A 68,682-nucleotide genomic window follows, 5' to 3' on the forward strand; every position below is an offset into this window, starting at 1 on the left:
TCACTCTGTAGTCTCAGGGTGGCCTCGAACTCATGGCGATCCTCCTACCTCTGCCTCCCAAGTGCTGGGATTAAAGGCATGCACCACCACACCCAGCCCTGATTTCTATTTTTTATTGTGTGTGTGTGCACATGTATGTTGTACATCGGTGTTTTGAGACAAGTTTTCACATAACTCATACTAACCTGGAATTCATTATGTAGCTGAGGCTGGCCTTGAACTCCTGATCCTCCTGCCTTCACCTCCCAAGTGCTGGTACTACAGGCATTTCCCACCATACCTGGCCCCTTTTCTCTCTCTTATACCAGTTCTTTTGCCCATTTGTTTTCCACAATGAGTTGAAGTGTCATGAGTTCCCTACCAGATGTGGCCTCCTGATCTCAGATTTCCTAGCCTCCAAAACTGTGAGCCAAAATAAACCTTTTGTCTTTACAAAATACCCAGTCTCAGGTATATGGTTACAGCAACATTAGTGGACTAAAACACCTCTAATTCTCTACAACTCACCCAAGAATTAGTGATTCACTAGGACTCAAGGCTCAGGAAAGCTGTTATACTCTGTGAAAGGAGGGGCTGGGCTGTGGCTCAGTGGTAGAACACCTCCCCTACCACTGAGGGGCTGGTAGAGCATTTTACTAGAATGCATGAAGCTCTGGGTTCAATCCCAACAAAACACACGTGTGCACACACACATACCCACACACCCCTCAAACACCAGAATTAAGACCAAGTTGGATGCAATGCATTCACCCATCAACTTAGAAGGCTAAGTGGGAGGATCACCTAAGCCCAGGTGTTTAAGACCAATCTGGGCAAGACAGGCAGACACCACGACATCAATAATAATAAAGACCATGTCTCTGAGCAGTCACTGTGGGCTTTACATTGTGGTGTAGCCTTTAAAAGATTCCCCCAAACCTTGGGGATCTGAACCTTGGGGGCTTCTGTGGCAGTTGGGGCATCTAAGGAGTTCTGGCGGCTGGGAGAGATTGGAATGGGCCAGAGAAACTTGAAGAGAGACCTGGGGGTGATTCGGTTGCATTGGAGGAGACTAATAGAGATATAAGAAAATCAGCACTTTGGACAGTGTGTTGAGCAGGACACGTGGGTTCACAGGAAAAGCTCTCGAACAAGGTGCGGAGTTCCCACTCGGTGATTGCGGACCACGTCTTGTTGAGAAAGCAGACGGAGGGACAGCTCCATTCAAGGTTGCGTCCTGACTCTTCTTGGTGGTCTTTGTGCCCAAGGGTACCAAGAACCTGGGGTATCAAGTACCTGGGCCTATAGGCAGCCCCTGAAGCCTATTGCAGTTGCCTTCTCACTGCTGGCACACAGCACCCAACCAAAAACAGCTTATGGAAGAAAAGTTGCTTGTTTTGGCTTACAGACCCATGGCAGCAAAAACAGAGGCTTGGCATCACTTCTTTGACAACATAAGGTATTCAACAGCAGCAGGACAGTGTGCCAATCTCTGGCAAGGAAGAGCTGGCTATACCACCTCTATGTCTGGCCCCAAAGATACACCTTCTCCAGGAAGACTCCACCTCTCACATTGCCATCAGCTGGTAACCGAGCATTGGAAAAACACAAGAGCTTATGGGGGACACCTAGTTCAAACCATCACAGTGCCTACATGCATGGAGATCAAGTGCAGGTCTCCTATGTGCGCATATAAACCTGGGTTGGGCTGACCTTGAGACCACCAACAGGGCTGCGCACTTGGACCTGGAGATGAGATGGACATAAAGATGGCCGGGCTGGGCGTGGTGGTACGTGACTTTTAATCCCAGCACTCAGGAGGCAGAGGTAGGAGGATCACTATGAGCTCGAGGACACCCTAAGACTACATAGTGAATGCCAGGTCAGCCTGAGCTAGAGTGAGACTCTACCTTGAAAAACTAAAATAAAGAAATAAATAAAAGGTTGGAGTAGGGGCTGAAGAGATGGCTCAGTGGTTATGGAACTTGCCTACAAAGACGAGCTACCTGGGGTTTGATTCCCCAGTACCGACATAAAGCCAGATGCATAAAGTGGCATATGCATCTGGAATATGTTTGCAGTGGCTAGAGGCCCTAGCATGCCATTCTCTCTCTCTCTCTGTCTCCCTCTCTATTCTCCCAAATAAGTAAAATATATTTTCAAAGAATTTTCTCAATTTTGTTTTTTGGTTTTTGGAGGTAGGGTCTCACTCTGGCCCAGGCTGACCTGGAATTCACTATGTAGTCTCATGGTGGCCTTGAACTCACGGTGATCCTCATACCTCTGCCTCCCAAGTGCTGCCTCCCACGTGGTGGCACACACCTTTAATCCCAGCACTCGGGAGGCAAAAGTAGAAGGATCACCATGAGTTGGGGGCCATCCTGAGGCGACATAGTGAATCCAGGTCAGCCTGGGCAAGAGTGAGACCCTACCATGAAAAACCAGAATGGACAAACAAACAAAAAAGGATTTATTGGACTTGTTTACAGAAATCAAGCAAAGAGTCTAGGAACCCAGTGACTGCTCAGTCCACATGCTGCATGCTTCAGCAATCCCAATCTGGCACTGAAGGCCAGAGGATTCTTGGAGAGCCACTGGTATTCAGTCCATTTAAAAAAAAAAAATATGAGGGGCTGGAGAGACGGCTTAAAGGTTCAAGCACTTGTCTGCAAAGCCAAAGGACCCAGGTTCAATTCCCCAGGACCCACATAAGCCAGATGGACAAGGGACATACACATCTGCAGTTTATTTGCAGTGGCTGGAGCCCCTGGCACACCCATTCTCCCTCTCTCTCTCTCCCTCTCTCTCTCTCCCTCCCTGCCTATTTCTCTTTCTCAAATAAATAAAAATAAATATTTAAAAAATAGACGAAACTTGGTTTCAATGCTGAGGAAGGACAGAAGAACAGGATAAATGATGGACAAGTGAATAATGGGGTGAGGCGACAGCCAGATAAAGAGCACTTGCAAGCAAGTAGCCCAGGCAAGCAGACAAAAGAGGGCTCTGTCCTGTCAGAGCTTTCTTACATGTAGCCCACCACCCAGAGGGAAGACTTCCTCCTTCAGTCAACCCTTCCTGGAAGCAACCTCAGAGACCCAATCAAGAGGGATGTCTGTGAGTTCCTAATCTGATCAAGTTGACCACAGAATTTACCCATCACATCCCCACAGCCTCGAGCATTTGTGATTAAGCTTTCCTACTCAGTCCTTGGCTGGTAGAGCCTTGATAGGGGAGGAGTGTTTTTGCAGCAGACCTTGGAGATTAGCCGCTCCTGGGTGTTGAGAGTAAATTGGAGCTGATCTATCTCTATCTCTCCCTCCCTCCCTCTCTCCCTCCCTCTCTCTCTCTCTCATCATACTTTTCTCTGCCCTGATAAAACATGCCTTCCAGAGAGACAGTTGCCAGACAGTTTGCCCATCTAGTGTTGGAAAGCGCTAAATGAGCTACTGGGGGAAAGTGGCCAAAAATGACCTGAGCAACCAGAGGTCTAAGCTATTCAGAAGCAAACACCCTGACACAAGGCACAACCTTGGAGGGTAACTAATCTGCTGGAGCCTGCTGGCTGAAAGGATTTGAGCCTGATGGGGAGTGAGGATTAAAGAAAGACAGGAGAAAGAATGAAAACAAGGACTCCAGTCCAGGACTGAAGCAAGGACTGAAGCCATGTTTATTTCCCAGCAGTCCTTTTTATATCTTCTAGTAAACAGTTTGCCCATGAACAAAAATCCCATGAGCTTCACACAAGTTTCTATCAAGACAACTCCTTTCTGTTACAGAGGTTTTGTACTTCAATCACTTCTCAGTACAAAAGATTATCCCAAGGTTGGGAAACAAACAAATCCTTTGATCCCAGAAATACAAACACAAATCTCAAGGAATGGCCAACTCTCATCAGTAACACTGAATATACATAAATTTGCTTACATGTAGGTGCTAAAGTTTTGCTGCCAAATGGTCCAGAGCTATGGATACAAGGACAGCCAAATGACTCCCGACACCAATCACTTTCTGATTGGCTAAGAGATCCACTCAGTTTTGCACAATTCTAAAAGAACCCATATCTGGAGTTGGGAACCAGATCAGAATCCTATGAAGACAAAGATTATGTTCTTCAGTGTCAAGCTCTCAGTAGTATTTGCCTAAATTTAAGAGGGATTACATACATCAAATTCTCCCTAAATTAATAATGCTTATCCCATTTAAACTATGCTGACTTCACTCTCCACTGGAAAATCTGTTTTTGTTCAGAAGGTAGTGAGACCAGAGGAGATAAACTACCCCTCGCACCTCAGCCAAGCCACAGCTGGAACCACCGAGGAATGGGAAGACGAGCAAGAGTGCTGCTTCCACGCTGTTCCTGATAATCAGTGCCAGGGTGAAGGAGACAGACCCTGAGGATACTCAACACCTACCAAAGCAGAGACCCAGAGGCTCACAAGAGCTCATCACTGAAGTAGACTTAAAATTCACCCACCATGACTCAGGGAATTCGTAGAAGAATGGACAGAAAGATTGTAAAAGCCACAGGTTGAGACATCATGCCCAGAGGCATTTCCTCCCCCCATAAAACTGCTGTTCCCGCAACACATAACCCACAACCCCATGGGGAATACCTACAACTCCACTGAGGAGGGTCCCCAGCAGAATGAGGATAGGGATGAGGGAAAAGTGGGTACCAAAACATGATGCATGCATACAAAATATGTTGTTAATAAATAAATAAAACTTGCCTTCCAAACTGTAAGCTTGAATTAAACCCTTTTCTCCCATAAACTGCTTTCACTCTTCTCTCTTCTGTTCTTCTTCTCCCCTCCTCTCTCCTCCTCCTCCTCTCTCTTGTTATGCTTTTCTCTGCCATTATGAAACTTCCCTTCCAAACTATAAACTTGAATTAAACCCTTTCTTCCCATAAGCAGCTTCTGGTGGGGTGTTTTGCCCAATAAGAAGTGCTACACCCAAGAACTTACACAAGAAAACCTGGGATGCAGCTGAGGTGGGGGGCAGGAACAAGGATAAGGTTGAGTTTTCCAATTGGGTTGGGGGCTGGAGAGATGGCTTAGTGGTTAAGGCACTTGCCTGCAAAACCAAAGGACCCAGGTTCGATTCCCCAGGACCCACGTTACCCAGATGCACAAGGGGGCACACACGTCTGTAGTTCATTTGCAGTGGCTGGAGGCCCTGGCATGCCCATTCTCTCACCCTCTTTCTCTGTCAAATAAATAAATAAAGTTTTTTTTTTTTAAAAAAAGATGGGGTTGGATTTGGAGTGGGGTCAAGGATGGAATAGGTCAGAGAGGAGCTGTTCATGGGTGAGGTTGGGTTGGGGAATATATTAGTCAGGGTTCTCTAGAGGAATAAAACTAATAGAATCAATATGTATTGTAAAGGGGATTTAGTAGATTAGAGTAAAGGGTATATGGGCCATCACACAGAGATCTAATTGAGTTCAGGTTGGGGTGGGATGATGGGTGGATGAAGGGTTCAGATTGGTGATGGATCTGGGTTTGGGAATCAGAATCAGGTTAAGATTGGAATAATGAGTTAACAATTGGAACTGGACTTCAGATTAGGGATGGAGATGGGTTTGAATTTGGGATTGGATTAGGATTAGACATGCATTTTTAAATTTTATTTATTTGCGTGGGGTGTGGGGTGCATATGAAGATCAGATGACAACTTGGAGATGTCTTTGAAACAGGGTCTCTTTCTGCTGCAAACGAGCTGACAGATTGTAAGGAATGTCAGTCAAAGTAACTGGTACACAAGCTTTGGATTCTCCTGGCTCTGTTTCCCACTGTCAAAGGTATGCATCTAGCTTAATGTGGTTGCTGGGACACTGAACCTGGGCAGGCAGGCAGGCTTTGCAAGGAAACCCCTTTAACCACGGAACCATCTCCCCAGCCCCAGGTCACACTTACAGAAGGTGGTTATGTCAATTCTGTTCACCACACACACGAGGCCCAGGCTGCCTAAAGCTGCCCGCACTGGAGCTTCTGGAAGTTCCTCGCTGCAGCCGTGTCTGCAGTCATTTTGTGCTGGTGAGCCATGCAGCTGTCTCTAGGAACATGCTCTCAGGAGCAGCTACCTGCATGGCTGGTGAGGGCCTCAGTAAACAGCGGGGTTCTGCAAGGTGAGTCTCCAAGCAAGGACAGGACCTGCTATCCTGGGACATTTCTGGTTCTTCCCCTTCATCAGCTCTTCTCTGCTGGCCTAGTTCATGGCCATTTACTAAGCTCCCCTTCCAGACCACACTCCACTCATAGAGACCAAGTCTTGGGCTGTCTGCATTCATTTATTCTCTCTCTCTCTCTCTCTCTCTCTCTCTCATTTACTTCTTCCTTTGTTTTCTCTCCTTTTCTTTTTACTTTATCTTCCCTCTCCTTCCTTCTTTCCTTTCTTCTTTTCTTTTTTGATAGCATCTCATATAACCCAGACTAGCCTCAAGCTCACTATGTGGCTGAAGCTATCCTTGAACTCATTGCCCGGCCTCTGTCTGCTAAGTGCTGGAATTAGAGACATGCACTGCCATAGTGGATGTTTCCTGGGCTTCCATCCTGGCTGTGGCACCTGTTCTTGTTTTTTGGTTTTGGTCTCCTGCCTCAATGTCACGAGTGCCAGAATGACAGGTGTGCACTACCACAGAAAAGGACAGCACATACATCATACAATTGCTTGCAGGTGATGTTTGCCTATCACCCAAAGCTAGAGGAAATGAGTGCTTGGAGTGTCAGAGAAGCCTGCACTATCATTTTATATATGTATGTATGTATATATGTGTGTGTGTGTTTTATTTATTTATTTATTGAAGAGAGAGAGAACCAGGTCCTCCAGCCACTGCAAAAGAACTCCAAATGTATGTACTACCTTGTGCACCTGGCTTATGTGGGTTCTAGGGAATCAAACCTAGGTCCTTGGGCTTTGCAGGCAAGCGCCTTAATTGTATTAAGCCATCTCTCTAGTCCTGCACTGGTTTTTTTTGTTGTTGTTGTTTTTTGTTTTGTTTTGTTTTTCGAGGTAGGGGCTCACTCTTGTTCAGGCTGACCTGGAATTCACTATGTAGTCTCAGGGTGGCCTCGAACTCACGGAGATACTCCTACCTCTGCCTCCCAAGTGCTGGGATTAAAGGCATGCGCCACCATGCCCAGTCTGCACTGTCATTTTTGTCCCTACATCATAGGCACCCTGATCCTGGTGATTTCCATGTTGGACAGCCCACTCCAAGAACAGCTGCCTCTCACCCATCTATGAGGTGAAGATGCAGCAGGCCTTTCTCTCAGAGGCTTAGGAAACCTAACTGTCCACCCCATGGGCCTGCCCTGGGCATAAACTGCAATGAGGGATGTGGAGTCTATCCTTCCACCTGACCAGTCCTTCCTTCCCTGGAACTGGAGTTCTGACCACCAACCCCTTCATTAGTGGAGACCTTAGCGCCAAGGCTGTCTCCTCCCCAATGGAAGGGTACAATACCACAGGAAAGTATGACACACGTCCCCAACTGTCCCCTCTGGCCACATCTTTCTTTCCATTTAACTTACACCCAAGCCAGATTAGCCAACTCTCACCTCTGTGCACCACAGGCTTCTTGGTCTCAGGCCTTCCAGGAAACCCTCGCTGATGCTGAGGTTTCAAGGGTGGAAGGCACAGAACATGTGACAGTGAGACAAGTTCTAAACCATCACCTAAACCACTGACAAGTTGACACCCCCAGTTTCCTCCCCCACCACACAGCAGGAGGGAAACCAACTAGGAGAGGAAGGAGGACATTGACTGTACTGCCCAGGAAGGGAGGGTGCTGTGAAGAGCTAGCTGCAGGGAGCTGTGAAGACAAACCCACCAGGTCTGACCCTGTGTCGGACTCCTGGCCGCCTTGTCTGCTTGCCTCCTCCTTTCTCCAAGACCCAAAGTCTGGGTCATCTGTGCTTTTCCCCACCGAGGATCAGAAACCAGCGTTCACCCATGGAGTGCTGCAGGTCCCTGGCCCTCTTCACTGGCTCCTTAGGTCTGGTGTCCTCCTTAACTGCTCTGAGCACCGACTTCTGGGTCATCGCCACAGGGCCCAACTTCTCAGCTCACTCCGGTCTCTGGCCAACAGGGTCTCAGGATCCTGTAACAGGTAAGGGGCAGCAGGCTCTCTGGAGAAGGCGTGATCAGTGGGGAATGGATACTCAGCAGTCTCTTCTCACATCAGGATACATCCATGTGACACAGATCTTCTGCATTCTGGCTGTCCTGTGGGACCTGGTATCCGTGGGCTTCCTGGTTCTATCTTGTATCCCTGCGCTGTCTGGCCCGGGCTGCAGCCCCCTGGTTTCAACCATCACGGCTTTCGCTGCAGGTGTGGACTTTGGACTGGGTTTGGACACCAGGGCTGGTGAGTCCTGAGGAGGGGCTGAGCTGTCTCTTGTCCTTGTCCTCAGCCCTCTCCATGATGGTGGCCATGGCAGTGTACACCAGCGAGCGGTGGAGCCAGCATCCACACCCTCAGATCCAGACCTCGTTCTCCTGGTCCTTCCACCTGGGCTGGGTCTCCACTATTCTCTTTCTCTGTGCAGGTGACGACTTGGTCCACTTTCCTTGGGAGGGCTCTGCTGGGGACCAGGACAGGGCCAGGCAGGGCAGGACACCAAAGTTCTGAAACTCTTTCTGGCCACCAGGTTCCCTGAGTCTGGGTGCTCGCTGTGGTACCCGCCGGTCTGACTACGAAAGCTTGTGAGTAGACAGCAAGGACAGCAGGATGTTTGGGGCACTCGCCTCAAAAGGTGTCATCAGGAGATATGGAAAAGAGGCCTGACTGCCTCTGTCCCTCCATCCCGGTCTTGCCCTTCATTGACAAATTCACTCATTTTCAATAAAAGTCTTCGGACATCTGACAGTTCTAAGATTAATTCAGTGAAGACTATGCCAAGCCAGGTCTGGTGGTTCCCACTGTCATCCTGGGTACTCAGGAAGCTGAGGCAGTAGAACTGCAAGTTCAAGGCCAGTCTGGGTTACAGAGTGTGTTCAAGGTCAGCCTAAGCAACCTCATGACCGGTGTCTTCCTCTAGCCCCTCTCCTCTCCTTCTCTTTCCCCCTCCCTTCTTCCCCTACCCCTCTTTCCCTCCTCTCTCTCTCTCTCTCTCTCTCTCTCATCTCTTTCTCTCTACTGGATCATGCTGAGTTCACTGAAATGACTCAGGCCCAGGCCCAGGCCCAGGCCCAGGCCCTGCCCACCCCAAGGGCTCCTGGTCACATGTGGGGCAGTTACAGACCAGCAGTGGATATAAACAGTAGCCACAGCCTGAGGATGTGGGAGAAAGATGAACCATACCATGGGGCCCAGGCAAGAAGACATTTAGCAACTTAATTTTTTTTTTTTTTTTTTACTTATTTGCGTATGTGTGTTGGGGGGGCAGGGAAGGGCATGGCAGGGCCTCTGGCTGATGCAAACAAATGCCAAATACACGCATCACTTTTTGTGTTTGGCTTTACATGGAGACTGGGGAATTGAAAAGAGAGGAATGAACCAGTCAGAGGGCTGGAGGGACAAGGCTTGGGTTGGGGAAAAGGAAACTGAGAGAGTAGAGTGCTCAGGGCTCTGGCCTGATGAACTGAGAGGGATGCCAGGTTTAGTTTGATGGAAACCCCTGAGCTCAGTGGCAATGTACTTGAGTGGCCAGAAGCAGGTATAAACATGTACGTGGGGATCAGGTATCAGGAGCTGGAGATGGCATTTTGGGTCAAGGGTCACTGCAGCCGGGGAGTAGGAAAGCAGTCCTTGGAAAAGGTGCACAGATGAACATTTATAAAGAGAGAAGAGGAGGCTGGAGAGGTGGCTTAGTGGTTAATGCATTTGCCTGCAATGGCTAAGGACACAGGTTCAATTTCCTAGTCCCTACATAAGCCCGATTCACAAGATGGTACATACATCTGGAGTTCATTTGAAGAGGCTAGAGGCCATGACCTGCCCATTCTATCTACCCCCTCCCCCATCTCTTTTTCTCTCTCAAATAAATATTTTTTTAAAAAAGAGAGAACAGGATACAGCCTGGCCAGCATGGGGGCCTGAGAGGGCACAGACAGAGATCTGGGGGTCAGGATAGCTTGTGGGGTACCTTGACAATTAAGGCTGTCCTAGAGCTCACTACATACCCCAGGTTAGCCTCAAATTTGAGGCAGTTTTCATGCCTCTACCTTCCAAGTGCTGGTATTATAGGCATGAGCACCAAGCCTGGCTCCCACACTTGCTCTCTGACTCTGAGCTCCTGGGACACTAGGCATGGTGGTGCACACCTGGAATCCCAGCACTTGGGAAGTGGAGGCAGGAGGATCAGAAGTTCAGGGTCACCTTCAGCTACATAGTGAACTTGAGGCCAGCCTGGGCTACAAGAAACTTGTCTCAAAAAAGGGGGGGGGGAAGGGAGGAAGAGAGAGCTGCTGGAAGATGGACATAATGGTACACACCTGTTACTCCAGTACTTGGGATGCTGGGGCGGAACTGCTGCAAGTTCAGGCTCAACCTGGTCTACATGGTGCATTTCAAGCCAGTTAGGGCCACACAGTAAGTAAGACCTTGTCTAAAAACGACAAGCATCCACACAAAAAACTGCTAAGGTGGGTGTAGGTGGGGTATCCCTTTAAATGGCTGCTGGGGGGGGGTGGGTTCTGGAATCCCTGCTGCCTCATAGAGACTGAGCCTCTGTTCCCTTGCCCTGTGGGCTGTGAGGCCAACAAACCCTGAGGAACAGGCTGTGAGTCACTTAGATGTGTATGTAGGGGTAGAAGTGGGGCGGGCACTGGGCCCTGCTTGGAGGGACACTCACTGGCAAAGGCCCCTGGGAATATAGCTGCTGAGCTGTGAGGCCTGGTGTGGAGGTCTTAGCACCCAGAACTGGGAAGCTCTCAAAGTTCCTAGGATAGGCCCAGGTTGGGGTGTAGAAAACCTTGCTGTGTGGACGGCATCATGGGGAGCTACTTAGGGAAGCTACCTGGTTGACTCAAAGGCTGTGGTAGACAGGGGGTCTTTTTGTTGTGGCGGTGGTTTTGTTTTGTTGAGCCAAGGTCTCATACTCCAAGCTGGCCTGGAACAAATTATGTTGCCCACACTGGCCTTGAACCTGTGACCTCTTGCCTCAGCCTCCTCCATGATGGAACTGCCAGACAGGATCCACCAAGTGCAGCTGGAGGAAGGAGTCTGGAGGGTCACTGGGCTGAGTTATAGGCTAGTCCTCCCTGTGGGATCCTTGGCAGCAGCCTCCGTGGCATGGGGGTGAAGCGGAGCCTTCAGACCGGGGGAATTCTGCTCAGCTTCCTCGCCAGCGTCCTCACGGTGCTGTCCACCGCCACCAACTACTGGACCCGACAACAGGGGGGCCACAGTGGCCTGTGGCAGGAGTGTATCGGCAACATCTGCTCCAACATCCCCTGCCAGAGTGAGGCCCCACCGAGCCCATGTCAGACCTACACTGCAGCTGAGCCCCTGGGTCAGATACGGATGGCCTCATGACTGCTGCCAGAAGAAACAGCGCCCTCCTCCCCTGGGGACACGTCTCTGCCACCCCTCCCTGCCTAAAAGGTCCCCTCCCAACACCTGCTTCAGGGTTGAGAGAATTAGGTTCTTGATGCTTGGGGGTGGTGGCCAGGAAAGCTCCGGGTACTGATGCGGCTGTCTCCCCAGCCACAATGGCCCTGACCGCAGCGTGCATGGTGCTGGCAGCGACCTTCAGTATCGTAGCTTTGGCCATGGGGTTACGGATTCGATTCCAAGAGGGCGATTTGCTGAGGGGCCGGCCTACAATCGTCTTGCTCTTCCTCAGCGGTAAGACAGCGGCGCCCCGCAGGTGGAAGGTGGCAGGGAAGTGACCGCAAGGCTGAAGGGACTGGGCAGGGAGCCCAGCGCTGGAGTGGTGTGGCTACAGGGTTGGGGAAGAAGGGGGACCAGGAGGCCGAAAGGTGTGGCTGGAGGGGCGTGTCTAGAGGTCGAGGGGCGTGGTCATACCAAGGATGAAGCTGGGTGTGGCTTGATAGGCAAGAGAAGGACTAGGTGGGGGAGGTTGGCTCCTAAGGTTCAAGGCCAGCGGGGTTAGGTGCAGCCCACCTGGCCTTGCTTACCTGGAGGGCGGGCGTGGCCCAGGGCTGCTGCTGCTGATTGCCTTGGTAGGCTACGCAGCGAAGAACGCGTGGAAGCACGATGATTTCTTCTCCTGGTCCTACTTTATCGGATGGCTGGCTTTACCCTTCTCTTTTCTCGCGGGTAACCTTCACAAGGAGGAAGAGGGTGGAGACCTGTCTCTTTAAAGTACCCCCTCCCTCATAGTCTCCCCAGTCAGCAGCTCTCCCAGGACCCCTCCCCGCAGTGACCCCCCCCCCAGGACCCCCCCCCGCGCTGGGCAGAGACGCCTTTGGAGCCCCCCGCCATAGTCCCCAGGCCTGCTTGGTCATCCGCCCAGGGCCCACCTTCTTCAAGCCCCGGCTCTGCACTCCCCTCCCGCCAGGCTTCTGCTTTCTGTTGGCGGACATGATCGTGCAGAGCACCGAGGCCATCGGCGGATTCCCCGTGTGCCTGTGACTGCAGCCTGCCTGGGGCAGAATAAAGGAACGGCTTTCAGCGCCGGCTCCACTGTGCTTTTCTGGGGGGACAATAGACCCGAAGAAGACCTGCACACGGATTCGGGGACACATAAGAGGCTCAGGAAAGAAGTGAGGTCATGAGCCCGTAGGGACTCTGAGGTCAAGAGGAGGAGTGCGGACATGGAAGTGGAGTAGTGACGGGAGTCAGGGAGAAGGCGACACAGGGGAGTCAGAGAGGACATGGGCGTGAAGACAAGGATGGAAAGTGTGGACGCAGACGCGGTCGCGGGTGGAGCGGGCAGAAGGAACGCGGAGGCAAGCACTGCCGGATTCCAGTGTGTGCAAAAGGACACCCGTGGGCGTGGGGGCGCAGGCATGGGGACTTGGAGAGGCGGGAAGAAGGGAGCGATCAGGAGGGAAAGCGGAGATCTACGGACACGGGGAAGAATTAATTTGGGAGGAAAGGGAAGATCTTGGCTCCTGTGTGTTTCCATGCTAGGCACGACCTTTCCCCTACTTCCCCGCCACGCCCACTTCGCGCTGGCAATTTGCGCCCGGGTCCCGCCTCTCTCCCCAGAAGCCGCTTTCCATTGGCTTCCTCTGCGGGCCGCGCCCCTGCTCCCTCCTGGCCTTCTGATTGGTCCTCTGCTTGGCGGTTGAGTGGCTGGCGGCGCGGCGCGCAGGCGCTCAGGCGCGGAGGCGGGCAGGGGGCGGGGCGTCTGGAGGCTGAGGTTGGGCGCCCACTGACACCGCCGGGTGACGGCTGCGGGAAGATGGCGGAGCTGCGCGCGCTCGTGGCTGTGAAGAGAGTCATCGACTTTGCCGTGAAGGTGACCGGGGCCCCCCCCAGTCCTAGATCCCTGAGACCCCGCGGTCATGTGCTTCCGGAATCAGGAGCGCACACTGTATGGGGGATCTTTTCATAATTTCTGATCCCTGCTGCCCTTTGACCCAAAGTCAAAGTCACACCTGTGACAGAGATCAAGGGCTTGTGAGCTTCTGACATCGAGCCTTGCGGGGTTCACGACGCTGCCCCCCTTTCCCCGCTGTGCCCACTCTTGATAACTGTGGGCTGGAGGAGTCATACTTCTCGTTTAACATGTGGAGAAACTGAGGCACGAAGGTTACTCCGCCAGGGAGGGACACAGTCTGATTTCTGGCGTGGCACACAAACCAGCTTTTCTCCCTCCTGACTGCATTGCCCACTCAGTTGAGCTTACAGCACCCCAGATGTGGGATTGTTGTGGTCACATGGATCTGCAGAACCCAGAAACTGGCTTACCCTCACAGCTAGGAGGCGAGTGAGGAAGCTCTAGCTAGGGAGGAAGACTGCTGTTCAAAAGGGCCAGCATGACTGAGCTGGGGAGTGGGTCCCATTTCCACGAAAGGACTGAGGGACAGCATCTCAGGGCCTGTGTGTCTGTAGTAGAAAGGTAGTATAGGTGGACATGAATCAGATGTGGTCCCCAGACCACAATGTTTGGCTTAACTTGTCCTCAACATGGTGAATGATTATGTCTGTCCTTACCCATCAGACAAGGAGTTCACCTTTCAGTATAGGGTCCTGAGCCCTGATGTCTCAGGGTAGGTGCGTACTGATCCCAAAGTCGATGTTAATCTTGTCCTTGCCTGCCTGGGGAATGACAAAGGGAGGATAGGTGAAACCGACTGGAGCTTGCAACCCCAGAGTTCTGAGAGCTGCTAGGTTATTTACCAAGCACCAGGAAACACTCTTAAACCCTGTACAGGGATTAACCCATTTGGATATCCTCCATACTACTAATCCCGTTGGACAGATGAGGAAACCCAAAGCCTATGGAGATTTTGTTACTTGCCTTATTGTTAGCAGCAGAGTCAGATTCAAAACCCAGAGGTTGGCCTAAGGATCCCCCCCACCCCCCATAGCCTGTGACAGGGATGCAACCTCCAGGCTTTGCTGAGACCCACATGGTCCTTTGGATCTGAGTTGACTGTGTCTCCCTCACAAAGGATTCATGTTCTCTCTTGGTGGTACTGGGGATCAGAAACTCAGGCCTTGGGCATGCTAAGCCAGTGTTCTACCACTGAGGTACCTCCCTGGCCTTTTTTATTTTTCATTCTTCCTCCTTCCTCTTCTCTCCTTCTCTTTCTCTTCTTTGTTTGTAGTTTGGTTGTGTTATGTTGTGTTGAGACTGGGATCTCATATAGCCCAGGCTGTTCTGGAACTCACTGTGTAGCTGAGGATGACCTTGAACTCCCTGTTGTCTTGCCTCTATCTCCCAAGTGCTGGGATTGCGAGTGTGTACCACTGTCCTGGTTTTCTACATGTTATTTTGTTTTTTGAGGTGGGGTCTCACTCTAGCCCAGGCTGACCTGGAATTCACTGTGTAGTCTCAGGCTGGCTTCAAACTCTCAGCGATCCTCCTACCTCTGCCTCCTCAGTGCTGGGATTAAAGGCGTGTGTCACCACAGCCAGCTACTTGTTTGAGATAGGAACTCATGAACTTGCCCAGGCTGGAGTCCTGTTCCTCTGTCAGCTTCTTAGGTAGGCTAGGATGGCAGGCCTGTACCAACATCTCCTGCTTCCTTTGACTCAGCTGTGGTCCCAGCACCCCCTGGGCACATGGGCATCTGTGGTATGCTTAGTGAGAAAACTGAAGGCAGAGGAAGAGACCAGCATGGTCTCTGCTCCTCACCTTTCCTGAAGGCCTGTGGTGCTTCCCTTCCACACTACCCAGAGCTTCCTGCTTCACATCCAGTGTTGCATGGTATCCTCTTCAAGTTAGTGAGTAATTCAGACCCAGGTAATCACAGGGTCAGACCTAGGCATGAGCCTCACTCCTAACCCCTCACCTCCCTTAGCCCTTCAGTTCTCAGCCCCAACACTCCTGTCCTAGAGCGTCTCTTTCATTCTGAGGTTCTAGCCCTTAGACCTCGTTTTGACTCTCACATGCGCCCTAGCCCCAGCGTCTTCCATGGCTCCCAGGCTCTCCCCTCTAGTTCATTCTTTTCCAGCCTTTGGGAATTTTCTGCATCCAGGGCTGGCCCTATCTTCTTTTGTTCACTGGTGGCTGCCCAGCCCTTGCTGAACGAAGTTCTGCCTCCTCAACTCATCTGTGGAGACTCTTGGTTGTCTGGCCCAGCTGTCCACATCCCTGCTGGAACCCACCATCACCATTTCTGCTTCCACAACTCTAGTCTGTGCTGCCTTTCCTGATAGGCCAGGCTGCTTCTTGCTCAAAGGACTGTTCTTTCTCCCCTCTCCCTGCTTGGCCCTCTAGCCTTTGCTTCCTGTCCCCCTCTTGTTCAGTCAGAGCCAGTGATTGCATTAATAATTAATAGTCCACCAGCCTTCTCATTTCTCAGCCCCCCCCCCCTTGGGCTTGTTCCACAAGCTCTCTTCACAATGTCCCCTTGGAAGCCCCTTACAGGCAGAGCCAAATCTGACTACCTCTTTGTCCCAGCATCACTCATTCCCTCAAAGATTTTTCCCAAAATGTAAAAAATAGTAATAAGGGTCTGGAGAGATGGCTTAGCAGTTAAGGTACTTGCCTGCAAAACCAAAGCACCTAGGTTCTACTCCCCAGGACACACCTAAGCCAGATGCACAAGGGGGCACACACATCTGGAGTTTGTTTGCAGTGGCTGGAGGCCCTGGCGCGCCCATTCTCTGCTTGCCTATTTCTGTCTCTCTCTCTCTCTCTCTCTCTCTCTCTCTCTCAAATAAATAAATAAATAAATAAATAAATAAATAAATAAAAATAATTTTTTTAAAAAAGATTTTTCTCAAAAAAGGCTGTGGTACTGTGCTTAATATCGCAATCCCCCTCTTTGCTGTAGCTCCTTGCCAAATTCGTTTCTTAACTTATTTTCTTGTATGTGTGTGTGTGTGCGCAGATGTGCATGTGTGGAGGTCAGAGGACAACACTGCATGCTGGTCCTCAGTTTCCACCTTATTTTGAAGCAAGGGTAGGGTCTCTTGTTCTCCTGTTCTCTGCTGGGCTCATCAGTCTAGTCGGCTTGCAAGCTTCCAGAAGGCTCTCCTGTCTCTGCCTCCCATCTCACTGTAGGTGCACTTCTATTTTATTTTATTTTTTTAAATTTTCTTGAGGTAGCATCTCACTCAAGCCTAGGCTGGCCTGGAATTTACTCTGTAGTCTCAGGCTGGACTTGAACTCACAGCAACCCTCATACCTCAGCCTCCCAAGTGCTGGGATTAAAGGTGTGTACCACTGTGCCCAGCAGAGTGAGAGTATGGATGTCCCAGGGCCTTTAGCCACTGTCAACAAACTCCACATTCATGTGCCACCTTGTGCATCTGGCTTCATGTGGGTACTGGGGAATCAAACCCAGGCCATTAGTCTTTGCAAGCAAATGGCTTTAACTGCTGAGCCATCTCTCTAGCCCCTTAGTGTCGGTTTCTTACTGCTGTAGTACTTTGTCCACTCTTTCTGGAATTTGTGCTCTGGTGGGGAAGGTGGTAACTGATGAGTACAGTGGGTACTGTCTGAGGAAGCAGGCTTGCTTCTGGAAGGTTCATGCCTGGACTCAAAGACCAGCTATCTGGGTCCACCTCCTGCTCTGTGAAGCAGTTATTTAGCTACTCTGTGCCTCATCTTTCTCCCCTGGATGGTGTCAGTAATGATAGGATTTGTCTTATTGGGTGTAGATTAAATGAGCCCTCATACCAATGCATGGTGTGCAATAAGTACTGTTACTTTGGGAGTATGAGTGATGTCCATCTTCTTTTAAAAAAATATTTATTTATAAGCAGAGAGAGATAGAAGAGAGAATGAGTATGCCAGAGCCTCCAGCTACTACAAACAAACTCCAGATGTATGTGCCTCTTTGAGCTTCTGGCCATACATGGGTATTGGGAATTGAACCCGGGTTGTTAGGTTTTGCAGGAAAGTGCCTTAACCACTGAGCCATCTCCCCAGCTCCATCTTCTTTTAGTTTTTTAATTATTATATGTAATATAGGTGTTCCAGGGCCTCCTCCCACTGCAAACAAACTCTAGAGACCTGTGCCCATTTATGCATCTGGCTCTACATGGGTACTTGGGAATTGAACCCAGGTAGTCAGGCTTTGCAAGCAAGTGCCTTTAACCATTTAGCCACCTCTCTAACCCCCCCCTTTCTTAATTAAAATACAGTCAGTACTCTGCTGGGGGGCAGGGAGGGAGAGAGGGGTATTAGTAGGTGTTTGACAACTGGCCAGGAATACATTTTCTTTTTTTTTGTTGTTGTTATTTTTATTTATTTATTTGAGAGTGACAGGAAGAGGTAGATACAGAGAGAGAGAGATGGGCATGCCAGGGCCTCCAGCCACTGCAAACAAACTCCAGATGCGTGCGCCCCCTGTGCATCTGACTAACGTGGGTCCTGGGGAGTCGAGCCTCGAACCAGGGTCCTTAGGCTTCACAAGCAAGTGCTTAACCACTAAGCCATCTCTCCAGCCCCAGGAACACATTTTCCATGAAGCTTGATGAGCATCTGAGAGGCTGCTGCCATTCGCATTCATAACTTGGGGTGTGTTTTCCTAAGAGCATCCCAAAATAGACCCATAAAGCCAAGGAAACCAGCTTCCATGTGTTGTGATTTGAAGAAAATGCCCTCCATGGGCTCAGTGTGCTTTGAATACTTGGCCCCTAGCTAGTGGCACTTGGGGAAAGTTGTGGGGCCTTTGGGAGGTGGAGCTGCCAGTGTGGACTTTGGAGCAATCAAGCCCCATATGTAGACTACTTCCTCCTTGCATCTGAGGCGATGTGATGCTCAGCTGGCTGTTCTTGCCATTCTTTCCCCTCCATGATGAAGCTTCCCCTCCATGGGAAGCCAAAATAAACCCTTTCTACCCATAAGCTACTTCTGGTCAGTGCCTTTTACCCCGGCAATGAGAGGGCAGCTGTTACACCATCTGTGGACTGACCAACCCACCCTCGCTCTGTGCTGGCCGAGATGGACCTTGTGTTCCCACACCTTCTCCAGCCCCATACATGAGCCTCCTCCATCAGGGCACTCCAGTGCCCTGGGTCACTGCCCCAGAAAGCTAGCTGTATTTGCCACCTGTGAGCTCCTTTGCTGGGTGGTCTCAAAGCTCTGACACTCTAGTATCCATGTACTGGCAACATGTGCTGCCCATGGTCCCCCATCAGGCCTTGCTGCCTTGCCTGCTATGTACCCTGGCAGTGCCCTTTCCTGTTAAGCTTGGCAAAATAAAGTTGGGGACAAAGCCAAACAGAAGTCTGCATACTGTGTCAAGGGTTCGGGAGATGCTGCCAGAAGTCACGTCATAAAAGTTCTCTGGGTTGTTTTTTCTTTTCTTTTTTTTAAAGACATGATCCTCCCATAGTCCAATCTGGCCTTGAATTTGATATGTGGCCTCTTGTCCTGTACTTCCAGCTATTTGAGAAGGTGAGGCAAGAGCACAGCAAGTTCAAGGACTCCTGTGCTGCAGAGTGATTTCAAGGCCAGTGTGGATAATTTAGTGTGACCCTTTCTCAATCAGTAAAAGAGCTGGGGAGATGGCGCAGGGGTTAAAGGTGCTTGCTTACAAAGTCTGCCGATCTGGGTTCAATTCCCAAGCCACTCACATAAGCCAGATGCAAAAAGCAATGCAAGTGTCTGGCATTCATTTTTGGCAGTGGTAAGAGGCCCTGGCATACCCATGACCCCTCCATGCAAAAAAACAATAATAATAAAGTTACAAAAGAGAGAGTAAGAGTGAGTTGGGGAGGTAGCTCAGTGGTAGAGTGCTCGCTGGCACACTGGATTCAGTCCCCTTTGTTCCCAGAAGGAGGGGGGCAGAGTGTCAGGGAAAAGTATCATTTTCTGACTTATGGAACACCTCTAAGCAATTTGAAGTCTACTAGGGCCTAAAAGGTATCCCTGGGCAGGTGAGCTGGCAATTCTTGGCCCCTTTCCCCTCAGGGGTCCAGCAGGGCTCTGAGGCAGGCACTGCATCTCCCAGACTCCTCTGTGCTTTGCTTTCCTTCCTGTCTCAAAGGAAATTCATAATTCATATCTCTTAAAATTGAGTCAGGGTCTCACGTGGCCTTGAACTACTAACCCTCCTATTTTTGCCTCCTACGTGCTGAGATTACAGACCTGCACCACCATGCTTCATCTTTGCGGTGCTAGGCTTTTGTGCTTCCTCTCCATGCTGGTGAATAAGTGATGGGCAGATGCAGGTCTTAAGGTGACACCCTTATATGACAGTTCTTATTTTTTTTTAACATTTTTATTTTTATTTATTTATTTGAGAGAGATACAGAAACAGACAGGTAGAGAGATAATGGGCACTCCAGGGTCTCCAGCCACTGCAAACAAACTCCAGATGCATGTGCCTCCTTGTGTATCTATGGTTTATGTGGGTCCTGGGGAATCAAACCTGGGTCCTTTGGCTTTGCAGGCAAGCCCTTCAACCATTACGCCATCTCTCCAGCCCCGACAGTTCTTATTAACACAGGTGCCTACTGCTCACCTAACAGTGTGCAGGTACAGTCCACAGTAAGGGGGCTGGGGGTATTGCTCAGCAGTAGGGCTCCTGCCTAGAATCCACAGTGAGGGCTGGGGGTGTGGCTCAGAGGTAGAGCTCCTGGCTAGAACCCACAGTGAGGGCTGGGGACATGGCTCAGAGGTGGAGCTCCTGCCTAGAGCCCAGGATGAGGGGCTGGAGGCATGGCTCAGCAGTAGAATGTTTGTAAAATATGCAAGAAGATCTGGGTTCAGCCCTAAGTACTGCAAAACACATACAAACTACAACCCAGGAATATACCCTGCTTCTAAGGAGCCTGCATTCTGGGGAGACAGGTGATAAATATGAGTGAGTACAACGTGTGTTGTCTGTCTGGGTTGTCTGTGCTTTGAAAAGTCTTAACCAAGCTAATTGTGATGGTTCATGACTGTTACCCCGGAACTTAAGGGGGTTGCCAGAGTTCTGGGCTACAGAGTGAGACTTTCAAAAACAAAGTAACAGCTAAACATTGAAGGACAAGGCTAGGCAGAAGTGATGCAGTTACATAGGTGGTGAGGGGATCATGGCTGTCGAGATGCCATGACTAAAGGATGTTTGAGGGGAAGTATCCTAGGCAGGGTGGGGAACCATGACTGCTGAGGAGTCAGTTCCCTACCTGTGAAATGGGCTAATGATTAAATTTAGCTAAGAATGTAAAAAGTAGTGTGGATTCAGAACATGGTGCTTGTTGCACTCCTATTTCCAAAAGCAAATATATTCTGTTCTGAAATTTGTTTTTGGCATAAAAATGACCATCCCACCCACCAGCTCCAGAGAAAAGGGGGTTAGGGAAATAGCAAGAAAGCGTGTTCCAGTGTCACTGGCACTCTGGGTGGCTTTGGCCAAGGCTTTGGTGGTGACTGCATGGGAAAAGAGGAGGGTAGTAAAGCCTCTCCTGGCACCCGTTAGGGCTTTTCTTTTTTTCTGGCATGTATATTTGTATGTATACATGTTCACATGTGTATGAGCACATGTGTGTGTGGAGGCTACAAGTTGAAGTAAGATGTCTTCCTCCATTTTTCTCCACCTGTTTGTTTGGGCAGGGTGTCACTCTGGCCCAGGCTGACCTGGAGTTCACCCTGTAGCCCAAGTTGGCCTGGAACTCACTGTGATCCTCCTACCTCTGTCTCCGAGTGCCGTGAGCCACCATGCCTGTCTGTACCTTACTTATTGAGTCAGGGTCTCTCACTTAAGCCAGGACTCACCTATTGTGCTGATTTCGCTAGCCAGCTTGCCCATGTCTCCCAAGTGCTGGACTACAGGTGGGCTGCCATGTAATTTGCATGAGTAGCTGGGGCCTGAACCCAGGTCTTCACACTTGTGTGGGAAATACTTTACCTGCTGAGCCATCTCCCAGGCCCTTCAAATACAGTGTACTTGGGATTGGATGCACTGACCTCCCCAGGTCCTTGTCATGTAAACACTCAAAACCCCGGGTTTGGCCTTGACTTTCACCCATCTGTGAGGCACCAAAGCCCATCAGTTCCACCAACGGTGTTCTCTGAAATATATCCATGTTTCCATCCCCACAGTCATGGCTGTCTGGGCCATGTCATCTTTTATTTCAGTGACTAGCAGCTGTCCTGTCACTTTCTCTCTTGGCTTTTTCAAGTTTTCATAGCGTCACAGAATGACCTTGTACAAGCTGAAGTTTAAGCGGAGCCAGCATGGTGGCTCACACCTTTAATCCCAGACCTGGGGAGGCACAGGTAAGATCACTATGAGTTTGAGGCCAGCCTGGGCTAGATGAGACCCTGCCTCAATATGCAACAAAAAGAAACACCATATGTTAGACCCAGCCACCTCTTTACCCTTCCCCATAGTCCTTAGGGCCAAGGCCACGCCCCACCCCTGCCCTGGCTCTGAACAGTTGTATCTTTTCCTGTGACAGCTGTGGCAAAATATCCCAAGCTTAACAGCTTCAAACCATACAACTTGCTCTCTTAGGAGTTCTACAGGCCCAGTGTCTAAACTGAACCTAACTGAATTTGAAATCAAGTTGTCCCAGGCCTACATCCCTGCTACTTGAGAGGCGGAGGCAGGAGGATTGCATATTCAAGGCCTTTTTGGACCACAAAGTAAATTAAAGACTGGCCTGTCTCAAAAGAAGTAAAAAAGAGAGCTAGAGATGTAGCTCAGACTTAGAGCTCCTACCTGGAATCCACAGTGAGGGACAGGGGTGTGGTTTAGAGGTAGAGCTCCTGTTTAGAATCCACAGTGAGGGCTGAGGGCTTGGCTCAGAGGTAGAGCTCCTGTCTAGAATCCACAGTGAGGGCTGGGGGCGTGGCTCAGAGGTAGAGCTCCTGTCTAGAATCCACAGTGAGGGCTGGGGGCGTGGCTCAGAGGTAGAGCTCCTGCCCAGAATCCACTGTGAGGGCTGGGGGCGTGTCTCAGAGGTAGAGCTCCTGTCTAGAATCCACAGTGAGGGGCTGGGGGCGTGGCTCAGAGGCAGAGCTCCTGTCTAGAATCCACAGTGAGGGCTGGGGGCGTGGCTCAGAGGTAGAGCTCCTGTCTAGAATCCACAGTGAGGGCTGGGGGCGTGGCTCAGAGGTAGAGCTCCTGTCTAGAATCCACAGTGAGGGCTGGGGGCGTGGCTCAGAGGTAGAGCTCCTGTCTAGAATCCACAGTGAGGGCTGGGGGCATGGCTCAGAGGTAGAGCTCCTGTCTAGAATCCACAGTGAGGGCTGGGGGCGTGGCTCAGAGGTAGAGCTCCTGCCCAGAATCCACTGTGAGGGCTGGGGGCGTGTCTCAGAGGTAGAGCTCCTGTCTAGAATCCACAGTGAGGGCTGGGGGCGTGGCTCAGAGGTAGAGCTCCTGTCTAGAATCCACAGTGAGGGGCTTGGGTGTGGCTCAGAGGTAGAGCACCTGTCTAGAGTTCACAGTGAGAGGCTGCTATAGGGGCTCAGAGGTAGAGCTCCTGCCTAGAATCCACAGTGAGGGCTGGGAGTGTAGCTCAGAAGCACAGGCATGTCCCCATGCCTGTTGAGGGCTATTACAGCGTATCAAAAGGGTCCACTGCTACTGGCCTCCCCAGTTTGATGCCATTGTGCTCTGCCCTGGCCACACCAACTCCTTTGACTGCAAAACCTTCAGTTTCTACTTCAGGGCATTGGCACCTGCTCTGACCTCTCTCAGAATATTTACCCTCGAACTTCACCTAGTCAATGTCCATCATCTTTCAGATCTTAGCCTGAATGCTGCTGTCTCATCCAGTCCTTCCCTAGCAGCCTCCACCATCAGATGAGGTCAGGCTTCTGTTCCCCTCTCTCATATCTCCAGACTTCCAGGAATCATTAGGTCCTGCCACTTGGCCATGTGACCTTAGACCAGCCTCAGTTCTCCCCCTCTCTATTTGGGAATGCTAACACCTCCTCCCTTATCACACTGTGGCCAGATTAATGCATTAGGATAGGTGTAGTGGCTTAGAGCAGGGCCCTTCACTGTGTGGTAGGTGACAACATTGTCCATGGGATCAGGATGTAATGTTTGACAGATGCCTGTCATCCCAGCACTCACTCCAAAGGCTGTGGCAAGAAGATCATGAGTTTGAGGCTAGCCTGGGAACTTAGTGAGACCCTATCTTAACATTTAAAAAGGTTGAATATGTAGCTCAGTGATAGACCATGTGTTTGGCATGTGTGAGGCCCTGGGTTCCAACACGTATGAGGACAGGACCTGGGTGGCCTAAGACATGGCCATCCTAGTCCCTGGAACTCAAGAAGCTTATCTTCTTTAGGGATATTCTAATGGGAGTTATCCTTGAGTATCCAGGTGGGGTCCAATACCATCCAAAGAGCCCTTGTACAATTAGCACACATGCACCAAGGCCATATGATGTTCTGTGAAGATACTGGCCTTGTGCCAGGGCTGGTGGTGCAAGCTTGTGACCCAGCAATTGGGAGGCTGAGATAGGAGGATATTGTTGCTTGGCTATATCATTGTATCTCCAAAGCTAGCCTAGGCTACAGAGTAAGATCCTGTCCATTGAAAACAAAAAAGGTGGGTAGGGAGATGAGATGGCTCAGCAGTGAAAGGTGTTTGCTTGCAAAGCCTGCAGGTCCTGGTTCCCATGTAAAGCCCGATGCACACAGTGGCACATGTGTCTGGAGTACATTATAGCAGTGTGGCAAGAGGCTCTGGCACACCCATTCTCTCTCCCGCGTGTGCATGTGCGTGTGTGTGCACACACCTGCAAATAAAGAGAATTAATAATACTGATACTTGCAAATAAAGACACTTAAAAATTTAAACATTTTAAAAGATGAAATGATGAAAGAGGATAAAATGACACACATAAGGAGTGCCAGCAGGCAAACAGATTCTCTGGGGACTCGGCAGCTAAAAGCGCTTGATTGCAAAGCCTTCAGGCCCAATTTCAATTACCCAGCATTCATATGAAGCTGGACAGAAAAAAATGGCACATGCACCTGATGTTCGTTTGCAGCTGCAACAGACCCTGACATGCATGAACACACACACACACAAATAATTTTTTTTAAAGAAAGGCTGAGACAAAAGCATTGTGGAGAGTTGGTCCCAAGGCTGAGCTCCAGGAGTGAGACCATCATAAGCACAAAACACACACACACACACACACACACACACACACACACACACGAGCAAAAGAAAAGCTAAGTCCTCCCCTTGACCTCTGGAGGGCGCCCTCTGCTTCTGTAGAGCTCTGCCCACAGCCTGAACTCAGCTCCACTAACGTGAACTTGGACTTCTGTCTTCCGTATCCTGGAGACACCAAGGTTTGGAGTTTGCAGCAGCCACGGGAAGAGAAGGGAAGGGAGGCTTCTTTGTGTAGCCTGCAGCCCCTTGGGCTGTCACTCTTGCTGACAGCAGGATCCTGGAATCCAGGGCCGGCCAGACCTGTGGTGGTACTTGCTGTAAACAACCTTGGGAAAGCAGAGAGAAGGGCTGCCTTGCCCACCGCTCATCTGTCTGGCACTGCGAAGCTTTGGATCGCTTCTCTTCCACTCAGATAGTGACTACCCAGGACTGTGAAGTCCATAGAGAAGGCTGGCATTTGAAAGGACTGAAGTTGAAATCTCCATAATCAGTGAGGGTATTGTTTGTCCTTATGCTAGGGGATCGATAGTTGTGTATTATGTGTATGGATGGTGGTTCATTTATCTGTCTGTCTGGAGATGGTCTCACTGCATAGCCTAAGCTGACCTCAAGTTCTTAATACTCCTGCCTTAGCCTCAAGAATACTAGGATTAAAGGTGTGTGCCACCATATCTATCTGGATGTATTTCTTTTCTTTTCTTTTCTTTTCTTTTCTTTTCTTTTCTTTTCTTTTCTTTTCTTTTCTTTTCTTTTCTTTTCTTTTTGGCCTGGCTTATGGATGGATGTATTTCTACTGTACTTGGGGGATATCATGAAAGGCATTGATCATTCAGTGTGGGCTAAGGCAAACAAAACCCAAGAACACTCTTTGATCCTCACAAGAGTAGAGATAGGCTATGGTATGACTATATCACATGTCCCCGCTGCTCAGGAAGGTCTAAGTGACAGATGAGAGGATGGGCTGTCCTTGAACTTCTGATCCTTCTACCTCTATGTCTCCAGACCTGTGAATTCTAACATGTTAGGCTTTCTCGACAAGAAAGTCCTTAGCCAGGAGTGGTAGCACACACCTTTAGTCCTGGCACTTGGGAGACTGAGGTAGGCTAGCCATGAATTCAAGGCCAGCCTCTGGGGCTACAGAATGAGTTCAGGTTAACCTGGGCTAGAGTGAGACCCTACCTTGAACAAGAAAAAAAGAAAAAGAAAAAGAAAACGAAGGAAGAAAGAAAGAAAACAAGCTAGCCTTGGCCAACAGCTATGGTGTCAAAGCCATGTCCTAAACCAGAAATTCCAGGCCACTGTTGTCCTCATGTACCCCATAAAGGCTTGGCACTGAGGCCCTGGCCTTCTTTCCCCTCACCCTGTGTGCTCCCTGTCTGCCGCAGATCCGGGTAAAGCCTGACAAGTCAGGAGTGGTCACTGATGGCGTGAAGCACTCAATGAACCCCTTCTGCGAGATCGCGGTAGAGGAGGCGGTGCGGCTGAAGGAGAAGAAGCTGGTGAAGGAGATCATCGCTGTCAGCTGCGGCCCCCCGCAATGCCAGGTGCTCAGAGGCCCTGCGGCCCTCACTGTGCGGGTGCTCAGAGGCCCTACGGCCCTCGATGTGTGGGCGCTCAGACACCCCGGGTCTGAGGAAAGAGGCCTACTGTCTGGACTCCTGAGCTTGAGGGAGAAAGGCTAAAGCCTACACCTCTGGGTCTGAAGGAGTAGGGCTAGGGTCTGGACTCCTGAATCTGAGGGAGAAGTGCTGGGTTTGGACTTCTGTGTTTGAGGGGGAGAGCTTTGGATATAGGACCCCTACTTCTGAGGTCTAAGGGAGGACAACTGAGGCCTGAACTCCGAGGTATGAGGGAGGATGTTTAGAGCCCGGACTTCTGAGTCTGTGGGCATAGTCTGGAGCTTGAACCCTTTGGGCCTGAGAGAGGAGGGCTGGGGTGTGGACACCTATGTCTGAGGGAGGAGGGCTATGTATGGTCTGGGATGTTGATCTCTGGTGATGGAAGCCACCTTCATCATTCTGTCCCTTTCAGGAGACCATCCGCACTGCTCTGGCCATGGGTGCAGACCGAGGGATCCACGTGGAGGTACCAGCAGCACAGGCAGAAAGCCTGGGTCCCCTGCAGGTGGCCCGGGTCCTAGCCAAACTGGCTGAGAAGGAGAAAGTGGACCTGCTGCTCCTAGGCAAGCAGGTTGGTGTGCCTGCCTGTCCCTTCCACACTCCACCTGTTCATCCCCTGCCAGACTGTGCCCCTGCCCAAGATGGCTGTGAGTGGACAGTACACTGGGCTCAGGCCCTGGCACTCATGTGTACCTGGCCAGGCAGCTTGGCACTCTGCTGCCCCCTGACTGAGAGCTTGAGCCACAGCCCAGGTCACTGTGGATGTCAGAAGCATCTATCCTTTTGAGCAAAAATGAATTCCAAGAGACAGGTTTGGGCCCATACAGGTGAGGCAGAGGCCTGGGTCCAGTTCAGAGGCAGTAAAGGGGAGAAAAATAGGGGGAGCCGGGAAGAACAAGCTCAGAGGTAGGGTCCATGACACAGGGTGTGTAAAAGAGCAGAAGACATTCTACAGTGTTGTAGAGCACCGGGAAGACATGGCAGGTCTGTGAGCAAGAGAAGCACAGGATCCCCTCTGGGGCCAGGAGGAATGGCTTGGGCGGAGACACTGGAGGCTGAGGGCCAGGGAAGGATTTGCTGTTCTGAGGCTCAGCTGAGGCAGGCATGTTACTGGTTCATCTGTTCCCTCAGGAGGCCCAGGAGTACTGTTCTTCCCTTCCCATCCGAGATAGGCATCATGACTTCTCCTGGGGAGGAGGGATGTGGGAAGAGCCAACGAAGAGAGAGGAGGAAAGAGGATGAGTTAGGGATGAGCATTGAGAAAGACAGTCAGACTTGGGATCAGCAGGGTACAGAGACAACAGACAGGAGAAGCTGAGGAGACAGCTGGGTCCTGAAGGACCTCCAGGAAGCCAGGCCAGCCTTGGTGAGAATTGGTTCATGAGTAAGCCAGTGGGTATCCTACTAGCCCCTGAAAGTCAGACAGTAGAAAACAGATTACCAACAGCAGGAGAGTCACAGCACCAATCAGTAAACTGAGGCTGGATGCTTAGCCAGGGAACAGGCCAAAAATACAAGCCTAGGTGAGATTTGGCTTCCGGGCCTCCCGCGCCCGGTATGGGCAGCATGGCCCTTGAAAGCCCAGCACCTTGGCTGGCAGATCTAGACTCAGACGTCCTACCTGTCTTGGTTGTCAGAGACACGTTCTGGGGTCAGGGCCTCCAGCTGGGAGATACCTGATAAACTGGTCAGGATGCTGTCAGGGCTAAGAATGAGACTCACATGCCGGGCCTGGTGGTGCACGCCTTTAATCCCAGCACTGGGAAGGCAGTAGGTGGAGAATTGCTGTCAGTCAAAGGCCCACTACATCATGAGTTCCAGGTCAGCCTGGAACCAAATAACAAGGAGAATCACAGTTTAAACTGCCCTGGTATTCAGACTTCAGGCTCACCACACCATGCCCCCTTTGATCTTGCCTCAGTGGATGTTTCCACCTCACATTCCACTGAGCCAGACAAAAGAGCCCTCTTTCTCAGAGGCTCCAGCAGCTTCCAGGCCTGGTTCTCCAATGGTCCAACTTGAGTCATGTGCTCATCCCTGAACCAATGGGTGAAGGACCTCTAGGATGGACTGTTCTAACTGGCCCTGTCACTCCAGCCCCCTGCTGTGCTCCCCACTGGTCTAGGTGGATGTTCAGACAGCAGGACGTCAGGCCCTTATGCATTCTCTAGACAAGTGACTGCTTGTCTGTGGGTCTTAGCAAGGGGATCCATCTAGGCCAGGAATCAGCAAACTGTGACCCCAGGCATAGTTCTACCAATAAAACTTTATTGGAACACCCCTGCACATTCATTGACATAGTACCTGTGCTACTCTGTAGTGACAGAGCCTGAATGGATTTCAAAGCCTAAAGTATTTACTGTGGCCAATGGCAAGAAACATTAGCTGATCTAGATGGAGACCGGAATGGGCCATGAGAGGCTCAGCCATCATCAGTCCCCTCTCTCTCCACTAGGCCATCGATGACGACTGTAACCAGACAGGTCAGATGACAGCTGGACTTCTGGACTGGCCACAGGTGAGGCTGGAGTAAGGAGGACGTGACCTCATCCCCCAAATTCAACCCCGCCTAGGGGTCTTTGCTGTTTCTCAGACCTCCTTTGGTCCCTGCTCACGTGCCAGTTCCTTAGGCCTTTTGTGTTAGTTACTATTGTAGTCAGCTCCAGGCTGCTGGGATGAATCTCCAAACCAGACCTAGTTTGTGGAAAGAGTGGGATTTATTTTAGGCTAGCAGATCCAGGGGAAGTTCCATAATGACAAAAGAAGCCTGCTCCTTTAACACAGATTCCTAGAGAGACACCACCACACATCAGCTCTACAAAGCAAGCCAGCCCCTCAGCAGGGACCTGGCAGAGCTCACTCTGCATACCTTAGGCTGGAATTCAGGTCCATCCCCCTCCCTCCCAACAGGAGTCTGCCTGTTGTGGGCAGAAGATGCTAACTCAATTTAATAACACCTGAGTCTTTGGGGAGATACAGTTCAAACTATCACTGTTACCTTCTTTTTCTTTTTCTTTTTTTTTTTTTTTGCTAGGGTCTCACTCTAGCTCAGGCTGACCTGGAATTCGCTGTGGAGTCTCAGGGTGGCCTCGAACTCACTGCAATCCTCCTACCTCTGCCTCCCGAGTGCTGGGATTAAAGGCGTGCGCCACCACACCTGGCCACTGTTACCTTCTTGTTATTGCAACAGAAGACCTGACAAAAATCAGTTTGGGAGGGGGGAGGGGCAGGGGAAGAGTCTATTTCAACTGGTAGTTTATTTTACGGTCCATGGTACGATTGCACAGTGGCAAGAGTCAGGCAGCTGGCCACATGCAGGTACAGAGGAGAGAGCAGTGAATGCTGTGCATAGCCAGCTCTCCTTTTCATACAGTCCAGGACCTCAGCTCATGGAACGGGGCCAACTCTGCAGACTCCCTCACGGGTGATTCTGAGCTCTGTCAAGTTGACCATCCGCATAGACTGTCACAGCTTTCTTGCCCACCCTGGATGAAATGCCTGAGCTTGCCTCCCACTCCAGGGTCTCCAGGCCCACCTATGCCAGTCAACAGAAAAGTACATGAGTAACTAACTTTTTCATAGCCACACTGACAAAGCAAAGGAGGTTAGGATGTAGCTCACTTGGTAGAGTGCCTGCCTAGAATCCATGGAGCCCTGGGTCCGATTCTCAGCACTGCTTTACTTGAGCATGGTGGTGCCTATAATCCCGGCACTTGGGAGGTGGAGACAAGACCATCAGAAGTTCAAGATCATCCTTGGTTACCTAGTGAATTCAAGGCCAGCCTGGGCTACATGAAGACCCTGTCTCACTTGCATACAAGTGAGAGGACTGGAGTCGGGATCCCTAGCACCCATGTAAATACCAGGTGAGTGGGACAGCCCACCTGTATGTACGATGGAGATGCATACATGTATAAATGTGGGTGCACATGTGTGTGGAGATAGGAGATCCCCAGGGCAAACAGGGTAGCTAGACTAACCCAATTAAGGAGCTTTTTGGGGTTCAAGTGAGAGATCCTGTTTCAAGAATATGGAGGAAGACACCCAACTTCAACTTCTGGTCTTCACATGCATATGCACATGGATCTCATGTGCACCCACATGTATGCATATATGCATATACATCACACATACACAAAATAACATGAAATAAAAACAAGCAAAGACTGACAAATTCTGATAATGTTTCATTCAAGCTAGTTATGTGTAAAATACCATCAGTTTAAATGTAACCAAACAGGCAACACACCTATCGTCCCATCACTTGGGTAGGATTAGGTGAAAGTCATCTTCGTCCATATAGTAAGTTCGAGGCTAGCGTGGGCTACCTGAAATCCTGTCTCAAATGAAAACAAAAAGAAAAACTATGTAACCAGTATTTTAAAGATTACGTTGATATATATTTTTTCTCCTCTGGTACCAAGGCTTCATGATCCAGTGTATCTTACACTTATTTATAGGACTTGTCCATCCATCCACTAACTTATTAGAAATATTGTAGCTGGGCATCATGGCTGGCGTTTTTAACCCCAGCACTTCTGAGGTAGGATTGCTGTGAGTTTGAGGCCAGCCTGGGCTACAAAATGAATTTCCAGATCAGGTTGGGCTAAAGTGAGACAAAACAACAAAAGAAATATTTTATTTCAATTCCTGAAGCTCACAGTTGAAAAAGTTGATTGCACATATCCAAGTTATTCCAAACAGACTTCACAGTTCCGGTTACTACACCATCAGGGTGTTCAACACAGCTCTCTTGAGACATCACCAACCTGTAGTAAGACACACACATGTAAAGCATGCAGTGTGATAAATTTTGACACGTGTGTTTACTCATGAAATTGTCACCATGGTCATGACACTATCTCATATGTTTTCCAATGTAATCTTAAGGCCTCCTTCTTCAGCCACATTCCAGAGGCTCAATAGCCACACAAGGACAGTGGCTACCAGATGGCACAGCAGTTCTAGAACTTTCTCCTGTTTTAGTTCCTCCAAAGTGTTCTTCATCGTCTGCTCAGCCTGTGACACCATTTTGTTTTGTCGTCTTCCTATTTATTCTTATCTGAAGTAACCTCCTGGGTCTGTGTGTTTATTGGGTTTGGCCATTCCCAAAGTGGGCACCTGTTGGCTTATGTCCATGGTGTCTCCCTTAGATGGGGACGTGGCTTCGTACTTCTTGCCAGATTTGTCCCATGAGCTGGGGAGAGAGCAGGTTGGTTAAGTAGGTATGCAGGTCATGTCAGCTGCTACATGAGATAATGTTAACTCAGAACTAAGGGGTCAAGGGCCCCCACGCAGAGGGCAGCTTAAGAACCCAGGTGAGTGCACGTAGTTCTGATGTCCAGTGGAGGTACCTCACAGAAGGCCAGCTTTCAGATTTTCCAGCTGTGGGTGACAGTGGAGAGGTGTTGCATGACTGTTAACATCTGTCCCCAAACTGGGATGGCACCAACTACCCAAAGCATGACTCATCCATCTGATGAGTAAACTGAGTTTGTTTATTGGGGGTTCTTAGGTAAGACTAGAGTCAGTTCCATTTCCTAAAGTTACCAGATACCCCTCATCTTCCCACCTGACTGAACTCTTTTTCTTTTTTTTTTTTTTTTCTTTTGAGGCAAGTCTAATAGACTGGCTTTTCTTTTTTTTAATTCAAGAGATCAAGAGTGAGAGGCTTGGTGTGCCAGGGCCTCCAGCCACTGCAGTTGAACTCCAGACATGTTGTACCCCCTTGTACACACGAGTGATCTTGCACGCTCGTGTTACTTTGTGCATCTGGTTTATGTGGGACCTGGAGAGTGGAACGTGAGTCTTTAGGCTTTGCAGGCAAGTGCCTTAACTGCTAAGCCATCTCTCCAGCCCTGATTCTTTTTTTTTTTTTTTTGAGGCAGGGTCTTTATGTACCCCAGACTGGCCTCAAACTATGTAGCCAAAGGTGACCATGAACTTCTCTCCTACTTGTACCTACAGAATGCTGGGATTATAGATGAACCCAGGGCTTTGTGCATACAAGACAAGCACTGTCAACTGACCTACATCCCCAGTTCCCAAGCTCCTACTTTACACAGCTCCTAGTCTAACAGCAGAAGCAATGCAAACGGGTTCACAGCGTCACCTAGTGTTGAAGCAGGAGGTGACTACAGGCTCGTACCAGGCTCTGGAAAATTTAGATGTCATTGCGTGCTCTCTGTCCTTGTCCTTAGCAAGGATTTTGCTGGTCTTGGCAAACGCTGTCTAACAATGGGAAATATGGCTTATTTTGCTGCAGTCTGGCACATAGAACAGCTGAACTGGCATTTTTGTGCAAGATGGAGCTACTCTGGCTGAAATTAAGAGGATTAGCCTCCGTTTGCCATATCTGTAAAGTGGAGGTGAGAGCACTTACCTCAGTTTCTAAGGGATGTGGGGGTACACATGTGCAGTGCTTTGAGCAGGGGTCTGCACTTTACGCATTGGTATCAAGGCAGGGAAGCCTGGCATGGTGACGCCTGTCTATAATCCCAGCATTTGGGAGGCTGAGACAGGAAGATTGCTGCAAGTTCCATTAATGGGGTGAAAACATGCTTCCTGGGTATGTGTTTTTTATAGTTAATGTATATGCAAGCAGATAGAAGAGAGACAGAAGGGTATGCTAGGGCCTCCAGCTGGTGCACACAAACTCCAGATGTATGTGCCACTTTGTGCATCTGGCTTTACGTGGGTACTGGGAATCGAACTCTGGTCATTAGGCTTTACGGGCAAGCACCTTAACTAAATGCTGAGCCACCTCTCCAGCCCATGGGTTTTTGCATTTCATGGCACTCTGTCTTTTGTTGTCACTCACTCACTGGCCTGCGTGTGGACTCGGGAGCGACATGCCCAGGGCTGCTGTGTGCCTGTCTCCAACTAAAGTCACCTACCTATGCTCTTTCTACTTTGTCCTTCCCAGGGCACATTTGCCTCCCAGCTGACACTGGAGGGGGACAAGTTGAAACTGGAGCGGGAGATTGACGGAGGCCTGGAGACCTTGCGCCTGAAGCTGCCAGCTGTGGTGACCACTGACCTGAGGCTCAACGAGCCCCGCTACGCCACATTACCCAACATCATGGTGAGTGCTCGCAAGCGGGTCACAGGAGGCTAGCATGTGAACACACTGTGGGCCTGCCGCCGCCTCACGCCTCCACACCTGCTGGGTGGCTGAAGGCAACAGCCCAATGGCATCCAAAGGAAGCAGTCACCTGATCACCTGAACAGAAGGGTCACTGGGTCAGCTCCAGCAGAGGTGAGAGTTCGTGGCCTGATGTAGCAATGGTGAGAGCTAGCTAGGTGTTGGAGCCAATGGAAAGAACAGAGGGGTCTCCTCATTCCAGCCAATGGGAGCGTATTGGGCAGTCTCATTTAGTCATCATGAAGCTCCCTGGGCAACCTTTGCCAGTGGGACATCATCATGTGGGCCATCCTAGCTAACCAGGAAGGGATCCTGAGTTCTCTTGCCTAACAGGATGTGTTCACTAGTCATCATGGCCAGCAGGGTGACTTTCTTGGATCTTCTTGACAAGTATGGTGACTTAGTGGGTCAGCTCAGCCAGTGGGGAGGGTCAGTGACACATCTATCTTTTGAGTTACTAAGTGAGTTCCTTGCAGACAATGAGGCCACCCTGGGCAGTTCACTAATGGGGGAACTTCTAGCCTGGGTCATGTATTCCAGACAACAGAAACGATCCTCTTTTTTTTCCCCCTTTAGGCAGGGTCTCACTCTAGTCTAGACTGACCTGGATCTCAATCTGTAGCCCCAGGCTGGCCTCAAACTCATGGGGATCCTCCTACCTAAGCATCCCAAGTGTATGGGGCTTGTGCCACCATGCCTGGCTCAGAATGGTCCTTTGAGATGTGGCCCTGTGAGAGGTCACAGCAGGACTGGTAAATTCAGCACTGGGGCAGCTCTTCAGATCTGGGGCCCATGGAGAGGAGCCTGGGCAGGAGCAGGGGCTTAGCCGCTCTCTGAGCCATGGCTTCGTATGTACAGAAAGCCAAGAAAAAGAAGATCGAAGTGCTCAAGGCCGGAGACCTGGGTGTGGACCTAACCTCCAAGATCTCTGTGGTCAGTGTGGAGGACCCTCCTCAGCGCACAGCCGGTATCAAGGTGGAGACCACTGAGGACCTGGTGGCCAAGCTGCGGGAGGTGGGGAGGATCTGAGACCCTCCCTGAAACTCAGCAATAAAAATCTAACTCTCGGCATCTGCTTCTGTCACCTCATTCCTCATTCCTTGGAGGAACATTGTTTGATTCATTCTTCAAACATTTACCCACATCTCTGAGGTGTGCCAGGCCCTTTGTGAGGTGAGGCTGGGAAGCCTGAGTTATATCCTGGCCCTTAACTCTACAGTGAAAAGGACACGTGCTGGCAGAGATGGCTATTGTGCAGGTGACAAGTGCTGGAGGCAGAGGCACACAGGCTCTTGGGAACCCAGACACACACCCACATATATATATATATATATATATATATATATATATATATATATACACATATATATATATATATACACATATATACATATATATACACACACACACACATATATATATATATACACACACACTATACACACACACACACACACACATATGTATGTATATATATAGTTTAGTTATTTATTTGAGAGAGAGAGACAAAGAGGCAGAGAAAAACAATGGGCACGCCAGGGCCTCTAGCCACTACAAACGAACTCCAGACACATGTGCCCCTTGTGCATCTGGTTTATGTGGGTCCTGGAGAATCGAACCGGGGTCCTTAGGCTTTGCAGGCAAATGCCTTAACCACAAAGCCATTTTCCCAGCCCCTCCTGAGCCACTCTTGATGCACAGAGAATACGGAACACATCATGACCACACTGCTGATGAATATGTTGAGGATTCAGCCTTGCTTCAGGTTCAGAACTGAGCAAAGCCTGGATCCTAGCAAGGGGTTGCAAGCAAAGCTTTCTCAAGGAATGCACACTCTGACCAGCCTTGGCCCAAGTCCCGCCTCCCTGCCTGGCAGTACAGCCTCCCGCAGGATCCTCAACCTCTGTGTGCAGTCTGCTGGTCTGTGGAGTGAGGATAAAGACACCCAGCTCCGAGGCCATTTAGAAGAACCCAGCCTGCTAATGCTGGGGAAGAATGGAGTGTGGTTGCTGGCACAAAATAAGTAGCAATTATTATTATAGTTCTTAATAAGGTGAGACCTGAAGAACCAGCTGTAATTCAGTCAGGTTGGAGGGGGTGAGGGCAGGTAGAGGAAACAGCTCCAGGAAAGGCCAAGAGGTAAGAGATGGCACCGGAAGGTCAGCATGTTCAGGGTAAGTTCAGGACTGGGCGGGTCCAGCGAGGACACTTGCCTTGTATGCTGGGCAGGCCGGGGTGGGTCTGGTCAGCTGTGTACATAGATCCCTAGCTGGGGGTCCAGTGTGTCAGGTAGAGACAACAGGAAGGAGAAGGGACAGAGGAAGAGGACAAGTGAGGCCTGGGCCGTGGACGCCAAGAGAAGGGGACAGGGAGAGCAATGTAGGGGACCAGAGAGGTGGAACTGACAGCATTGCCGAAGGCTCCCACCTTTCTGTAGAGAAGCTGGGACCACAACGGGGCAGACACATGAAGGTGACTCAGAAGGATGCTGAGTTAAGTGGGCGCTGGACATGGCAATCCACCTCTGACGACTCGACTCAGGCTGGGTTCTGAGGACTATAGGAAGCCATGGGGAGACCTGGAGAAGGGGGGGGGTCAGAGCTGAGGCTGGGGGCCAGACAGTGTGTGGTCTACTGCAAAGCAGGAAACCTGAGCCCAGGAGGGCACATTAGAGAGGGGTGGGGGCAGTTCCACCTGAGACTCCTCCCTCCCCTGGGGGCAGGGAGTGTTAAGCCAGGTGGGCCTCCCAGCACACTGGCTAATGAAAACTAGCAGGGTGGGGTGGGCCACTCAGCCATCAGCTGGAACTAGGGGACCCTGGCACCTCCCCTCGGGTCTGTCTTCCTTCCCCACCCAGGAAACTAAGCCATCATTCCAGTTGGACTTGTCTAACCCGGGAGGGACATGCAGGCCCTGGGTCTCTCGGTACTGTCCTCGCAGGTGCGGCTAGCAACATGGGCACCTCAAAGGCTCTGCTTCTCTTCCTACTTCTGGGTGAGTTCCTTGCACAGCCCCCTACCCAGCAGCCCCCTTTCTTGCAGCCTCCTCCAATGTGCTGTGTCCCTCTTCTCTGCAGCCTTTGCAGCAGCCCTCCTTGCCCTCCCAGCCACTTCTGGACCGCAGCAACCCTCTGCCTCCTCTTCAGATTCTGTGGGATCCCCCCAGGGCCTGGGTTCGAAAGTCCCTACCATCCTGCCATCCAGCCGCAACTTTTCAGATCAACTTTGGGGTTCAAAACCCTCTTCTGGAACCTCTGATTCCAGATGGTTTCCCAAAGTGCTGAATTCAAGTGGTGTGTCTGGGTCGTTGTGGTCCAATGCGTCGGCTGGAGGACAGCATCCAAGCCCAGATCCCACCTTCGCTGAAATTTTTGCTTCTAAAGGGTTTCCCAATGGCTTGGATTCTCAGATTCCAGCCAAAGACCCCACACCTTCCCTCTCTGCCAAGATCCCAGCTTCACACTTTACCGCTCAAGTCCCGGATACCAAAGTACCTGTCAGGGCCCCCGGTTCAGAGCTGCCCCCAGATAATTACCATCTTGAACTTCCTGAGGCTTTGGAGACTCACCCAGCCACAAACTTCGCGCAGCAGGTGGGAGGGCCCCTGGCTGTGCTGGTGGGGACCACCATCCGTCTCCCTCTGACTCCTGTCCCCAGTCCTGGGCCTCCTGCCCCTTTGGTAGTCTGGCGCCGGGGCTCCAAGGTGCTGGCGGCTGGAGGCCTGGGGCCAGGGGCTCCTCTTTTAAGCCTGGACCCAGTGCACCGAGACCGCCTTCGATTTGACCAAGCCCGAGGGGGTCTAGAACTCACGTCTGCCCAGCTGGGTGATGCTGGTGTCTACACAGCTGAGGTCATCCGGGGAGGGGTCTCCCGGCACATTCGGGAGTTCACGGTGGGTGTGTACGGTAAGTGGGGCAGGCTACAGGGCCTGCTCTGCTCACATACCTCTGGACAAGTCACTGGACTGTGTGAGCATGGACCCTCCCCAGTGGGACTGGATCTGGGGAGGGGAGAGGCTAAGGGCCAAGACAGGGTCTGGACCCCTGGGTCTGAGGGAGGAGGCTTGGGGCCTGTCCTGAATCTGATGGAGGAGGGCCAGCATGTAGCCTCCTGAGTCTGACCACAACTTCTGGTGCTAGGAGTGGGTAGACGCTGAACCCCAACGTCCCAAGTGTAAGGGAGGGAGTTCTAGGGCCCAGATTCCCCGACGCATCTGTTTCCCCCCTCTCCAGAGCCCCTACCCCGGCTGTCGGTTCATCCCAAGGCCCCGGAGACCGAGGAGGGGGCTGCCGAACTGAGGCTGCGCTGCTTGGGGTGGAGTCCGGGTCGCGGGGAGCTGAGCTGGAGCAAGGATGGGCGTGCCTTGGAGGTTGCGGACCCCGATGGAACAGCGTCCTCTCGCATCCGCGTGGAGCGGGACCAGCTGGTCATCTCTCGTCCTGTGCGCGGTGACCACGCCCGGTACACCTGCCGGGTCCGCAGCCCCTTCGGCCACACGGAGGCTGAGGCCGACGTGAGCGTCTTCTGTGAGTATGTGTGTGGGGAGGTGTCACGAGATCGGGAGGCCGGGGACCCACTGTTCAGGAGTCTTTCACATCCCGACCCCCGCCTGCCCCCAGACGGCCCCGACCAGCCGATTATCCGCGCTTCCTCTGACCGCGACGCTGACCCTGCGCTGTTTGTCACCTCGGGAAGCAATGTGACTTTACATTGCACCGCCTCCTCGCGGCCACCCGCCGACATCGCCTGGAGCCTGGCGGACCCGGCCGAGGCCGCGGTGCCCGCGGGGCCGCGACTACTGCTGCCCGCGGTCGGGCCCGGCCACGCCGGCGCCTACGCCTGCATCGCGGCGAACCCGCGCACTGGCCGCCGGCGCCGCGCGCTGCTCAACCTCACCGTGGCGGGTGAGGGGGCGGGGCCTCCGGACGAGGGAGGAGCTGGGACCCCCGGGGGCGGGGCGGGGCGGGGCGGGGCGGGGTGGCGAAGATCACAGAAATTGGAGGATGCAGAGAAGGGGCAGAGCCATAAGAGAGGTTGGGGCTGGAGAGATGGCTCAGCGGTTAAAGGCGCTTGTTACAAAACCCAACAACCTGGGCTCATCCTCCAAGACCCACGTAAAGCGAGATGCGTCTGCAGTTCGTTTGAAGTAGCAAGAGGCCCTGGCATACTCATTCATCTTCTTTTCTTCCTCTTCCTTTTTCTCTTCCTCCCCCCCCTCCTCCTCCTCCTCCTCCTCCTCCTTCTCTCTTTCTCTCTCTCTCTCTCTCTCTCTCTCTCTCTCACACACACACACACACACACACACACACATATTCTCACATGGCCCGGGTTCGATTCCCTAGTATCTGTGTAAAGCCAGATGCACAGACTGGCACATGCATCTGTAATTCGTGCGCAGTGGCAAGGGGCTCATTCCTCTGCCTCTCTCCTCCCGCCCTCCCCCGCAACCCCGCTTACAAATAAAAACATTTTAAATAAAAAGGGTGGGATTGGTGCAAGTTGGCAGTGTTAAGATAAGGGGAGGGGCCAGTGACCTTGAAGGCGGGGCCGAGGGGATAAAGCTGGGACACACTGGGTCTTTTGTCTCCTCCCCCCCCCCCCCGTAGATCTGCCTCCCGGGTCCCCACAATGCTCCGTGGAAGGGGGTCCCATGGACCGCAGCCTCCGCTTTCGCTGCTCGTGGCCCGGCGGGGTCCCTGCGGCCTCCCTGCAGTTCCAAGGTCTCTCGGAAGGCGTCCGCGCAGGGCCCACGCCCTCGGCGCTCACCGTGGCGGTCCCCGCCCGCCCTGAGCTCAGCGGCGTGGCCATCACCTGTCTGGCCCGCCACCTGGTGGCCACGCGCACCTGCACTGTCACCCCGGGTGAGAGGGGCACAGCCTCCTTGTAGTTTCTAAGGCGAGATCTCTGGGGTCGGTGTCAGAGAGGACTTTGCAGATCAGGAAAGAAACAGAATTTCTCTTTCTTTCAATCGAGAGGAGGAACAAGTTTTTAGGAATACCTCAGGGTGTTCGTTTTTCCTTTTTTCTGGATCCAGGAAGAGGGCTGTCACCTTTTCAGGTATGCAGAATAACAAAAAGACTAATGAATAACTGAGAATAATAAATTTCCCCCGTACCGGGCTATGGCATGTGCTCAATAAGTTAAATAGATGGATGGGTGCATACATGAAGGGGCGGAGCGTCAGGGTTTATTCAACCAGTGGAAGGTTATTGGTTTCTTGATTTTTTTTTTTTTTTTTTTGCTACCATTTACTATGGACACAGGACGTATTCTTCCTGTCCAGTCAGTAAGGCTCAGCTCTCTTAACTGGGTGTCTCCCACTAACAGAAGCCCCCCGGGAAGTGCTGCTACATCCACTTGTGGAGGACACAGAGGCAGGGGAGGCAGAGGTGGCCTTGGAGGCCACTGGCTGTCCCCCACCCTCACGAGCATCCTGGACCCGGGAAGGACGACCCCTGGCCCCAGGAGGTGGGGGTCGACTGAGGCTCAGCCCGGATGGCCAGAAGCTCCTTATCAGTAACTTCAGCCTGGATTGGGACCTGGGCAACTACTCCGTTCTGTGCAGTGGGGCGCTGGGCGCCGGGGGTAACCAGATCACCCTTACTGGTGAGCACCTAAGACATTCAAACTGCAGCCCTTCCCTCAGACCCAGGGGTGCAGACCCAAACCCCTTCTTCTCTCCCCTCCACTTTGTCCCCAGGACCCTCAATCGCCTCGTGGAAGCTGCAGAGAACCCGCCACGCGGCAGTGCTCACCTGGGACGTGGAGCGCGGTGCCCTCATCTCTGGCTTTCACATCCAGGCCCGAATGGACAGCCCTGACCTGGGCCGAGTCACCACCAGAGGGGACTGGGTCTCCCTGCAAATCCTGGGTCCACAGGAACGGTCAGCGGTGGTGCCCCTCCCTCCTCAGAACCTTGGGACCTGGGCTTTCCGCATTCTGCCTATCTTGGGCTCCGTGCCAGGGAGCCCATCCCAAAGCCGGGTCTACCAGGCGGGTGAGTTGGGCCATGGTACCTTCTCCTGGGCTGCTTAGCATTAGACCAACCATTGTCAGCTCGTATCCCACCCTCCACCCCACTCCATTAGTGTTCTTAGGGGTAATGTGACAGTGTCACATGACCTGGTTGCCTTGAACAATTCTCTCCCTCTTTGAATTGGGGTTCTCTCTGTGTAAACCAGGCTGGCCTCAAATTTGTGATGATCACTCTGTCTTTGCTTCCCCAGTGCCGGGATTTTAGGTGTGAGCCACCACACCCCGCTGCCAATCAGATTTTACATATTACATTGTTGCCACTTAAATCCTTGTCTCCCAAAGTCGCGCAGGACTCTCCAGCCATCTCTTCCCTTTGCTCGATGGCCTGCACCTACGTTAGACTTTACTGAACACAGAAGACACTTCCTGAATCTGAGCACTTGTCTTTTCTGTTTCTTCAGGAGAACGCTTTCTCCAGGCTGAGCATCAGTAGCTCCTTAATGGTCAGATCTCTGCCCAGGTGTTACCTCCTCAGGAACTCAGCTTACCACCTTGCCAAACTTCTTCTTCCCTGCCACTTTCTACTCTGCCCTCTGCCTTCATCTGCCCCCAACACCACCTGATACTGGGAATTAAATATACCCAGCCTGATTTGAACTCTCAGCTCTGCTCCTGTCTCAGCCTCCTGAGTGCCAGGATTATAAGTATGCGCTACCACACCTGGCTACAATTTCCTTAGTAACAGGGGTCTCATGAGCTGGCTCAGGTTGGCCTTGGATATACCCTGTCACCCAGGCAGGCCTTGAACTTTCTATTTTCCTGCATGAGCCGCCAGAGTCCTGGGTTTATAGATATGCTACTATGCCTGGTCCCTCCTATTCTATCTTTATTTCTTTTTTAAATTTGATACTGATTTATTGAGTATATTCGGTAAAGCACGAATCGTAAAAGAAATAGCCTCTTGGCTGCACCTCATCAAAAATTTAAGAACAAATAACCTTTGCTTTTCAAAAGCTGCTTACCTCCTGTTATTTCTATCGTGACATTTTTTCCTTCTCACCACCGAGGTTGTGTTGCTTCCTGTATACTGTTTCTCACTATAGCCAGGAAGGTCGATGTCAGCTTGACCCACCCGTGGATCTTCACCAAGCGGCCACGTGCCAGGCATATGACAGTCAGCTAGAGTCTCAAATTCCTAGGCTTTGAGAGTGCAAAGCCAGGAGGAGGGCTTCTTGGGTCCCCTTAGGAAGGATGAGTAGGAGCTTAGAAACCTTGGGTGTGGTCCTGGTTCGTACTTCCTTCTGTTCCACACCCCCTCCACCCCCCACCCCCACCCCCCGTTTGTGTCTTCCAGGCTCCACCCTGGGCCCCGGGGCCATAGCAGGTATCGTCCTGGGCTCGCTTTTGGGCTTGGCGTTGCTGGCAGCCCTTCTGGTTCTGTGCATCTGCTGCCTGCGCCGCTTCCGCTTCCATTCCCGGGGTGAGTGAGAAGCCTGGGAAGAGGCAGAGACTAGTCAGCGCATCCCAGTAAGGCCCCACCCCTCAGACCAACTTCCTTTGCGATTGGCTGGGTGGGCGTTTTGGATCAGCCAATCAGATGCTCCTGTATCTGTTCCCCTCTCAGGAAAACCTTTTCTTGAAAAGAAGGACCCTCTCACCTTCGCCCCTGTGGTCACTCCTCCAGGAAAGATGATGCAGGGTGTGACTCCAGTAAAGACCTTACCGCCATGGCCCCTCAAAACCCAGCTGCAGGACCCTCGCCCAGCCAGGGCCCAGCAAGTGAGTGCCAGTGTTTTCCTTTCCTCTGCAATGGGGGGGATGACTGGCTTCATAAGAAAGAAGACAGTCTGTTTTTCTTTCAGTCTTTCTTGTTATTTTATAAAGTTGATGGAACTATTGTTCGTTTTTCTTTTCTCCTTCCTTTTTCTTTCTTTCATCTTTTATTTTTGAGAGAGAGAGAGAGAGAATTGGTGGGCCAGGGCCTGCCTCAGCCCTCGCAATCCAACTCCAGATGCTTGCGCCACCTAGTGGGCATGTGCAACCTTTCACTTGCCTCACCTTTGTGCATCTGGCAAAGGAGGGATCTGGAGAGTCCAACTTGGGTCCTTAGGCTTTGCAGGCAAGCACCTTAACCACCAAGCCATCTCTCCAGCTTTCTTTCTTTCATTTTTGCATCAGAGCCTTCCTGCGTTTTCCGTGCTGGCCTCAAGTTAGTGATCCTCCTGCCTCAGCCTCCTGAGTTCTGTGGTTGCAGACATCTTTGCCATGCCTGTCTTTTCTGGTTTGTTTTATCACTGATTAATTGTGTGTATAGGCACTGTCACAGCTGCAAACAAACTGCAAATGAGGGTCAGAATGTTTAAAAACAGGAGCCAGGCTGTATTCACAACACCTGGGAGGCTGAGGCAGGAGGATTACCAGAAGTTCAAGGCCAGCTGGACTACAGAATGAGACCCCGTGTAAAAAACAAAACAAGGAGCTGGAGAGATGGCTTAGTGGTTAAGGCGCTTGCCTGCAAAGCCTAAGGACCAATGTTCAATTCCCCAGTACCCATATAAGCCATATGCACATGGGAACACATGCATCTGGACTTTGTTTGCAGTAGCTGGTGGCCCTGGTGCACCATTCTCTCTTTCTCTCTCTCTTTTTCTCAAATAAAGAAATAAAAAGCAAATTAAGCAGGATTTGGTGGTGTATGCCTTAATCACAGCACTTAGGAGGCAGAGATAGGAGGATTATAGTGAGTTCAAGGCCAGCCTGAGACAAGAGTGAATTTCAGATCAGCCTGGGCCAAAGTGAGACCTTCCTCAGGGTGTGTGTGGGGGGTGGCACCTCCAAAAAAAGAGCAAAACAGAAGAAAACCAGAGGCATACACAGCTAGTTTCTTTTTAAAAAATTTTTTTGTTTATTTATTTATTTGAGAGTGACAGACAGAGAAAGAGGGGGAGAAAAGAGAGAGAGAGAGACTGAGAGAGAGAGAGAATGGGCGCGCCAGAGCTTCCAGCCACTGCAAACGCACTCCAAACACATGTGCCCCCTTGTGCATCTGGCTAACGTGGGTCCTGGGGAATCAAGCCTCAAACCAGGGTCCTTAGGCTTCACAGGCAAGCACTTAACCACTAAGCCATCTCTCCAGCCCCACACAGCTAGTTTCTGAGAAACTTAGCTATAGCTGACAAAGGATAGGTAAGTCATGTCACATCCAGGTACCTCCTGAAGTCATCATCTACCTTCTTTCTCTTCCAGGTCACCAGCCCCTGTCCAGGTGGAGGTCTGTATACTGTTGGAACTGTCCGGGCAGCGACCCGGGTGTGAAGTGAGCCAGTGGCCCCTCTGCATGAGTGTGACTTTCTGCTGTGCCTCAGCAGTACATAGAGCCTGCTGTGACTGAGGGCTGAAACCCCAGAGTGGGACTTTCTGTCTCTCTCTCTTGTCTCAGAAGACTCAACCTATATTTGTGTGCCTAAGAAGATGTGACTGTGGTGGGAAAGAGTTGCGTATAGATCTGGGAATGAGGCTGTGGGCCTGGGCTCAGCCTTCAAAAAGGTCTCATTCTGCCTTCTCCAGGCCACACCCTCTCCAGCTCCCAGAAATCCCACCATCAGACACTTCAGATCATGCAAGTTCCTCACCCCTCCCTCCTCCTTCTTCTCTTTTTCTCTCCTTTTCTTTCTTTTATTGGTTTCTTTTATTGATACAGGCTCACATGTAGCCAAGCCTAGCCTCAAACTCACTATGTAGCTGAGGCTGACCTTGAATTTATGATCCTCCTGCCTCACCATCCCAAGTGCTGGGATTACAGGTATGTGTTGCCATGCTCAGCTTCCTTTTTTGGTTATTTGAGACAGGGTCTCACTACGTAGCCAAGGCTGGCCTTAAACTCATGAGTCTCTTGCTTGAGCTTCCTCAGTTCTGGGATTACAGGTGTGCTCTGCCACACCCAGCTTCTCTTTCAATACTTCTGTGGTTGCACAGTGCGCTTTAGAGTCACTGAGACCCTGCATACTGACCTTCAAGGTCTGTGGTTTGACCCCTGCTGGCCTCCATGACACTCCTTCCCAAGACTATCCTGCCCCCTGTAGCTTTCCCTCAGCCATAAGTCTCTGGTTTTTTTCCTGCAGTTCATTGCCCCTAGAGTTCTTAACACCTGGATACTTCTCTTTTCTCTATGCCATTGAATAATCATGTTTCAAAGTAGTCATTACCATCTCAAAGGGCTTTTCCCTTCCATAGAACAAAACCTTAAGTCCCACCATCCCTGGCTTCCTCCTCCTCATATATAAGAGCAAAATGATTTCTTTCACTTACTTTCTTTTTTTCTTTTTCTTTTTGTTATTTTTTTGAGGTAGGGTCCTACTGTATTCAGGCTGACCTGGAATTCACTATGTAGTCTCAGGGTGGCCTTGAACTCACAGCACTCCTCCTACCTCTGCCTCCCCAGTGCTAGGATTAAAGGCATGCGACACCATGCCCAGCTCAGGCCGGCTCATAATGACTTTTGTCGTTCATATTCCCTCTCCAAACTGAGAACTTCTTGAAGGCACAGAGCATACTATTATCTCAGCAGTGAAGGCAGAGTCTGGCATATAGCAGACAATCAATAAATACTTATTCACTGATCAAAGGGGCCAGTGAAGGCTGGCATCGCTGCTGCGCTTAACATGATACATCTTCCTTTTTCAATTGAGGTTCTTGTTGAGAATTTAGGGGTACAGCAGTGATGATTCTTCTGGATGCAGTAACAATATAAAACCAGGCTTGGTGGTGAAGGCCTGGAATTGTGGCACTTGAGAGGTTGAGGCAGAAGCATCTAGGGTTCAAGGCCAGCCTAGGTTTCATAGTGAGACCCCGTCTCAAAACACCAAGTATGGTTGAGCATGGCAGGGTGCATCTTTAATCCCAGCACTCAGGAGGCTTTGGTAGGATCATGGTTAAGTTCTAGGCCAGCCTCGAGTGAGTTCCAGGTCAGCCTAGGCTAAGGTGAAACCCTACTTTGGAAACAAACATAACAAAACACCAAGATCTAGGGGGCATGGTTAGGCAGTGGAACCCTTGTCTACAGTCCACCAGTAAGGGGCTGAGGGCTTGACTCAGCAGTGGAACTCTTGCCTTGCATCCAGCAGTGAAGAAAAGGAAGCAAGACTTAGTGGGAAAGCCGCTGCCTAGAATCCACCAGTGAAGAGCTTGGGGCCAGAGCTCAGCTATACACCCCCTGCCTAGAATCCTCAGTGAGGTGCTGGAGTTTTTGTCTAACATTTACAACAAGGGCCTGAGGATGTGGCTCAGTGATAGAACATCTACCTAGAGTCCACAGGGGCTGGGGGCATTGTTTAGCCTGCCTGGATTCCACCAGTGAAGTAAAGGGCCTGCCCGTCATGTATACAATACTCTGGGTTCAGTCCTCATTACTGTTTTTGATCACTAATGAGAGAAAACCTGACACACACTGGCTTATGTAAAACAGGGGACTTTAGGCTGGAAAGATGGCTCAGTGATTGACGGTGCTTGCTTGCAAAACGTGGGGGCCCTGGTTCAGTTCCCCAGTACCCACATAAAGTCAGGTGTACAAAGTGGCACATATATCTGGAGTTCATTTGCAGAGGCAAGAAGCCCTGATGTGCTCATTCTCAATTCATTCTCTCTCTCCTGGTAAATACATAAATATTTAAAAAGCAGGGAGGGGCTGGAAAGGTGACTTAGCAGTTAAGGCACTTGTCTGCGAAGCCAAAGGACCCAGGTTTGATTCCCCAGGACTCAAATAAGCCAGATGCATAAGGTGGCACATGCTTCTGCAGTTCATTTGCAGTGGCTGAAGGCCCTGGCATGCCCAGTCTCTCTGTCTCTCTACCTGCCTCTTTGTCCCTCTCTTTCTCAAATGAAATGAAATCAAAAAGCTTAAGAAGCAGGGAACTTTTATTTTTTTAAAAAAATTTTAAGGTAAAGTTTCACTGTAGCTCAGGCTGACACTATGTAGTCTCAGGGTGGCCTGAACGATCCTCCTACTTCTGCCTCCTGAGTGCTGGGATTAAAGGCATGTACCACCATGCCTGGCAATTTTTTTTTTTTTTTTCAGAAAAAGGGAGCTGGAGAGGGTGCTTATTAGCTAAAGGCACCTGCTTGTAAAGCCTGACTGTCTTGGTTCAAATCCCCAGTACCCATGTAAAGCCAGATGTAAAAGTGGAGCAGACTTCTGGAGTTCATTTGCAGTGGTAGAAGGCCCAGTCACACCCATTCCCTCTCCTTTCTCTGCTTGCAAATAAGTAAAACTAATTTTTTAAAAAGCATCAGGGGACTTTATTGCTTGTGTAAAGGAAGGTGGTCTTCAGGTGCGTTTTGATCTGGCTTCTCTGACTCCTCATGGGCTCAGGATCTGTCATTCTTCCCCTGGTGTCGCCCAGCCCTTCTTAGTCTCATCCTCCCCATGACGTCTTCCTCACCAGAGCTGACCCCACAGTCCCAGCCCTCCACGTGTAGGGTGCATGAGTGAGCCCCATTTGCCTTGGGGATAGCCTCCTTGGAGCCTGTACATCTTCTCATTGGCCTGAGTAGGCCATGTGCTCATCCCTGATCCAATCATGGAAGGAAACAGACTCACTCTTCTGAGAGGCTTAGGTCAATGAAGGTCCACCGGCAATGATTCTAGAAGGTGAAGGTTGGAATGGCACTGGGGATTCTCCACTCATGGGCCACTCTTTACCCCTCCACTCAAGCAAATCCTTAATGGCATGGGCATCTTCAGACCAGGACTTTGGAAAAAGGCGTTTATTGGTGTGGTGGTCTCAACACTCCCCATGAATTGGAACACGGCCCCCAGGGCCCCCACCCCCTCCCCTATACCCTTTCCCCTCCCCACCCCATCCCGGACCCTGGGAATGGAAGACAATGTGGGATGGGGCCCACGCCCCCGTCTGAGGTACAGTCACTGCCCCTTGACCCCTGCTCCTCTCTGCCCTCTTCCCAACCAGGCGCTGGATGGTGTGGTTTGGGGTGGGTGGTTATCAAAGTCAGGGTGTGCAACATGGTGCCTTTCCATGGGCTCAGGATATCTGCGGTTTGCCTCTCTTCCCCCTGCTGTGAAGTGCAGTGTACTGGGCTGGAATCTTCCCACACTCAGAGCCTGTCAGAGTCCTGTCCTGGTAACAGTGAACCCCCTTGAGGGGACTACTGATGATTACAGGCTGCAGGACAGCTGGAGACAGATCTATTGCTGGTCAGTCGCTGGTGTGTGTGTGTGTGTGTGTGTGTGTGTGCGCGCGCGTGCGCGCACATGTGTATCTGAGTGTATGGGAAGGCAGTCAGGGCAGCCTTTGGGAGGTACAGAGAGTGGAGAAGCCAAGGAGCAGGTGGCCAGGGAGCCCACACCTGTGGGCCAGCTGCAAGAGCCCCCGAAGGCAGCTGGTGGGTGCCACTGTGGCCAAGGGGAGTGGAGGTGGGGGCGGGGCAAAGCACTGACAGTAGAATGGAAGCACCGATTGGCCCAGGAGAGGGCCAGAAAGTCCAGGGGAGGGAAGGGCAGGGCAAGGGAGGAAGGTCTCAGGCCACTGAGCTAGCGACGGGGCCTCTGGCTGCAGACAGCTGGTGGCAGAGCTGGGAGGAACTGAGCTGTGAAGGAGGTCCCCACCTGTTCACAGAGGCTGGATGACACCTGACACCTACCTCACCTGCCGGCCCAGGGGCCCCCCTTCAACAGGGGGAAGGGTGGGTATGCGTGCATATATGGGAAAGTGGAACCTGGCAGTAGTCTTTTGGAAGCTTCCACCACGAAGCCCCTATACCTACCTCTAGCCAGAAGAGAGAGGCAGCCAGGTTGGGCCAGGGCCATAGGGGTGCCAGGGACGGAGGACTCCTAGTCCCCTCCCCCCAGCCTACCCTCTCTCTCTCTTTCTCTCTCTCTCACACACACACAAACAACATGCGGGCTCACACTCACAACCCACCCACACACACGAGCCAGTTAACAGCCTGAGCTAAGAGAGGGGTGTGGGGTGGCTGGGGGTGGATCACAATCGGAAATGTGAACGGGTGGCGAGAATGGCTGTAGAAAGATGCATAATTTTGCGTTATCCCTCACAGTGATGGGTTCTCTAAAGATCTTTCTTCCTCCTCCTCCTCTTCCTCTCTTCTCCCTCCGTGGCTGACAGCTCCTCCATCCCCTTCGAGACCCACGGCGCTTGCTTCCCCCCTTTTCTCTCTTGCTCTTGGCCCGAGGCCCCCTGCAGGGGGAGGCTCCTTGCGCTGGGTGACAGCTACATTCTCCACCACAGCCAGCCCAGGGCGGAGAGGAGGGTCAGGGACCCTGGGGGCCTTGGAGCTGAGTTCTCCAGGGTTCCTGGGCCTGGGGAAAGAGAGATTGTCATGGAGAGAGGTGGAGGTGGGGAGACATCGAGTGAACGTCAGTCTCTAAGGATCCCTGTGAGTCCATCTCTCTGGGGCTTTGAGTCCTTGCGTCTACTTTTCTGCTCTGGATCTTCCCCACTTCTTTTGTATGAGCTCCAGCCTCTCACGGTCTTTCTTTCCTTGCTAAGGAATCCTTCCAGGGCTGGTGAGATGGCTTAGCAGTTAAGGCACTTGCCTGCAAAAGCCCAGGTTCAATTCCCCAGAACCCATGTAAGCCAGATGCACATGGTGGCACATGAGTCTGGAGTTCATTTGCAGTGCCTAGAGGCCCTGGCACACCCGTTCTCTCTATATATATAATACATAAAAATAAAATATTTTTAAAAAGTAGTCCTTCCACTAGTTCTTTTCTCCTAAACCTCAGAACGACTTTGGTGTTTTGTTTTGCTTTTTCAATGCTGGCAATGCACTCCGCTAGGAGATACGTCTTCAGGCCCTCACTGTGGACTGTGGATTTTAGACCATATCTCTGTCTCTGAGGTACATACATTTCCAGTGTTGCTTCTATTTTTTTCTTCCAAAAGCAGGGTTTTACTCTAGCCTAGGCTGACCTGAAGTTCACTCCAGGCTGATTTCAAACTCAACTGCACTCCCCCTGCCTCAGTCTCCTGGGTGGGGAGACTAATGACCTATGCCACCACACCTGGCCAAGCACTCTTATTCCTTTATTTTGACACAGGGTGTCTCATTGAGTTGCCCAGACTGACCTTGAACTCATCCTGTAGTCTAGGCGGACCTTAAACTTTGGATCCTCCCGCTGAGTCTCCTGAGTAGCTAGGATGGCAGGCCTTGGTCACCATGCCCCAGCTCTGAATCTGATTCCGCTTCCCTTTTTCTCAGCATTCACCTTCCCAGCCCCGGGGACACGGGGTCTTCCCACCAGCCAAGGCAGCTCTGGGTTCCTGCGCCAGCCTTGTCTCTGGGCTCCCTGCTTCCACCCAGCCCTGTCCATCCCTCAGTCAAAGAGGCTGTCAACTACATGTCACTTTCCTGCTGAACAGCCTCCAGTGGCCCTGCCCTGCGTGCAGTGAATTCCAAAACGCAACCATTGCTGTGAGCTGTCGCTTCCTCTCTAACCACAGCTGACGCTCTGCACCCTCAGGGTGCCTCTCTCCTCTCGGCCATCTCCCTTCCCTCCGCCCCTCTGCCGGGGAAGCACTGGACTCTGCTTCCAGGAAGCTCTCTCTGCTGACTTTATCTCAGACCTTCTACCCCCAATCCTGTCTTTCCTCTCTAGCTCTGGTCAAGATACAAACTTGTTTTGCACATGTATCTCTCTATTTCTGTATGTACTTGTCTGCCATATATATATATATAAATATTATATATACATATTTTCTGCTAGTCTATAAGCTCTGAGAGTCTCCAGCCCTTGTGGTTTTTAAGCACTGCAATGTCCACAGTGAACAGTCCTTAGTGGTGGGCGCCTAGTAAATATTCCTCCTCCATCCTTCTTCCCTTCCTTCCTTCCTCCTTCCCTTCCCTCCTCCCCCCTTCTTTTTAAGGTGGGGGTCTCACTCTAACCCAGGCTGTCCTGTAACCACCCCAACCAGCTTGTTTCTCTGAGGAAGGGTCTCATCTAGCCCATGCTAGCCTTGAACTCCCTAAGCAGCCGTGGATGACCTTAAACTCCCGATGATCCTGTCTCCACTTCCCAAGTGTTGGGATCGTGGGCGTGCAACCCCACGCCCGGTTTACTTACGTAGCGCTAGGGATGGAACCCAGGGCTTCGGGCATGCCAGGTAAGAGCTCTACCGTCCCAGAGTTCCCTTACTCACTAGCATTGTCTGCGTTTTCTTAATTCTGAGCTGGTCCCTGCGTCACCACCCCACGGCCCCGCACAGCAGTCCAGGTCCCACCCACGCCCCCAGCCCAGCCCACCCGGGTCCCCGGACCCCGCCGCCGGTGCAGACGCACGCAGGAGCCGCATGGAGGCGCTGGAAGCTCCGAGCCGGTTGGCCGCGCGGCAGGTGTAGTTGCCGTAGTGCCGGGCGCTCACGTTGGCGAAGAGAAGCATGGAGCGGGTGCGCTCCGTCTGCACCTTCAGGCCCTCGGCCGCGCCGCCGCTCAGCCTGGTCAGGGTTAGTTAGGCCGGGGTCAGGGTCAGGCCGGAGCGCAGCACCCCTGCCCTGGCGTCCCCAAGGATCCCTTCTGCAGGCGCACCCCCGCGGTGTGCCCTCAGTCCCTGGGGGCTCCCACACCCGGCTTCAGTGATTCCCTTAAGCCTGCCCGCCACACCTTCAGATCACCCCAGATCTTCTCCCGGGGAAAGGGACCTCAGCAGCCATCACCCTGGTACCCAAAATGGACTCTGCGGGCCACAGACCCCTTAACCTGGCAGACGGACGCTCACTTGTTGGGGACCCGGGACAGCTCGTCCCCCGCCCAGCAGCCCTGCAATCCAAGAGACCAAGGCCCTCCCTCGCTCCCTTCCCTGGGGCCCGGCCTGGTGTCTGTGTCTGTCCTCACAGTCTGTCATCCTTGTACCACTGGAAGTCTGCCGGGGGCACCGCCATGGCTTCGCAGCGCAGGAGGGCGGCCCGGCCCAGGGCGGTGCGCGCGCTGGTCACGTCGGTGATGGTCGGGGGATCTGGCGAGGGGCGAGGCCTGCGCTTGCTTCCAAGGCTGTGTCGGGTTTCCGGCGCCCTCCTCCCTCAGCCCACATTCCTCCTCCCCTCCCTCCTCCTCCCCCTTCTCCTCCTCTTCCCTCCTCCTTCCCCTCCTCGATTCCGCTCCTCTTCCTCCCCCTCCTCCCCCTCGTTATCTCCACTCCTCCTGCTGTTTCCTCCTCTTCCCTTCTCCTTCTTCCTCCTCCTCCTCTTCCTCCTCTTCTTTCCTCCTTTCCCCTCCTCCTCCTCTCCCTCTTCCCTCCTCCTTCCCCTCCTCCCTCTCCTCTTCCCTCCTCCCCCACTCTTCCGCCCCACTCCTCCTCTTCCTCTCCCTCTTCCTCTTCCCTCCTCCCCCTCCTCCTGTTCCTCCTCCTTTCCCTCCTCCTCCCTCCTCCTCCTCCTGCACCTCTTCTTCCCCACTCCTCCTCCTCTTCCTCCTCCTTCCCTCTTCTTCCCTCCTCCTCCCCCCTCCTCCTGCTCCTCTCCCTCCTCCTCCTCCTCCTCCTTCCCACTCCTCTTCCTCCCAAGGCCCACGGGATCGCCGAACCCCTATGTGCCCCGTGGCCCCCTTCGTGCTCACAGTTGACTGTGACGAGCACGCGGCGGCTGTCGGGCACGGAGTTAACCCCGTTGTGAGTGACGCACTCGTACTCCCCGGCCTGGCCCCTCTGGATGTCCGAAATCTCCAGGATCTCGCCCTCCGAGGTGAAGCCGTCTGTGGGGAAGGGGAGAGGGGGAGGGGGAGGAGGGGGCAGGGCCGGACACAAACACTTAACACGGGACAACACGGGCACAACACGGACACACATCAGCGGGACTGGCACTGCAGGGGCCTGGAGTGCCCGGGTCAGCAGGAGGGGGAGGAGGCCTGTGGGGGCAGGGCAGCAGTGAGGATGGGGTTGGGGAGCTTGGAACCCAGTGCGGTGGGGACCTGGAACGTGCGGGGGTGCAGGAGATCCGGGGATGTGGGACTCGAGCAGGGTGAGGTTGAGGGCATGTGGAGATGCCCCTTGTTCTTGGTTTTTCTTTCTCAAGGATCCTGAAGATACAGACCCAGTGCCAGAGGGGCCAGAGTTCCGGGGTCTAGCTCTTGGGGTTCAGGGAATTGGGATATGGTGACTGGAGGTCAGTAATCCAGGTATATGGGCTCTTGTGAGACAGCCATGGTCACAGAGGACCCTCTAGGACTTAGTGGTTTTGGGTTTTGTTTGTTTGTTTTTTTTCTTTCCTCCACCCCCTCCCAGGTAGGGTCTCACTCTATCCCAGACTGACCTGAAATTCACTATATAGTCCCAGGCTGGCCTTGAACTCACATTAATCCTCCTACTTCTGCCTCCCGAATTCTGGGATTAAAGGCTTGCCCCTGGCTTGGTCTTAAAGTTTCCCAGACCAGGACCTAGGGTTCTGAGACACCATGGACAGAATGCAGAGGCACCACTGGGATCTGAGCATCTGGGAACAACCGCACACCAGAACCCAGTGATTGGTAGGTATCGTGGGTCTGCGAGGACGCTGGTGGTGAAAAGCCAGAGATTTGGTCTCTACGGGGTGGAAACGCAGGTGAATGGGTTGGTTGGTGCTGTTCTGGCCCTGGGCCGTCCTACGGCCAACAGATTGGTGCTATATTTGGGGGAGCTGAGGTTCCCCAAGCTCACTATACAGGTTGCAGGCTGAGGTGAAGGTAGCCCTGATTGACTCTGGATCTGAGCAGGGTCCTGGGAATGTGCAGTTTTGGCAGCTGTCAGGGGATGCAGATGGTGAGGTTTGGGGACCACACTTTCAAACCACTGAGGAACAGCATCCGGCAGAGGAGAGGTTACGGATGGGGCAGGGAAGTGGCAGAGTGGCAGGCATAGGCTGCAAGCTGGCCTAGGGCATCTGGTGAGACCTCAGTCCGGGATATCCGAGGCTGTGCAGGGCTTGTCAGGTAACATGCAGGAGGCGCCAGCCCACGGTGGGAAAGTTAACAACTAAGGTGCCAAAAGTCAACTTTGATAGAGCTGGGGATCAGGGTGGGAGGATGAATCAAGTCACCAGAGTGGCTGGCGGGGCAGGGGGTGCAAGCTCAGAGTGAAGGAAAGTCCAAGGGGGCATGTCTAGGAACCCAGCTAGGGAGATGGAGGGGCCCAGGCTACAGCTGAGGGTGATCCTTACCTCGGAGCTGCCTCCAGGTGACAGTGGGCTCTGGACGCCCCACAGCGAGGCAGAGCAAATTCACATTGCCCCCCTCATTCACGGTCACAGGTGAGGAGATGTTCACAATGCGGGCAGGGACTGCAGGCCGAGGAGAGGAGCATTAGCTACACATGCTTTCCCAGCCCTCTGCTACCTCAGGCCCAGGTCCAGACCCGGGTTCTCCCCATCAGATCCACTTCTAGGCCCCAGCCCCCCAGTTCAGGCCCAAGGTTTCAGATACCAGCCTTCCTTCGTCGGACCCAAGAGTCCAGACCCAATCTTCCCACCTCAAACCCCAGGGCACAAACCCAGTGTTGTCCCTCAGAGCCAAGTCTTAAGCATCACCCCTTCTCTCTAGACTCAGAGGTCTAGATTCTGGCCTCATCTGCCAGATCCAAAGATTCAGGCCCCAGCCTCCTCCCTCAGACCCAGGAGTCCAGATGCAGTCTTTATTCCCTCAGACATAGAGGTCCAGTCCCCAGGCCTCCTCCTTCAGGCCCAGGGGTCCAGACCCTGGGCCTTCTCCCTCAGACCCTGGAGCCTCTTCTAACACCAGCAGAAGTGCCACGGAGCAGGGAGCAACTGGAGAGATGGGAGGCCAGGAACAGAGAAAGTATTGTGATATGCTCAGGAACCAGACCCTGTGTTCCAGCCTCACAGCCAAAGCACAGCCGTGCAGGACCCGCACAAGGGGAGGTGTCTGGGCCTTCAGGAGATGGCCCTGTGTCAAACCCAAGACAGGGTTTTTGAGAGGGCCGCCTGCTTCATGTTTTACTAGGAAAAATGAAAAAAAGAAGCTTGGCCAATAATCTCAGTAACAAGAGGGCAGCCTGTGTAGAGAATGTTCAAATGGGAAAGAGAGAAAATATATGCAACATGTCTTAGGACAGGGAAAATAGTGTCACATCTTCCCCAGACAGGAGGAAAGCTCTAATGAGAAGATATCTATAGAATTCACCACAAAGGAAGAGCCACGTGGGTGTTTGCTATATAAATCATTTGTTCATGTGCGTGTTCACAGTGTGTGGGGGGAGCAGGGTGTGCACACTTATGCAGGTGTGCCAGAGGAAAACGCTAAGTGCAAACCTCAGGAACTTATTTATTATTTTTTGTTTTTGAGGCAAGCCCAATAGACTGCCCTTAAAAATTTTTTATTCATTTATTATTTGACAGAGAGAAAGAGAAAGAGAGAGAATGGGCATGCCAAAGTGTCTAGCCGCTGCAAACAAACTCCAGATTCGTGTGTCACCTTGTGCATCTGGCTTACATGGGTCCTGGGAAATCAAAACTGGGTCCTTTGGCTTTGCAGGCAAGCACCTTAACCGCTAAGCCATCTCTCGAGCCCAGACTGGTCCTTTTTTATGTGAGAGAGAGACAGAGAGAGAGGGATATGGGGGAGGGGAAAAGAGGGGGAGAAAATTGGCAGCTTCCAAGCCCCTACAATGTAACTCTAGATATATGCACCCCCTTGTGAACATGTGCCCCCGTGTGTGCATGTGGAACATTGCACACTTGCATCATTGTATCTGGCTTACATGGGACATGGAGAGTTGAACATGAGTCCTTACACCTTAACCGCTAAGGCATCTCTCCAGCCCTTATTTGTTGTTTTTGAGACTGGGCCTCCCCTGGTCATGGACCTTGCCAATTAGGATAAACTGTCTGGCCAGTGAGCCTCGGGGATGCTCCTGTCTCTACCTGCCCAGCACTGCGATTACAAGTGTGCTCCACCATGCCTGGCTTTTAAAGATGTAGATTCTGCCCTAATGCCCCAAAACATTATAGGCCATGTCCCAGGCTCTTGGTTGCCCACCAGAACAAGATGGTAAAGACACTATTGCCACAGACTCCACATGCTTGGGCTGCAGGTCACTGAGAAATCAAGCCAGAGCTGAGCTGGAAGCCTCCTCCACACTGACTAGTTGTAAGGATGCTGGAGGAGCTATGCCGCATGCAGCCTTTTGGGAGAGAGAGAAGTCATCAACAGTGTTAAACAGCAGGGGACCCTGAAAGGTTGGCCAGCCAAGTCAAGTGTGCCAACTGGTGCAATAGTGGCATGACTGTTATGGGGGAGACCAACCACTCTCTAACTGGACTGGAGGCCCGCTCCAGTGGCCTTCCCCCATTTTCTCTCTTTCTCTTGGCCCAAGGTCCCCTGCAAGGGGGAGGATCATTGCACTGGGTGATACCTACATTCTCCACCACAGCCAGTGCCTATGGCTGGGGAGGTCATGAGCCCTAGAGAGTAACACCTGCTTTTGTCTGGACAAATGCTTATATTATGCCCACCAGACTGCCCTGTAAGCACTTTTAAAAATGTTCATACCCATATATTAATGCTACTCTCACCTTTGGTTAGAGAAGCTTCTCTTTTCAGATGGTGGTGGCCTCTGGGATGACTCAAAAGGCACCATAGTGCAGAGAAAAAGTGACAGAGGAGTGCTCAGCACTCTATCACACCTTCCAAGGCTCAAGGCCCATTGCAGAAAAGGTGGCAGAAAGAATGTAAGAGCCAAAGGAAGGGTAGGACTCCTTACAACGTGCTCCTCCAGACAGAAAACAGCCTGGATATCCATGACGTCATAGTGCCTGATACTACCTGCACAAGACCATCATAATAGGAGGAAAAGATGATGCCATCAAAATAAAAGAGACTGATTGAGAGGGGGAGGGGATTTGACTGAGGGTGGATTTGAGAGGGGGTGCATGGGGTGGCTTATTACATACACTTATGGAAACTGTCAATAAAGGTTTTTAAAGCCGGGCATGCTGGCGCACACCTTTAATCCCAGCACTCGGGAGACGAGGTAGGAGGATCACCATGAGTTCAAGGCCACCCTGAGACTACATAGTGAATTCCAGGTCAGCCTGAGCTAGAGTGGACCCTACCTGAAAAAAAAAAAAAAAAAGTTTTTTAAGAATGTAGATTCTAGGGATGAAACTCAGGTCCTTATGCTTGTGAGACACGCATTTTACTGACTGAACTATCACCCCAGAACCTGTGTAAATAATTTTAAAGCAATAAAAAATCAAAACAGAGGGACAGAGGAATTGATATGAGAAGATAAAGAAACCAAGTTAAGATAAAGTGAAAAAAAAAAAAAAGGGGGGGATGAGGCTGGGCATGGTGGCACACACCTTTAATCCCAGCACTGGGAGGCAGAGGAGGGAGGATTGTTGTGTGTTGGAGGCCATCCTGAGACTACATAGTGACTTCCAGGTCAGCCTGGGCTAGAGTGAGACCCTACCTCAAAGAAAGAGGAGGAGGAGAAAGATGAGGAGGCAGTAATGTAGCCATGCATATGTAGACGTTGTGAGGAACGACAAGTGGTTAAGGGGGACCAGAGGACAGCCTGGTGTCAGCCAGAGCCTGAGTTTGAGGAAGGAGTGTTGCCTCTGGGCTCCTGGATCTGAGGGAGCAGGACTGGGGTCTGTCCGCTTGGGCTCGAGGAAGAGGGTTGAGATCTCATTTCTTTTGTGCTTCCAGTTCTGTGCCTGACCCCAAGTCTCATCTCAGGCTTCATCCCTGGGACGCCCTTGGAGCCTCTCATTGGGAAAAGCTCCAAAGGGGGAGGGGACAGAGGCCTGGCTGGACGTTTTCAGTGCCTGGAACAGTGCTGGGATGGTCCCTCAACAAAGGCACATGCACCTTGTCCAACCCTCGTTCCCATCTCTCCTGCCTTGTAACTATGACATGGAAGTGGCACTGCGGATGTGACTCTGCTCTCATGATCCACGCAGATGTTTCCCACGAAACATCTGGGCAGAGTGCAGATGTGCTAGACCAATCAGCAGGAGCCCCCACCATCTCAGTTGGTCTGTCAGGCGCATCTGCCATCATGTCCCTCCTGGCTTCCTCCTCATCCTTTCCACCCGCTTGATGCCCCACCAGGGCTCACCATGGACGATGAGGTAGACCTGAGTGGTGTACGGCTGGTGGCGGGTCTGGAAGGAGCAGGTATAGAGGCCTTCGTCACCCAGTCCCACCTGGGTGATGAGGATGGAGAATTCTTCAGGAGTGTTGATCAGCAGGCGCACCCGAGGGTCACTGGTCCAGCGATCGTTGCCAGCATACAGGATGTTTGAGCGGTTCAGCCAGGCCACACGAGTCACATGCTCATCAATGAAGCAGCTACAGGAAGCGGAGACAAGGTGGGATAACAAGGGCTTCTCCACCCACCCTTGCTATGTCTCTAAGTCTAAGAGAGAGAGGGGCAGGGACTCAGGGAAATAGGGAGTGAGAGAGAGAGAGAGAGAGAGAGAGGGAGGGAGGGAGAGAAATAGACAAAGAGGGAGAAGGACATACACCCAGAGAGAGACAGGCACACAAAGATCTAGGGGGAGAGGGGGACAAAGACCCCAGTGAGAAATCAATACCAGAGGGAGAGATAAAGAGACCCAGAAACAGGGGAACAGAGACCAGAGAAAGGGGACAGGGACCTTGAATATGGTGGGACAGAGTCTAGGGTACCAGTACCTCTGTTCCACTTGCTAGGCAGTTCCAGTTTGCATGGTCTCCACACAGTTTTGAGTCATGGGCCCCATGCCATCTCTCCACTTCTTAAACCGAAGGGGAGAGGCCTAGAGCTGGCTCTGGGCTTGGTGTCCACAGCCCTCACAGACTGATTTCTAGTGGTGGTAATGTCCCCCAAGGTAAGAGGTTGGCTCTCCCAGGACTGGGGCTGCCTCACTACATCTGAAGCCCTGCATGAGGACATACCTGAGGGTGGCATTGTCACCTTCGCACACTGTGTAGTTGTCCGCCGGTGAGTTGACCTCAAGGCTCTGGGACAGCAGCCCTGTGGGAGGGAGGGGTTGCCTCAGCTTTGGCAGATGGGACAGGGCCAGGCGTGGAAGACCCTCTGACATGGGCATACACGCCGTGACCCACACATCTGCATCCAGTGCCATATGAATTAATTGTTCTCTGAGATCCTTACACAGCACACGCACCCAGAGCACGCATATACCGTGTCCCTTCCCCAGGATTCACAGAGTGGGCCTTACATGGCCCAGTTATTATTAAGGATGAGCCCCAATTACAGCCTGTGCACAGGTACCCGTGTACAGAGACACACATATGTACCTATGCATGTGTAAAGAGACTCACAACTACATGACACGTGTATACACCTACCATAGACACATGTGTGCACATATTAAACACAGACATGTCTGTGACAGTTCCTCCATAAGTCCACAGAACCCATACGCTGCAGAATACAGCATTCAGAGACACACGCCCAGTACACACATTTGCTATCCCCTGGGTGTGGTGTGGCTGTTGCTGTCTTGAAGTCACGGCAGCTGCAATTACTGATGTGAGTGGCTTCCAAGCTTAGGCCTCCTAACATCCCCTCGTGGAGGGAGGGACGGGTCATGAGGTGCATGAGGAAGCCCTGGAGCAGCCCGGAGATGCCTCAGCAGGCAGGGCGCAAGGTCTTACATTCCCTGAGGATATGTATGTGGTGAACTTGCTGGGGTGGTGGGGAGACTCTTCCTTCGGGTATAGCAGCCCCTATGCTTCTGTGAGGAACCCTCCCTCCATGCTCCTGTAAGTAACTCTAATAAACTCACTTGTTCACTGTTAGACTTGGGCGAATCACTTCTTTCGTCTACCATCAGTGTCTCTTCTGGAGTGAAGAGGCATTTGTTCATATCCCCCCGGGAGAAGTCACACCACACATAAACGGGCACTGTCATCCTAGACGCATAATGATGTATATGCATGCAGGTGCTCATGGTACACACATAAACACACATAAGCATGTCTGTGTGGATTGATGAGCATGCCGTATACATGCATGCATAAAAATGCACAGGGACTAGGCTGGAGAAATGGCTTCACAGTTAAGGCGCTTGCCTGCAAAGCTAAAGGACCCAGGTTCAGCTTCCCAGGACCCACTTAAACCAGATGCACAAGGGAGCACATGCATCTGGAATTCATTTGCAGTGGCTGGAGGCCCTGGTGCACCCACTCTCTTTCTCTCTCTACCTGCCTATTTCTGTATCTCTCTCTCTCTCTCTCAAATAAATAAATAAGTAAATATTGTTTTTAAAAAAATAATGTGTGGGGACTGTGGAGACAGCTGTGGATAAGAGCCCATGAGGATCTGAGTTCCAGCTCCAATACCCACATAAAATCCAAGTGTGGCTGTTCACACCAGTAACCTCAGTGCTGGGGGAACAGTGGAAACAGGAAGATTACTGGGGCTTAACGGTCAGCCAGTCTAGCCAAAAACTGTGGAGCTCCAGGTTCAATAAGAGGCTCTTCCTCAAGGCATAAGAGCAATAGAGGAGGACAGCTGATGCCCCTTGTCCTCTGCATGTCACGTGCATCTGCACACCCATCCACACGTACCACACACTGAAGATAAAAACACAGAAAAGAATGTGCAGTAAACACACATACCTATGTACACATGTATACGCACCGATGCAAACTTGCATCAGTTCAGACACGTGTGGACAGACATACAGAACCCGTCATCTCCACAGAATCAGGCACACACATCCGTTCCAGACACACAGCGCTCAGGCCTGGTGCACAGCCAGCCACACACAAGCCATCACATGCCCACGTCCAACTCCACGTGCCAGCAGAGCCCGCAGCCCACCACCCCCACCATTCAACTCCATGGTCAGCGGGCTGGACCAGGGCCAGAAAGTGGGGGCTGGGCGTGGAGGCAGCAGAGACAGCACAGGAGAGGGAGGGTGACCTTGGATGTTTGGAGCCTTGCAGTGGGCGGGCCTTGTGCTGGCTGCCCTGCCCCCCAGCCTGGGAAGAGCTGCTAATTAATTTAATGAATTAATTGCCTGTGCTGGCCCAGTGACTCCCAGGGGTCCCCTTCATCAGCAGTCCCTCAGGGTGGGGCCAGGGCAGAGCCAGCAGAGCAGGCCAGCCTGGGTCTTGGGACTGAGCCATGAAGCCCCTCAGTCTGGGTTCACATAGCCAGGTCCACTGTTGTGTTGCGAGGAAACCACACAGTGAACACTGTCACAGTGGACACGGCTCTGTAAACAACAGGCTGGACGGACACACACTCACACATGTCCTCAGCAGGGCCCAGGGATACAGAGATGCAGGGCCAGGCCACCTTCTGGGTTACACACACAGCGCTACGGTCCTGCTCAGAGGGAACTCCGCAGCCCCAGACACACACAGCTGACAGAAGGTCGTGTGGAGCAGACAGACAGTCATGCTCAGCCACAGAGGGACACCCAGGCCAAACAGGGCTGGCACTCTGACTCACCATGTCACATGCTTCCAGGCCTCCCAGATGCCCTCCATTTGGAGCTGCTGCTAAGAGGGGCAGTCACACTTGAATGAACACGCACACACGCACGCACGCACACATGTGTGCGCCCCATCCTTCACGTGGCATTGGCAGCCCCAACTGACATTGCCTCCTCATCCCACTTTGGTAGCTCCTCTAATACAAAAGGCTAGCCCTGGATGAGAGTCAGGTGCATAAAGTCATACTGTCACCTACAATCAGGCCATGCATGGCTGCGTGCGTGCGTGCCTGCATGAGTGTGTGTGTGTCCATAAAACATCCATGTAGGGCCCCAATATCCCTTCCTAGGCTGACTAGAAACCTCCCTCCCCCTTCAGGATCTATCAAACTCCTGGTGACATACGATGTCCTAGACCATGGTCCCCACCATTGTCTGGCTTACATTTGGGACCCGATTTTCCTGTGCACTCAAGGGTGTGTCTCTGGTCTGGTGTCGGAAATGGCAAACAAAAAACCCTGCAGGCCTGGCCAGGAGTTCCTCCCGGGAAATCACACTTCATTGCCCCACCAAGAACAGATGCCCTGGAGGAATGGGGAGCTGTCCAAGGTTCTGGCCCTCAGTGCTGGTTTCAAGAGCGTCACCCATAGGAGTTGAACCCACAAACCAGGACTGCGGGGGTGGCGAGTGGACCCCCTCACCTGCCCTGAGGCAGGCACATGTCCTAGCGGAATCAGGACTGACAGATGGAGGTACAAAGCCCTTGCGTGGGACTCTTTCCAGGCCAGCTAATTGGTGTCCCTGCTATGGCTCCTGTTGGCCTGGGGACTATGACCCATTTGTCAAGCTTGTGTCACTCTCCTTCTTCAAGTTCCCTGGCTGCTGTGTGACCTAGCTGCGCCTTTCTCTCGGCTCTTCCACTTGCTGAGCCAACAAACTCCTTCTCTAGGGACCTCACACAGGAGACTTCTCTAGTGGCCCAGGTGAACTACAGCCAGAACTCAGAACATGTAACCTTGCACCAAGGTTGAGTTGGAGACAGTCCAGGATATGTGTGATTAACTCATCACCCACGCCTCAAAGTGGGACTTTGGTTCCTGGTCGGTGTTACCTGTGAATAAGGATGCTCTTCAACTCTAGACCTCCTACTCATTCCTCAAGACCCCTTCCTCCAAGATCAGCATGACTACTGAAGGCAGAGAGGCCCTGCCCCTTGTTCTAAAGCTTGCTTGTGTGTCCCAGGGCTGAGTCTTTCTCAGACCAGGAAAGTTTGTGGTGAGAGAGCATGCGTGGAAGGTCTCCAGACACCACAATAGATCCCGAGGAGCCTAGGCTGGGAAGCCAAATATCTGCCCTGACATTTCTTGCCCATGGGATCTGTGGCCAGGCTGAGCCTCTGTTTCTCCATCTGCAGAAAATGAGTAAGAGTTACTTCAAAGGCTTTTGTGAGGGATACCCTAAGAGTGCTTAACTCAGCACCTGGCATACAGAGGGGCCCAAGAAGTGCTGGCTGTGCCTAATAGCTCTTTCCTTTTTAAGAAATGTCTACTGCTGCCCTGGCTTGGCGTCTACTTCCCTGGCTTGGGTAAGGATGGAGCTGTGTGTGTTTCACAGATGTTTCTGAGGTCAGTCATTCCTTCAAGATGCTCCAAAGACATCCACCGGAACAACCCCATCCCAGCACAGCCTGGGAAATGAGTGAGGCTCCAGGTTCAAGGCCCAGTTCTGTCACACAGGCACACAAGTTCTATGACCTCCGTGGTACTCAGTTTCCCCATGGTAAATGATAATGGTAGCGAGTATCCCTCACTGGGATGTAGGATAGATTAGAAAAGATATTCTAGCCGGGCGTGGTAGCACACACCTTTAATCCCGGCACTTGGGAGGCAGAGGTAAGAGGATCACTGTGAGTTCGAGGCCACCCTGACACTACATAGTGAACTCCAGGTCAGCCTGGACTACAGTGAAACCCTACCTCAAAAAACAAAACAAGAAAACAAAAAAGAAAGAAAGAAAAGATATTCTAAGAGCTGAACATGGTTTACGCCTGCAATCCCAGCACTTAGGAGGCTGAAGCAGGAGGACTACCCTGAGTCAGAGACAGGTCCAGCTTACACAGTGAGTTTGAGGCCAGCCTGGGCAACAGAATCTCAAAACCACTATCTCAAAAAAAGAACCCTAAAATTAGAAAGTGGTAGCCCAAAAGCTTAGGATGGCTGGGAGCGGTTCTCTGGTGACAGGCCTCTCACAGAGTTTTCCCTCTATGGGTTCAATGGTCCAGAATAGTGGCATGAATCAAGGAATGAAGGTCACAGGCAAGGGAGTTCTTTAAATGAAAGAAAAGTATTTCTGACAAGCCCAACAGCTGCAAGTTGGAGGTATGAATCTCTTAGGGCCCCTTGACCCTCAGGCAAAGCTGAGACCCTTGGATAGGGGTGGGAGTCTTCTGATTCCATAGTCCTGGAAGCTGTGTGTGTGTGTGTGTGTGTGTGTGTGTGTGTGTGTGTGTGTGTGTGTACAGAGCATGTGTGATGTGTGGAGGTCTGAGAACAATCTGGGAGTGTCTGTCCCCTCCTTCCATCTTACTTGAGATAGGGTCTCCCTTGTTTTGGCTACCGTAAGTGTACCAAGCTAGCTGGCTTGCAAACTTCTGGTTTCTCTTGACTCCACCTCTCATTGTCATAGGATCATTGGAATTACAGACACGTGAGCCACTCTGTGGCTTTATGTGGTGTTGGGGAGTTCAATGCTGGCCAGCAGCCTTGCCTTTTGGTATCTCTTTCCCACTGTGATATAAGCTCTGTGAATGAGTACTTTGTCTGGCCCAAGTATCTGAAGTAAATATAAATACTTTGGTGCCTACAACATTGCTAGTGTACACAATCAATATTTGCTAATGATAAGCTGGGTGCTGTAGCACACACCTGTCATTGGCACTCAGGAGGTTGAGGCAGGAAAATTGCTGTAAGTTCCGGGTCAACCTGGACTACAGAGTGTGAGGCCCTGTCTCAAAAAATAAAAAGGCTGGAGAGATGGCTAAGTTGTTAAGGTGTTTGCCCGCGAAGCCCAAGGATACAGGTACAATTCCTCAGTGCCCACGTAAGCCAGATGCACAAGGTGGCACATGCATCTGGAATTTGTCTGCAGTGGCTGGAGGACTTGGTGCGCCCATTCTCTCACCTCGTCTCTATCCCCTTCAAGTAAATAAATAAAATATTAAAAAAAAAAAGAAAAAGGCATCGAGAAAGCAGAGCCCAGCTCAGGAGTACAGAGGCTACAGATGGCTGGTGGCACAAACCTCATTTTGAGATGCTAGATGTTCAGTCCCCTCCCCACTGCCCACGTCCTGGGAATAAGAGTCTCCAACACACTTGCCATGGCTTTCACTTGATTGTGTCGAAATGTGTTACAATAAGTCATACCTACTTTTGTGAATGAATATGTACCCATATGTGGATGTTGGCATAAAGGATTTATTTTAAAAAAGTAGATTCATAGTTACTGATGCCAGGGAGGTTTTGCTAAGTGGAAATAAGCCAGAGGCCAAGAAATGGGCTGAATTTGCTTCTATTTTAGGAAAAACAGTTACAAGGACCAGCCTGCCCTCTGCGTTGAAGTGCATGTGGTGTGAGTTTGTGAAAACAGGAGAAAGCTAAGGGCAAAGCCACGAAGTTACTGAGCTGCTGACCCCTTTCTCTCAAGAGTGGATGTGAAGCCTGGGTGCCTGCAAAATACTGATTTCTTTGGTCAGGACTTAGGGAAGCTACCTTGAGAATAAAGAGATGGGTAGTGGTGGGTCACACAGGTAAAGCAAGAAGGGCAAGAAGGGAGGAGAGGGAGGATGGAAGAATGAAAGGGAACAGAAGTAAACAAGGGTTAGAGCACTGGTGAGGAAGAAAGAAAAGAGGAGGGCAGACCGAGGTGTGGTGGCGCACGCCTTTAATCCCAGCACTTGGGAGGCAGAGGTGGGAGGATCGCCATGAGTTCAAGGCTAGCCTGAGACTCCACAGTGAATTCCAGGTCAGCCTGGGCCAGAGTGAGCCCCTTCCTCGGGGGCGGGGGTGGGAGGAGGGACTCACACGTGGGGATGCATCGGGTGGGATGATAATAAAGGGCCAATTTGACAGATGTGATCCTGTGCTACGGCCAGCAGGGATGTAGAGAGAACCCAGACACAGAATGTCACCAGCAAATAGTAGAACTGGGCCAAGAGTCACCAGAAATGGACCAGACACAGGGACGAAAAGTGACAGAGGGGAGAAAGCTTTTAGCAGTCAAACAGTGGTCAGCTGTGTGGATACTCTGGCCTAGCTGGACCCTGGCAGGATCTGTTTCCCCGACCCAGCCGGTTGGAGCTGTGTGGGGACGTGGGCGTCCTGCACAGACAGGGCTGTCTGTAGCTGTGGATGTCTGCAGGTGCGCCTTAGCCCGGACGTGGTGACTGGGCTGCAGGCCCCAGAGTAGCTGCCTCCACAGTGCTGCTGGGGTCACCGTGTTGGGGACTCCTGTCCCTGAGCAACATATTCCTGACTCTGACACCTGGTGGGGTGAGGACATGGGGGAATCCCACAGAAACGTTGGAATTAAACGTTCCTTGTCTCCATGAGCACCCATCCTTAGGCATGCAGCCTCTTGGCTTCATCTCCTGCACCCTCAGGGGCACCCCTCTGGTGACAGGCCCTGCAGAGGGGCCTGGGGTCTGGCCATAGATCATAGTCAGGACTGCCTACTGCTTGGCTAGAGATCCCAGCACACTGACCCCCCTGAGACCTGCGTTAATCCTCACGTCCCGTCCCTCCTTTTCCTGTCCTCCAACCACCCATCTCTCCATCTAGGCATTCAATCGGAGCTTCCACATCAGAATCCCCAGCCCCACAAGCACCCCAAGTTCCTACATCCCCAAGACTATCCCTTCCCACCTCCACAACGCCTCAAATGCCCACACTTGGAACCTGAAGAACCCAGCTGGGGAGTTTCAGCCCCTTCCCTGATTTTCCTAGCCCTGAGACTTCAAGTCTGTGGACAGCCTGTCTCCCCATCTTACTGACCCTGGGAAGACATCCTTCCCAGTCCACCTCTGCCCAGAGACGCATACCCCTCTTCACCATGCAAAGACCAGATCTCAGATGGGGTATCTTTCCAGGCCTGGTACCCCAACTCAGTTCATAGACCCTGCTTGACAGGAACTGTCATCTGGCTTCTGAGCCCATCCACGACCAGTAACCACACACTCCATGCAGCCTCAGGCGGGGAGCAGGTGTCTGCACCCCCTTGCTTGCCGGGAGAAGTGAACCTCGCCCCAAGGCCCAATCTGCAAGCTGGGGAGGTGCACCCCTGTCCCAGGGGCGCGCATCCGGACACCCCAGGACCAGACCCCCTTCCTAGCCAAGGGCTGCAGCCGGGTTCCCCAGGGGCATCCCGGAGGGGTTCCCTGCGCCCGCTCCCTCCCCGTGCCCATCCCCAGCCCCGGACCCCCGGAGTCCAGGCCGAGCCCCCCGCCCCCGGCGCTGCGGTACCTCGGCTGATGACGGCCAGGCCGGCCAGGGCGGCGGCGGCGAGAAGCCGGAGCCGGGCCCCGGGCGCAGGGGGGGGCATCGCGGCGGTGGCGCGGAGGGGGAGGGGGCGTCGGGGCGCGAGAGCCGGGGAGGGGCAGGGGGAGGGGGACCCCGCCTGCGGCTGCACCGGCCCGGGGGGCGGCGGGGGCGGGGGGAGGGGCTGGGGGGGCGCGACGAGGCGGCCCGAGCTGCTGCAGACCCGGGGAGGGGGGCGGCGCTGACGGGCAGGGAGGCCGGCCAATCAGGGGAGGCGGGGGGCCGTGGAGGCGGGGCCGGGGGGGTTGCTCCGTGGAGGGAGAGGCCTTTGTTACTGCGGCCCGGCCCCTACCCGCCCTCAGCCGGCACCCCGCGTCCTCCGCATCTCCCCCAGCCACGACCCAGACACCGAAGCCAGCTTCCCTTTTCAGGTGCCCAACTCAGACCTGGGGGTCCTGAGCCCAAGCCCTCCTCCCTCAGACACGGGGTCCAGACCCCAGCCCTCTTCCCGCAGGCACAGGGGGCAGACCCCACCTTCCTCCCACAGACTCAAGGGTCAAGACCCCAGCCCTCCTCCCTCAGACCCAGGGATCAAAGCCAAGACCACCTCCCTCAGCCTCACCATCCAGCTCCCACGCCTCTTCCCTCGGACCCCAGCCTGCTTCCTCAGGGTCAGAGTTCCAGACCTCAGCATCCTCCCTCAAAATCAAGGCTCTAGACCCCCAACCCCTTCTGCTGTAGGACACAGTTCGTCTTGTCATTTTACCCTCAAGAGCAACATAAGGGAGGTTAGGTGACATTTTTCTTACATCCTCCCTCCTAACTCTCAACCTTAGGCTAATAGAACAACAAGGAGCGACTAGGAACATGACTTTGGAATTGGGAGGGAGAAAGTAACCTAGGGTTCGTGTTCAGAAACAAAATCCCAAACCCCAGTCTTCTGCTGACCCGGATGCGTGACCTTGAACAAGTGAGGTCTCTGCTCTGCAGTAGCAGATCCCGGTCTCCCAGTGTGGGGGAGAATAGGCAGAGATCTCGGAGGAGCTGCCTCTTTGCTCACTCCCAGCACCCCAGAGATAGCACCCTCCCTCCCAATTTGCATAGGGGCCTCACAAGCAGTGACCATTGTGGGAATCGCCTAGGACCGGGAAGGAACAAGTCCAGAGGCCCCCGAAAGTCGGCCTCTTCAAAGCCAGTGAGGGAGACATGAGAGGGTGCGCGGCCACTGCAGCTGGCTTGAGCCCCAGATCCCATCCTGCTTGGCTATGTTACTATGGGCCTAAATCGGCTGACCTAAAAAGCCAGAAACAAGCTAGGGGTGGTGGGGCATGCCAATAGTCCCCGCACTGGGGAGGCTGAGGTATTTGGATGCTACTGTGAGTTCCAGGCCAGCCTGGAGCTACAGAGTGAGTTCCCGGTCAGGGTCAGCCTGGGCTAGAGGGAGACCGCCCTGAAAAAGAAAAAAAAAAACAAGCAGGAGAACAGCTCCTTTGCTTTCTGATTTAGGATTGGGAGGACCAGGTGGGGGTAGGAGAATCACTATACTCCTAGAGCTGATGTAGGTGTTAGGAGAATTTAGTGAGTTATTTTATTGAACCCAGGGCCTTGGGCATGCCAGGCAAGTGTGCTAATGCTGAGCCACTCTTCCAGCCCCTCACTGTGAATTCTAGACAGGAGCTCTACCTCTGAGCCACGCCCCCAGCCCTCACTGTGAATTCTAGGCAGGAGCTCTACCTCTGAGACATGCCCCCAGCCCTCACTGTGGATCTAGACAGGAGCTCTACCTCTGAGCCACACCCCCAGCCCTCACTGTGATTCTAGACAGGAGCTCTACCTCTGAGCCATGCCCCCAGCCCTCACTGTGGATTCTAGACAGGAGCTCTACCTCTGAGCCACGCCCCCAGCCCTCACTGGGGATTCTAGACAGGAGCTCTACCTCTGAGCCATGACCCCAGCTCTCATTCTGGATTCTAGACATGAGCTCTACCTCTGAGCTTCACCCCCATCCCCTGTTGTGGATTCTAGGCAGTCAAATGGCTGAGAGTCTGATCCCCAGCAAAGGGAAGCCATCACTACAGTGCCACAGGATGGCAGAGAGACAGGAAGGACACAAATCTCACAGAGGTCACCTCACCATCCACCTTCCCCTTACTCTCCACTACATGGGACTATTTCCTGTTCCTCTGAGTATGTTGGGCTTGCTGTGTTTGTTAGTTAATTTTCTTGTTGCTGTGACAAAATAGATGAAAACGTCTTACGGGAGGAAGGGTTTATGTTGGCTCAAGGGTTGAGGAGATACAGTCCTTCATAGTGGGAAAGGCATGGCAGCGGAAGCATGAGGAGGCTGGGGTCGTTCGGTTTACAAACAGGAAGCGGAGAAAAATGAATGACAGTGCTCAGTTC

General features: G+C 52.1%; 4 protein-coding genes and 2 long non-coding RNA genes across 6 annotated transcripts; 3 read left to right on the forward strand and 3 right to left on the reverse strand.

Annotated features, from left to right (window-relative positions):
• Window positions 1-7,004: 7,004 nt before the first annotated feature.
• Window positions 7,005-13,073, reverse strand: LOC123454752. Its single transcript, XR_006633467.1, has 3 exons — window positions 12,412-13,073; window positions 12,067-12,213; window positions 7,005-8,942 (listed from the first exon to the last, which is right to left on the reverse strand). It is a non-coding gene; the product is annotated as an uncharacterized LOC123454752 (long non-coding RNA).
• On the forward strand, window positions 11,219-12,688 carry Cldnd2 (claudin domain containing 2). Its single transcript, XM_004672861.2, has 4 exons — window positions 11,219-11,387; window positions 11,633-11,773; window positions 12,089-12,208; window positions 12,450-12,688. The coding sequence occupies exons 1-4, from the start codon at window positions 11,219-11,221 to the stop codon at window positions 12,521-12,523; spliced, it is 504 nt and encodes a 167-aa protein (XP_004672918.1). The 3' UTR covers window positions 12,524-12,688.
• Window positions 13,074-13,237: 164 nt separating the features above from the next.
• On the forward strand, window positions 13,238-34,428 carry Etfb (electron transfer flavoprotein subunit beta). The gene is made up of 6 exons (XM_004672860.2): window positions 13,238-13,355; window positions 25,980-26,138; window positions 26,626-26,784; window positions 28,669-28,731; window positions 33,139-33,297; window positions 34,216-34,428. The coding sequence occupies exons 1-6, from the start codon at window positions 13,299-13,301 to the stop codon at window positions 34,384-34,386; spliced, it is 768 nt and encodes a 255-aa protein (XP_004672917.1). The 5' UTR covers window positions 13,238-13,298; the 3' UTR covers window positions 34,387-34,428.
• Window positions 30,821-38,059, reverse strand: LOC123454858. Its single transcript, XR_006633526.1, has 2 exons — window positions 36,925-38,059; window positions 30,821-31,410 (listed from the first exon to the last, which is right to left on the reverse strand). It is a non-coding gene; the product is annotated as an uncharacterized LOC123454858 (long non-coding RNA).
• Vsig10l (V-set and immunoglobulin domain containing 10 like) lies at window positions 36,140-44,077 on the forward strand. The gene is made up of 10 exons (XM_045134502.1): window positions 36,140-36,351; window positions 36,434-37,261; window positions 37,589-37,882; window positions 37,976-38,260; window positions 38,963-39,217; window positions 39,684-39,962; window positions 40,057-40,353; window positions 41,686-41,796; window positions 41,953-42,110; window positions 43,578-44,077. Exons 1-10 carry the CDS (start codon window positions 36,312-36,314, stop codon window positions 43,644-43,646), a joined length of 2,616 nt encoding a protein of 871 aa, XP_044990437.1. The 5' UTR covers window positions 36,140-36,311; the 3' UTR covers window positions 43,647-44,077.
• A 3,112-nt stretch (window positions 44,078-47,189) lies between these two features.
• On the reverse strand, window positions 47,190-66,343 carry Iglon5 (IgLON family member 5). Its single transcript, XM_045133209.1, has 8 exons — window positions 66,265-66,343; window positions 58,233-58,311; window positions 57,412-57,644; window positions 53,492-53,611; window positions 51,918-52,052; window positions 51,198-51,318; window positions 50,646-50,800; window positions 47,190-48,666 (listed from the first exon to the last, which is right to left on the reverse strand). Exons 1-8 carry the CDS (start codon window positions 66,341-66,343, stop codon window positions 48,578-48,580), a joined length of 1,011 nt encoding a protein of 336 aa, XP_044989144.1. The 3' UTR covers window positions 47,190-48,577.
• Between the last annotated feature and the right edge of the window lie 2,339 nt (window positions 66,344-68,682).

The sequence above is a fragment of the Jaculus jaculus genome, chromosome 14 (assembly GCF_020740685.1).
Source record: "Jaculus jaculus isolate mJacJac1 chromosome 14, mJacJac1.mat.Y.cur, whole genome shotgun sequence".
Lineage (NCBI taxonomy): Eukaryota > Metazoa > Chordata > Mammalia > Rodentia > Dipodidae > Jaculus > Jaculus jaculus.

Excerpts from the sequence above, each read along its gene's own strand:
- Etfb (XM_004672860.2), top strand. The coding sequence starts at position 13,299 with ATGGCGGAGCTGCGCGCGCTCGTGGCTGTGAAGAGAGTCATCGACTTT. Across the intron at positions 13,356-25,979 it reads TCATCGACTTTGCCGTGAAG|ATCCGGGTAAAGCCTGACAA; the intron begins GTGACCGGGGCC and ends TGTCTGCCGCAG. Across the intron at positions 33,298-34,215 it reads CCACATTACCCAACATCATG|AAAGCCAAGAAAAAGAAGAT; the intron begins GTGAGTGCTCGC and ends TCGTATGTACAG.
- Cldnd2 (XM_004672861.2), top strand. The coding sequence starts at position 11,219 with ATGGGGGTGAAGCGGAGCCTTCAGACCGGGGGAATTCTGCTCAGCTTC. Across the intron at positions 11,388-11,632 it reads CTCCAACATCCCCTGCCAGA|CCACAATGGCCCTGACCGCA; the intron begins GTGAGGCCCCAC and ends CTGTCTCCCCAG. Across the intron at positions 11,774-12,088 it reads CGTCTTGCTCTTCCTCAGCG|GGCTGCTGCTGCTGATTGCC; the intron begins GTAAGACAGCGG and ends GGCGTGGCCCAG.
- Iglon5 (XM_045133209.1), bottom strand. The coding sequence starts at position 66,343 with ATGCCCCCCCCTGCGCCCGGGGCCCGGCTCCGGCTTCTCGCCGCCGCC. Across the intron at positions 53,612-57,411 it reads GGTCTACCTCATCGTCCATG|TCCCTGCCCGCATTGTGAAC; the intron begins GTGAGCCCTGGT and ends CTCGGCCTGCAG. Across the intron at positions 48,667-50,645 it reads CGCCTCCATGCGGCTCCTGC|GCCCAGGAACCCTGGAGAAC; the intron begins GTGCGTCTGCAC and ends CTCTTTCCCCAG.
- Vsig10l (XM_045134502.1), top strand. The coding sequence starts at position 36,312 with ATGGGCACCTCAAAGGCTCTGCTTCTCTTCCTACTTCTGG. Across the intron at positions 41,797-41,952 it reads CTGCTGCCTGCGCCGCTTCC|CAGGAAAACCTTTTCTTGAA; the intron begins GCTTCCATTCCC and ends CTGTTCCCCTCT. Across the intron at positions 42,111-43,577 it reads GCCCAGCCAGGGCCCAGCAA|GTCACCAGCCCCTGTCCAGG; the intron begins GTGAGTGCCAGT and ends TTTCTCTTCCAG.